Source organism: Lissotriton helveticus, chromosome 11, assembly GCF_964261635.1.
Source record: "Lissotriton helveticus chromosome 11, aLisHel1.1, whole genome shotgun sequence".
In the NCBI taxonomy this organism is placed as follows: domain Eukaryota; kingdom Metazoa; phylum Chordata; class Amphibia; order Caudata; family Salamandridae; genus Lissotriton; species Lissotriton helveticus.
Genome location: NC_136072.1, coordinates 900,345,010 through 900,417,098, shown reverse-complemented (window position 1 = coordinate 900,417,098; position 72,089 = coordinate 900,345,010). Strand labels below are relative to the sequence as shown.

The 72,089-nt window shown below is 48.6% G+C and overlaps 1 protein-coding gene across 2 annotated transcripts; it reads right to left on the bottom strand.

The window, feature by feature from the left end:
• Positions 1-34,673: 34,673 nt before the first annotated feature.
• Positions 34,674-56,555, bottom strand: TBX3 (T-box transcription factor 3). 2 transcript variants are annotated; one of them, XR_013602519.1, is made up of 8 exons: positions 55,337-56,360; positions 48,748-49,015; positions 46,499-46,645; positions 44,680-44,756; positions 43,382-43,539; positions 40,746-41,410; positions 36,515-37,958; positions 34,674-36,436 (listed from the first exon to the last, which is right to left on the bottom strand). XR_013602519.1 is itself a non-coding variant. In XM_078667136.1 (7 exons), the coding sequence occupies exons 1-7, from the start codon at positions 55,726-55,728 to the stop codon at positions 37,497-37,499; spliced, it is 2,169 nt and encodes a 722-aa protein (XP_078523262.1). In that variant the 5' UTR covers positions 55,729-56,555; the 3' UTR covers positions 34,674-37,496. The 2 variants fall into 2 exon arrangements, 1 of the variants encoding a protein (XP_078523262.1); XM_078667136.1 differs by having other exon boundaries at positions 34,674-37,958; positions 55,337-56,555.
• Between the last annotated feature and the right edge of the window lie 15,534 nt (positions 56,556-72,089).

Below are 72,089 nucleotides of genomic sequence, written 5' to 3'. Positions count from 1 at the left end.
ACACGGATGATTTCATCTACCATTACCTTCAACTCGGTCTCCGTGAATTTAGTTTTTTTTTTGGGTGCCATGGTGTGTGGTGCTCAGTGTGTGGGTTGAGTGAGTTGGGGGGTGCAGGTGTGTGGTGTGTGATGTGTAGGAATGGTGTGGTGGGTGTTTGTGTGGTGGGTGTGGTAGGGTGGTGGTTGTGTGTCTTCTATTTGAGTAAGCTGTATATCGATTAGGGCCTCTTGCTAGCAGCAATGCTGTGATGCAAAGGATTGTGGTAGTGTGTGGGTGTCATTTTATAGTCGTGTCTCAATGGTTGTTGGCAGTCAGGTGGTAGGTGGGCGTGTTGACTAGTGTGCATTATTGGGTACTTGGGGCGTGTCATGGTGGCTTGTGCTTGGTGTTGGTGTATCGGGGGGGGCGTTGTCAATGTTCGTATGTTTGCTTTGTACTTGCGGTACACTTTCTGACATTTGTTTGACGTTAGGGATGTTGTGCGTGTTGGCCTTCCGCAGTGATGCACTGTTTATCGTTGCATTCTTTCCGCCGCGGACGTGGATGGCTGTGCGTTCCGTGGTACAGGCGGATTTATCCTAATTGCGGACACGGAGTATTCACAGGTATGGCGGTAAATGTGTCTTTTTCCGCGGTCATTCCCGTCCGCGGCGGTGGCTGTTCATTAGGCTCCGTCCGCCGCGGACGGAGTTAGATGTGTTCCGTCCACCGCGGACGGTGTTTGTTATGATCCGTCCGCCGCGGTCGGAGTTTCGTGACATGAATATCCTATTCGCAACCGCGGAATCTCCGCGGCGCAGCCGGGAGTAAAATTTCCCCGACCATGGCGGACAGTACCCATTTCCGTCCGCCATCCTAATCGACCCCTAAATTTGGCCATGAGATCACGTCCTAAGAGATTTACTGGGGACTGTGTTGTGTAAAGTAGACGCAGCTGAATACATTTACCTCCTATTTATATTGGCACTGGCTCGGTGAAAGGGACCCTTGTTATTGCCCCAGAGAAACCCAGTGTGTTTGTGCTCTGATTGGAGATGGGCAGTGCTCCCTCCCTGAAAATGTTGCACCTGTGTCAATCAAGAAACTATACGTGTTGTTGTTTGTGACATGCACAACTGGGTCCTCTCTAATATTTGTGAGACACGACAACACGGGACACACTAGGGTTGTCTGTGGGCTGTCCTAACTTGAATATCCTCCAGCCTGGTACTGCTGGATGGTGCCCTGTGAAGACGAATTGATGGGGGGCAGTACTGTAGCTCCCTGTGGCACAAGGTCTTGAGTCTGGGGCACTATTTGGTACACAGGCATGTGTTGCTGATGTAACTGTGGTTGTACGTGTTGAATGAATGAATGAATGCTTGGAGCCTTATATAGCGCAACTTAGCCCGTAGGCGTCAAGGCGCTGAAGATGGAAAAAATCAGTGTGGGAGGGAGGAGGCGTGCCGACTAGCAATAGAATTCACTGAAGAGCCAGGTCTTCAGGGCCTTCCGGAAAAGGAGATAGGATGATTGAGCCTTAAGCTCTACAGGAAGGGAATTCCAAATCCTAAGAACGAGGGAGGAGAAGGCCCTCCCGCCCCACCTTGCCTTGGTACTTCTGGGAATGGTAAGAAGGTTTTTATTCGCTGAACGAAGGGTCCTGCCGGGGATATGATGGGACACCAGAGAACAAATACCTTCTGCCCCAAGTCCATGCAGGGCGCGGTGAGTAAGGCACAAGGCCTTGAATTCAATCCTTGCTTGCATGGGGAGCCAGTGCAAGTTTTTCCTGATGGAGGAGCCTGAAGACCGCCTAGGAGCGTCAACAACGAACCTTGTGGCCGCGTTTTGTATAATCTGGGGACGCTGGACAAGTTGCTTGTTAATTCCTAGATAGAGTACATTGCAGTAATCTAATCTTGAGGTTATGAGGGCCACTGTAACCTGTTTACGGGCTTGGATCGAAAGATAATGGGCGATTTTCTTTAGAATTCGCAAGACCCCACAACAGGTTGAGGCAGTCCTGCTAACCTGTAAGTCAAAGCGAAGCGAGGAGTCAAAAATTACACCCATATTCCTGGCCGACTGAGAGGGCGTGGGGCAGGCACCTAGAACGGAAGGCCACCAGTCAACAGACCTGGTCTCCTACTTGCCTCCAAAAATGAGCACCTCCGTTTTCTCCCCATTTAACTTGAGGTAGTTTCTCGCCATCCAGTTCGCAACAGCTTTCATGCAGGCTCTAAAATTACGGGCAGTGATGTCTGTGGTTTACGAGATGGAGACCATGATCTGGGTGTCGTCCGCGTAAGATATGACTTCCAGACCAAAGGATCTGACCAGCCTGGCCAATGGTGTTACATAAATGTTATAAAGCGTGGGGCTCAGGGACGAACCCTGAGGAACCCCACACTGCACAGGCTTGATGGGGGAAAGGTAGTTGCCCAGCTTGACCCTCTGTTCGTGTTTAGCCAGAAAAGATGTTAAAAGGCTAAGCGCGGGTCCCTCCACTCCTACCTCCCCGAGGCGCATGGCCAAGATGGAAGGGGACAGGGTGTCAAAAGCGGCTGTGAGGTCGAGCAGGACCAGCAAGGTGGTCTGGCCACTGTCGACCTAAGCCCGTATGTTGTTAGTGACAACTGTGAGGGCGGACTCGGTGCTGTGTGCCTTCCGAAAGCCGTGTTGGGATGGGTCAAGGAGGCTAGAGTGTTCTAAGAAGGCGCTCAAATGGGTGTTTAAGTGGGCTTCTAGCATTTTCGCTGGGGCAGGGAGCAAGGAAATAGGGCGAAAATTCTTGAGGATACCTGGGTCTATGGTGGGCTTCTTAAGAAGGGGTTTAACAATGGCAAGTTTCCACAGCTCCGGAGAGACACCCTCTTGAATTGCCCGATTGATGACTTCCAGGGAGGGAGGGAGTAGGGCGTCTCTGCACTCCTTGAAAATTTTAAGAGGGCAGGGGTCAAGAGGCGATCCCGACTTGAGGGCATCCAGATGCAGATTGAGTTGCTCTAAGGTTAGTAAGGGAAAGTTGGTAAGATAGCAACCCTGAGGTCTGGGAGAAATCATATCTAGAGAGGGTGCCATCATGTCGGGGGGGCCCTAGATCATGGTTGAGGGCTTGTAGACCTGAATGGATATCAGTAATTTTCACATGGAAAAAGGTGGAAATTTGGTCGCAGAGGTCCTGTGAGGCAACAATGGGGTCAGGAGTTTGAAGGGCACACAGGGAATCCACAATTTTGAATAGTTCCCGAGGGGAGCTGAGAGAGGTGGTGATTTTGATAAAGTGGGATTTCTTTGCTGCCAGCACCGCGGTTTTATACTCCTTAAGGAGTCTTTTATCATTATCTTTTTCAAGGGGGTCAAGGTGGAGCCTCCAAAGCCTCTCCTGCTTCCTACATCCCTGCCTGAGTGATCTAAGGGTGTCTGAAAACCAGGGTGCAGTGGGGGTTTCCTTGCGGAGTAGTGCTGCTTAAGCATGGCCAAAGTATCGACGGCCTTGGAGATGGCGTTATGAAGGTCCAGAGCCGCCGGGTCGATGCCTTTAGGTGAGGAGGTCATGGAGCAGGACAATAGTGGGACTAGGGTTTCATTATTTATCCCCCGAAAGTTTCTCTTTAATTCCCATCTGCTGGGGTCTGCCAAGGCAGCGGTGGAATGAGGGATATAAAGAGAAAAAGGGACGGCCATGTGGTCTGACCAGGACAGGGGGTCCCTATCCTTAATCTGGGGTCGTTGGAGAAGACGCCGTCCAACGTGTGTCCAGCAGAGTGGGTGGAGCCCATGACGCCCTGTGTAAACTCACAAGAGGATATGGAGTCCAACAGGTGAATAGAATCTGTGGAAGTGTCATTCTCCAAATGGAAATTGAAATCCCCCAAGATTGTTAGATTAGGCCTATCTATATAGGGTTCAAGCATTGTTAGTAGGTCAAGGCTGAAACTGGCCCTATGGCCAGGAGGCCTGTAGAGCAGAATTCCCGCGAAGGTGACCGTGGGGGCGGGGTTAAGGGCAAAATAAATAGCCTGAAAAGAGACTGAAGGCAAATGTTCGATGTGGCACTTTATCGAGGTTCTGTGAAGGATTCCCAATCCACCACCCCTCCGACCTGCCCCATCCATTCTGGCCAAAGAATAACCTTCAGGGATAGCATTTAAGAGTTCAGGCCCGGAGGTCTCAGAGGCCCAGGTCTCTGTGACAAATGTCCAGGCGGGGTTTCTGTCAGAGATGAAGTCTCTGAAGGCGAAGTTATTTTTGACCAGGGACCGGGCATTAATAAGGAACCCGGCCTCCTTAGTCTGCGGGGGAGCTCAGGTTTACCTAACGCCGGTTGTTTGTGGCGAGGGATAAGGGGGGGAGAGCAGGTAACTCCTCCGAGGCACTGACATCTGGGAGGGTCTAGGAACCTTTCGGGGGTCAGCCTGTAGTGGCAGGTTCTTCCAGGAGGTTTTAGTGAAAGTAACACCTGTAAGATATAAAGGGGGCTAACCTGCCCATAGGTGTCTAAAGGTACAGCCGTTCCGGCCCCCGGCGCATCCTTGGCGCTGACGGGCGCAGACGGGCAGGACTCTGGCACGACTCCGGCACAGGTCCGGCACGTCCGCTGGTCGCGTCCGCTGCGCGGAGACATGTCCGTCTCCTTTTATGCGGCGCTAGACCGCGTCAGAGCGCTTCCACTCACCCAATATGGCCGCTCTGTAGCTTCGCCTGCCCGGGACCAAACTACTCAGCATCAACACTCGGCTTAGAGTGGCCCAGGTAGCGATGTGATGGGGAAGGGTGGTGACAGGTTTAAAAAGCTTATTAATCAAGCCAGAGATGCGTTTTTTAAAAAAGAATAGCGACACAACAACCTCCAGGCTTCCGCCTCAGGAGGGGAAAATATCACACTGCAAGATCGTGCGCAGGCTCAAAAATGCCCCTTTTATGCGGCAGCTAGACCGCGTCAGAGCGCTTCCACTCACCCAATATGGCCGCTCTGTAGCTTCGCCTGCCCGGGACCAAACTACTCAGCGTCAACACTCGGCTGAGAGTGGCCCAGGTAGCGATGTGATGGGGAAGGGTGGTGACAGGTTTAAAAAGCTTATTAATTAAGCCAGAGATACATTTTTTTTAAAAGAATAGCGACACAACAACCTCCCGGCTTCCGCCTCAGGAGGGGAAAATATCACACTGCAAGATCGTGCGCAGGCTCAGAAATGCCCCTTTTGTGCGGCAGCTAGACCACATCAGAGCGCTTCCACTCACCCAATATGGCCGCTCTGTAGCTTCGCCTGCCCCGGACCAAACTACTCAGCCTCAACACTCGGCTGAGAGTGGCCCAGGTAGCGATGTGATGGGGAAGGGTGGTGACAGGTTTAAAAAGCTTATTAATCAAGCCAGAGATACGTTTTTTAAAAAAGAATAGCGACACAACAACCTCCCGGCTTCCGCCTCAGGAGAGGAAAATATCACACTGCACTGTTGTGCTGTTACCTGTGCGTTACCTTCTAGTACATTCAAGTCACTTTGTGGAAAATTAGTGACAGTAGTCACTTGACTCACTGGTGTAGCTACCAAAACTTCTTCAAGAGCCTCTCTTTTCTTTCATTTTTGCTGTGCTAATTTAGCAGATGCGTTTTCAATTGCTAATTGCCTTGTTTGTGACATTAGAGATCCGATGTCTGGGACATCGGAAAACTTCCGGCAAGTTCATTCCATAGCGCTGATCTTATTTTATTGAAAGGATCACCATCTAATTCTGTATTAGTGGTGGAAAGTCTTGTGTTGATGCGTGTAAACATATCCTCTGCATCCTCTCTAATCAGGGAGGTGAGCAGACTTTTCACATCCCAAATAGCCAATGACACACCTGTAGTGTGCTTTTCAAAGGCTTGTATCCACTTTCCCGCACCCTCTGTGAGGGGTTGGAGTTCATCTTTCAGATTTTCTTTGTCCATTAGGGACGAAGAGTCAGAGATGGGGGGGTCCTTTACATTTATGAACAGCAGGGGCAGCTGGTGTGTTACCCCTGTAGGTCTTGTGTGACCGTACCTGCGTGCGTATTTCTGCCAGACCCTTAGGCCTTGGCGCATGTACTCATAGTCCCAATCCTTGTCTCCTGCCCCCTGCAAGATACACTCTTCAGCAGTGGCCATTTCCTCTTGTTTAAAAGATCCTTCTCGGGCCACACCTTCATTTGAGGTGCATTAGCTTCTGTCCAGCCTGCCAAGTTATCTGAGAATGGATTGACATAATAGTCCGACCCTTCTCCAAGTATTACTATCTCACTTGGCATTAGACCATTGGTCCGTGGCGGTCTTGGCCCGTTAAGGGTCATGCGGTGCAGTGCTCTAGATCTGGTGGTGCGCAGACGTGCTGTACAGAGAAGAACAGAGATAGAAAATATTGCAGTGTTAGGTAACAATGGGCGACCTGAGGACATCTCGTAGGAATATGACCTCAGGTCGCCCATCGTCACCTAACACTGCAATATTTTCTATCTCTGTTCTTCTCTGTCTTCTCCTCCTGTTTTCTGCCCTTTCGAGCACGTTTGGCAGGTCCAAATTGTCTAGGTCTAGCTTTGGTGTTTCTGGCCTGCGTGGTGTAACTACTGGAGGGGATGCCTGAGGTACAGGCGTAGGGGGTGGTGTCACCTGAGGGTTGTAGTTAATGACTGTTGACAGAGCTTGGGGTATGCTTAAGTTGGCTGTAAGGGAAGCTGCTGCGTTATTCTGTGGTGGGGCTACACGTTGGTCTTCCTGATGTAAGTATATCCATGGCCCTTGCTGTGGTATGATAGTTGGGATCCCACCACTGTGTGACCCTGCTAGGTTTGCAGCACTCGTTAATTCATTGAGTGTTGGGTGTTGCCTTTTACTGAATTGGTCCAGTAAGGGAGTGGCATGTGGGAGCTGTGCTGTGAACCACAAGAGGCCCCATTGCTCTCTTGGTCCTGTTCCTGCTGGGGGGCTGCAGAGTTGGATGCAGGTGTCATCTCTATTGTAAATAGCGTGTCAATCTGACCTGGAATTTCTGATGTTGCACCCTGCATCACTGGGCTTTGGGACCTTAGGGATAGCTGGCCCTGTGTACTCTCTGGTCTACTGTCTCGTGAATCATCTGAGATGTCTGGGGCAGAGATATCGTCATGGCCTATGGCTGCCTGGGCATTTGATAAGCGTTCTAGGTCAGTCTTTATATGGTGTTGGCATTATTCTCTGTGTGTTGTGTGTAGAAAGAAGTAAGAGTTTAACTCCCCTAGGTGTTATTGTCAGTCTCACCTGCTGCAAGTTTGTTGTGTCAATTCCCAGGGCTGAGATTAGTGTCAAGATGACTGTAAACATTAGTGGTGAGACCTGAACAGAGGATGGTGTTGTATCCTCAGAAAGGGCATCAACACAGCTGCTCTCTATGTGTACCGTGATCTGTAGTCTTGGGTATTGTGTGGGCTGTCTACTCGTTCCCTAGAGTTATCTTTGAGGTGGCAATTGGTGGCAGCAAATTTGACAACACTATTCTCCTTTTAACTAGCTTTTTTTGTAAATATGCCCAAAATAATGGATAGTGCGTTGTGGAAGGGTGTCTTTGTAACCGCTCTAGGATACTTGGTGAGGGCTGCTGCAGCTGCTCATGCAGCATCTTGGTGTGATGCTCACAAACCAGGGGCAAGTCGGGGTTGTATAGTGCCTGCAGAAATAATGCGTGATGTTCACAGCCTAGTGGTGCGTGGGTATCTCGTGAATCTCCCTGCTTCTCCGGGCAGTTGGTGCTTGGAGGGGATGATGTCAATGAGTGCTGGTGGGTGAGATCAGGGCTATCACTACTTACTACTGTTCCCACTGACTGTATTGATTCTGTACTGCTATTATTTTGTTATCTAGTATGTGCAGCACTGCCTCAACTGGTTGCTGCCCACTATAGCACATCTGTATCTTCTAGTGAAGTATATACATATGTATATATATATATATATATATTGATGTCCTTATGTGTCAGTTGTTAAGAAGGTAGGGTAGTCGAGTACAAGCTCATCCCCTAATGCCTCTTTAATGACTAAATAAAATGCCTCTTTAATCTCTTGTTTATCTGGGCCGTTATAAACACCTTCTGGAGAGAGGTCAGGGAATTGTAGGGCACTAGGGTGTTCGCCCAAGCAAGCAACGAGGACCTTGCTTCGCAAGGGATTGCGGGGCCAGGAGGTGATCACTACAGTGGGTATCTCTAATGCTGGTGTTACCATAGAAACCTGCACATGTATGATCTGTGCAGTCTTATATGTTCTGTAACCATGTATTCTATTCATTTGTGTGAAAAACGCTGTTTAAAAGAAAAACTTTTTCTGCAGACCTGAGTAACACCCAGTTATTTTGAATGGCCCAGTGAATGTTCTCTGGCTTTTTCCTAGCGAGGTCTGCAGTGCTAATGAGGGGGGGTGGGCTATCCTGAATGAAAAATATGTACACAGAAAGGTAGCAGGAATAAAATAGTATACCAGTGACAATTGTGGCGCTCAAGATGCTTTAGCTTACAGAATCTCTTCAGTTAATCAGTCAGTCAATACTTTATTTCAGTCTATTTAGACCATAAAAGTTCATAAAATAAAAAAAACGATTTACATCACATCTTTTTCAGGATCACAACGATTTTCCAAATGAGTCAATATTAAGCTAAAAGGGGGATAGAGTTTCCACAGTTTCAACGTCTATTTACAGTTAAAACAATTAATTTACAGATTCAATAAATATAATTTTAAAAAACAGATAAAAAAAATTAAAAATTATTTCATTTCAGGAGATTCAATTTTCGATCACAAATCACAATGTTACTGTTAGGTCGAACCAAATAAATAAATAAATAAATAGCAGCAATTTTAAAGGGTTCAGAACAGATCATTATTTAAATTAAATGGCTAGTTGTACACATTTGGTTGTTAGCGTTTTATCTTGCCGTTTTTACAATTTCAGACCATTCTTAGCTCTAAGATACATTACATTACAAAGGAACCTCAATACACAAAAAACCACCAATTGTGATGTATCGGAACGTAAAATCCGCTCTGCCCATCCACAATGTCTTATTTTTAAGTTGTTACATAGGGGTTTAATCCACTTTTTCCTTGCTTGTTCATATGAGGGACAAAAAAATAAAATATGTATATCATCCTCCTTTGCTTGCAACAAGTTTATACAAAGAATGCACTTATCAGAGTCTTTCTAGTTTGCATTACTTCCCCATTTGGATGTCTTATCATTGGTTTGTAAAACCCCATATCTGAATTTCAAATATAATGATTTAGCAATTGGTGGGTTTACCTCATCCAACAGTGTTTCAAATTGGGGAATGTCCTTAAACAGGAGAAAGGATGTGGTTAATGATCCTAAGCTGGGATCATGTAGCAGATTGTTGCTTAAATGGTTCCAGTACGATAATTTTACTATCTTGCTACATGCCCTAGTTAGGTCTAAAGGATTATCCCAGTATTGAGATAGTCCTATTTTTTTAAATCAACTCGAGATGTGTTTAAACCAAGAAATACCTTTTGAAAGACCAAAAGGCATTATCTCCTGTAACCCCTTTTTATAATGTAAGAGCTCTTCCGTGGACCAAATTCTAACCCAGAATAAAAGGGGGCGTAGCGCAGCAAGACTATCAGTGCGTTTTAAATTTATATAAAAAAAACTGGAAACATTGGGGTTCTGTTCGGTAATAATAGTAGCTTGCGAATAAATTTGTTTTCTTGCAATTCGAAGCTACGTTTGCATTGTGGTCCCCAAAGTTCTGCCCCATACAGGGCTGCTGACTGAGCCTTGGATTTATAAACCTCGATGGCGGGAGAGATCGCCTTAGAGGAGCTCCCGTTGTTTTGTTTTATGATGGGGTTACAATTTTGGAGCAGAGCTAGTCAGTTTCTCTCTAATTATGATTTCCATGACAATTTAGAGTCCAAAGTGATACCTAAGTAGTTGAAACTACTCACATATTCTAGCCTTTTACCATTTAACTCCAGGTTCTTCTTAAAAGCTTTATTTGGATTAATAGACATATATTTAGTCTTAGTAGGGTAGATCTCAAGTCCCTTTTTAGCACAGTACAGATTAAAGGAATTGATTAAAGTTCTGGAGGCCGGTGGGGGTTTGTGAAATTAGAATAGTGTCATCTGCGAAGAGTAGTGCAGGTATCGGCCCCTCCCCCCCAACTTGGGTGAATCATTTTTACATTCTTCCAAGGAAGAGGGAATGTCATTTACATATAGAGTAAACAAGGTAGGTGCCAGGGCGCAATCTTGTCGTATCTCTCTTGTAAGTTCTCCCCTTGGCCCCCATCTCACTTTTGCATAGTTCCCATCATGCAACCTAATTATCTGGACTAAAAGTTCGATTGGCATCCCTAAACTCTTCAAATAGACCCAAAGGCTACTTCTGGGGACCAAATCGAACGCAGCTCTCAAATCCACAAAAGCTACATATAATGTGCCCTGCCTTACCGTTATATATTTCCAGCAAAGGCATAAGAACCTGAAGACCTGGTCGATAGTACTGGTCCTCTTTCTGAACCCTGCTTGAAATTTTGTTAATAAATCAACCTGATCAATCCAGGACAACAGCCGAGACAGTATGTGCCTGGCAAATACTTTTTGTGGAATATCGATCAGACTGATTGGTCGATAGTTCGCCGGATCGAGTCTGTTCCCCTTTTTAAAAACTGCTACTATCTCAGCCCCCTTCCAAGTATTTGGTATCGGCCCAAAGTTTACAATCGCATTACAGAGCTTATTTATATATGGACCCCAAATATTCAAATTGTGTTTTAAAAGATCACCGGGTATCTTATCCGGTCCTGGTGCTTTACCAGATTTAACTATATCTAAGACTTGGTTAGTTTCCTTTAGTGTGAACTGCAAAATAGCTGCCTTTGCTTCCCCAATCATATCCTCCGTTATTTCAAATGTATCTCCATTGGATTCATTGTAGAGTGTGGAGAAGTGATTTACCCAGGTGTCCTCATCCAAAAAGAGATCACTTCGTGCTTTGCCTGACCTATTGCTTTTAGCTATCAAGTTCCAGAATCCAGCCTGTTCCTTAGCCTTGGCTGCAACTATTAGGTCAGCCCATATCTCCTCATCCCATATTCTCATTTCAGTTTTTAGTGTCTGATTGTAAATGTGCCTTTTTTCCCTAATGCTTCCTATCTCATTGCCCTGTATAGCTTTCATTAACTCGTGTTTGGCAATTCGGCATTCCTTGATGTACCATGGCTTCCCGTCGCCAACCCTTTCAGATATTTTTGACTTTCTTACTTTCGGGATTTTGCTTAAAACAGGGCAAAGAGCATGTACCAGACTACCACAGAGGTCGGTCATCATTTTTGGATCTATATTTTCATCTGTAAAAGGAGAGAGAATGTCTGCGAAGATTGAATAGATGCTGGACATTGCCGTTTTATCCCCTAGAATATTTTGCCACTTTACAGCTCGATTATTCCTCTTCAATATGATTTCATCATCTATACTACCAGTAACAGCTCCACCAGGAAGTACTATGGTGAGGATTTCTCGTGAGATCTTCAGACCCATAGGTAGATGATCGCTCTCTGTTCTAGAGCCAATTTTAAGGTCCCGCAAATAGAACCAACAACCTAATGGTACCAAGATATAATCTATGTGACTTCGAGAGACACCTCTGTAAAACGTATGGGCTTTCGGTCTATCGGAGGGAAGTCGCCCATTACAAGCTCTGAGGCCATGTGCCAATGTTAGTCCCAGAAGTTGCGTAACAGCTAGCGTACACTTGACCTCCTTTTCACTAGCCAGATCAGGTATATTGTATGCTTCATCTTGAGTCTCCACTAACTCTCCAAATCCCACTACGGGCTCAAAGTTGCACTTAAAATCGCCACCTATTACAATTTTGGGGTTATGACCTAAGGACTCTAGACCAAGATCTAGCTGGCTGATTACCGGTGACTCTCCGTGTGCAGGATAGGGTCTATTATAAACATTAAAAAGGTATATAGCCCTGCCATCCTTGGCCATTAATTTTAGGCCCAATATATCTTTAGAAGAGGTATCTAGTGGAACAGTGTCAATTTTTAAGGAAACACGGATCCAAATTACCAATCCTCCAGACGGTCTTCCTTTTGCTGAGGGTATCGCCCCTATCCAGTATGTTTTATACCCAACCTTGCAGGGACTCTCTAAAAGCCAAGTCTCTTGCAAGAGAATAACATCATATTTCTCCATGTATTCATGCCAGGTAGGGTCTGGCAAATTCCTATTTAGGCCTGCAATATTCCAAGATACCATATGCAGGTCTAACGACTTCTTAGGATCACTAGAAGGTGCTAGTTCGTTTCCTGATAGTCTAGTGATCAAATTTAGGTCAGGGTTAGTTAATGTATGGATGGGCAGATATTAAATGTCAACCCCCCGGGAGATGACGACTGAGTTTTCCACTACTACCTCAGCTGTCTTCTCGGTCTTGGAAGCTTTCTGTCCTCTAGGTTGAGAACCCGAACCCTTTTGTTTTCCCCCTATGAAGCGCTCATCTGTACACTTAATCCTTCCACTAGGTGTAGTGGTCTCAGGGTTTGAGTGTGTAACCTTTGACTGTCAGTCTTGATCTTCGAGGGTGGATATAGCCTCGAAATAGTTATTATGCTCCACCATTAGGTTGAAATTAGTTGCAAAGATACTCTCCATAGGTCTGTAAAAATATCCCAGAGGTAGGGTACTAATGCTTGTATGCCCCCCGATCAGTCATGTTTTTTATACCTAGGATTGCTCTTGTTAATTTTGGTTGCCTAAAATTTACTACTACGCAATCTCCACTGATGTTCTTCTTGGAATCTCCTACCCAGCCCACCCTGCATACCATCAAAATGTCGGCCTCCCTCATTGGATTGAATTGCCTGAATTTTGTCAGCCAATTGATTACTTTATTTTTCAGGCTTATCCAGTTCTCCTTCTGCTCTCTCCTGAGCACTGGTACCCCTGTTAAAATTAGCATATATGGGCATGGTTCTGGCGGAAGCCTAAGAACCTCCTCATTGGGGATTAGATCAGTACATTTTGGGCTACATATGGGTGGTGTATCATTTTTACCCCTGTCGCTTCTTAGATTAGCTCGTGTAGTGCAATCAGTTGTCTCATGAACTGGTATGCTGCCCCCTGGCTTACTAGCCGTGTATACTTCTCTAATTACAGGCGAAGGTTTATTTTTTAAGCTGGGGTTACTCCCCACCTGATCACGACAGATAGTTATCATGGGTTCAAGGGGAATGTGCCGGTACTCTGCATATTTACTTAGTCTTTGGGAATTTTCTTTCTCCTTAGATCTATCCTCCGCAGCAGAGCTACTAGTGCTCCATTGACCTAAGGCATTTTCGAAAAGGGCCAGCTTTTCTTCTAATGGTTTTAGGGCCTCACCAATATGAAGTGCTAAATCAGTTAGGATTCCTTCCCTGGCAGAATCTAGTGACCTCTTTAAAATAGACTCAATATCCCTTTTGTAATCAACAGGAACAGAGTAACATTCGTTATTATAAGGCTATGTCTGCGTGGACATATTTTTCCCAGGAGCTCTGTTTGTTTCTGTGCAGGTTACTGTTTTCCCTCTTAGCCCTGTGCCCCCAGCACCCCTAGTCCTGGGTTTCCTAGGCACCAACATTTTTTTGAGGAGATTTTGGTATCTATTTTTTTCCCCATTGATTGATTTTTATTTCTGGATCTGGTCTCCATATGTAAACTAGATTGATCATTTGATTCAATGGATACAGATGAATCGATACAATCAGGGAGAGGGTCACCCTCGTCCCCAACGTCTGAGGCTATCTGCGGTGGGATTAACAGAGACCCTAAGGGCCGTGATGGGATTAATGGAGACCCTGAGAGTCGCAGTGAGTCACTCCGTGCAAAAATAGGCTCTAGAGACAGTCTTTTTTCAGCAATTTGGATCTTGTGGTTTAAGAGGGATTCTGCCCTCAGAATAAGAGCATCTAAGGTACCTGCCGCTCCCTTGCGCTTACTCATAATTGCTTCCTTAATTACAGTTTGAGTACAAAACAATTAGTTAGCCAAATACAGGAGGAGAATACAGAATTAATAAAGAAGGTTACAGCTATTCCTAATAATAAGCTCTTACTAAAAGTCCAGTCCCTATAGATGGCCAGATGTCAGAGAGGTGGTCCAGTCCAGTCTCTGTCAGGCTATGACGGGTGCGGACGGGAGGTCTCTGTTCTATTTAAGCGCCTCCTGGCGCTGTTTGATGACACTGCCCCCACGACGCTAAGGAATTCTGGGGGATGTAGTCCCCTTGACTGGTCCCGGCGACTTAGCCTGCAGCAGTGGACTTCTCAAGGCTGTTCCTCACCAGTCAGGACCCCAAACAGCATAATAGCTATTTCCCAGAAGGGCAGCAGCAAGTTCCAGGTAAGAAAGCGTCCCGCGCTGCGGGAGAGTTCTGTTCTATTTAAGCGCCTCCTGGCGCTGTTGGATGACGCTGCCCCCGCGCGCTAAGGAATTCTGGGGGATGTAGTCCCCTTGACTGGTCCCGGCGACCTAGTCTGCAGCAGTGGACTTCTCAAGGCTGTTCCTCACCAGTCAGGACCCCAAACAGCACAATAGCGATTTCCCAGAAGGGCAGCAGCAAGTTCCAGGTAAGAAATGTCCCGCGCTGCGGGAGGGCTCTGGTCTATTTAAGCGCCTCCTGGCACTGTTTGATGACGCTGCCCCCGCGACGCTAAGGAATTCTGGGGGATGTAGTACCCTTGACTGGTCCTGGCGACTTAGCCTGCAGCAGTGGACTTCTCGAGGCTGTTCCTCGCCAGTCAGGGCCCCAAACAGCACAATAGCGATTTCCCAGAAGGGCAGCAGCAAGTTCCAGGTAAGAAAGTGTCCCCAGTTAATCAGTGGCAGATCAAAACACATAGGGATACATAAATGCATTTACAATCTCCCTAGTTATTGAATCTCACTAATAAACCAGTAATCTGCATTTGGCAGTGGCCTTCAATAATGTTAAAAAAATATTTTGCAGCAGCATCCTACGTAGCGAGCCCTTACCCTTGAATGTTAGGATTGGTATGGGGCCAGTAACAAAAATATTAGTTTACACTCAATATACATGTGCTTATAATTAAACAAAGAATCAACCCAAAAAACAATCAATGTGCACCTACATATTATGGTCTCACTAAAGTCAGCCTCTGTACCAGCCAGTGACTTCTAATAAAATAACCATGAAAAAACAATAATCACAAAAAAGTTACGCTTTTGAACCTAATAAAAACCTCTATATATCTATACCACTAGGCACTAAGCAATAACATACAGTCCTGAAAGTAACTAATAATTAGCAAGCATTTTGAACATGTGTTTCAAAAAGGAAACAATGCGAACATTTTTAGTGTTTGCACTTTTTAACCAACAATTGTGCACTTCGGCCACTAGGAGGTGCTAGAAGTGCTTCCTATGATAATGGTGTACACAAAAAGAAGAAAAAATGCAAAAGATACTTTTAACTGGCGAAAACACAATGTTTACGACAAAAAACACTTAATCATCCCGGGGAACCACTTACATTGTCTACACAGGCGCCATCCAAAATACCGTTAGCTACTCGGATTTCAGATTTAGCCTCTTCTCTATTGACTATTGAAATAGAGTGTTACCTTCCCTGTTACTCTATTCTGAACAGAGGATCCCTTTTTTATAAATATTGAAAAGAGGCCAGGCACAGTTTTTTCCTTCCCTGTCTCTCTATATCTATGTTGGACAGAGGATCCCTTAAAAAAGCATATAGATATGCACTTGAAAGATGCCCCACCCACCTTTCCTTCCCTGACAATCTTTAGATCGGACAGAGGCCTTCCCTTGTTTCAGAGAGACACAGCAATAGCATGTGTCTATTCCTAGAAAGATAAACAAGTAAGTCACATTAATTTCCTAACTTCACTTTCAGGCTCAGAATTCCACTTCGCACACAATTTTCCCTCAGTTTGAGAATATGTATAGCGAGACCAACAGACAGTAACAACCCGATAACCTGGCAGGGATACAGCTGCATCACAAACATACACACCTCTCCACCGTAACCCAAGAGATGACAGTCGCACCAGGCAGTCCAGTTATAAGCTTACCCGTGCGTTGTGTTCCTCTTATGGCTCAGTCAGGGGGGCACGATCGTGTAGCAGCCTGCATTTCCTCCCGGTCCAGATGTTTCCTGTCTGTTGGTGCTGATGCCAGATGCCTAGGAAGCTTGTTTCCGGTCCAGGGAAGGCATGGCTTGGCAGTTTGGGCTGGACTGTTCCCATGAGGCACAGGGTCAGACTGATTTGCATATGGCCATGTCTGAACTGGCGTGGCAGAGTGGGCTAAAGAACGGTGATGGATTAAACCCAGATCTGTTGACTGGGTGTGAGTGTTTGATTGGTTCAGATGCTCCGTCCATCACCACCCCCTTTTGTAACGCTTTGTTCGCCATAAGTTGGCAGGGTGTGCTCAGACGTGAGTCCCTTGCTCACTTTGCCACTGGATTCAAGCAAGCCTGGCTGAAGACGGCTGTAATGCCAGTAACCGGTCCTAGGAAGCTTGTTTCCGGTCCAGGGAAGGCATGGCTTGGCAGTTCGGGCTGGACAGTTCCCATGAGGCACAGGGTCAGACTGATTTGCATATGGCCATGTCTGAACTGGGGTGGCAGAGTGGGCTAAAGAATGGTGATGGATTAAACCCAGATCTGTTGACTGGATGTGAGTGTTTGATTGGTTCAGATGCTCCGTCCATCACCACCCCCTTTTGTAACCCGAGTCCTTGGCACCAAATGTTAGAGGGAGATTTATTACGGGGCAGAAGGGGAAGGGGCTGGGCGCAACGGCTCAGAAAGCCTGCACTGGGATGATCGTGAGAGTGAGTTAGGGACAATAGGGGCACCTTATTTTGTACCGGGGTGTCCAGGAACCCTTGCTCTAAAAATAGAAAAAACAAATATGTGAGCCATGGAAACTGAGGCTCAAAGTTTAACAGTTTTATTAAGAAGATGCAACTTCAAGAAACTTCAATATAAAGGCATAAAAATCACTTTTTTTCTGAATCCAGGGCTCTGCATTCTCAGATAGCCACTTGGATCAAATTGCTTTTACTGAATATTGCAAAAACTGAATGGAATCTTTTGAACAGTTAGAGAGAGAGTTTAAGCTTTAAAAACACATTTATAAGTTGAGGTAAAATACATTCAAAAAGCAAAGCACATTTCATCTGAGAATACTCACATCTGCCTATAAGTGATAAATCCTGAAAATACAATATAAACACTTTTAAATGTAATAAAGGGAAAAAGCAGGGTTACAGAGAACATGGCAAGTATAACATTTCAAATGCAAAGTATAAAATAGAGCAGCACATTTAAAATACATGTACAAGGGCCCTCAAGTAACCCTTGGGAAAAACTCACTGTCCGACATTTATGTACAGACGAGGAGTAGTTCAAAGATGTGTTTGTCGACCTCTTTTTTATATTATTTAAGGCGGTGAGAAGTCTATGGTAACGTCATCTCACACCACCCCATGCCACTTCTCCTATCTACGTCATTTACGGGATTGTGCTTCTTACTTCTTTTTCCATATGTTTGTGCAGCCCTTCCTGTAACTATGGCACATAAGGTCATGCCTCTTAGACTGGGAGTTTGTCATAAATTTGCGTTGGGCGGCAGAAAAGTGTTTTATTGCACAAAGGGATTTTATTTATATGTGTATGTACCAGTCTGTACGTCCTGTTGCCACATCCATCACTCCAGCTTGGCGTAGCTGTGGTGGGAAGTTCCCTTTTTCTCATGCACAGACCCAGGACGTGGTCCATTGTGTTAAAATAACAGGGGGTATGTTGAACCTTAACGTTCGTGAACTTAGCACACAAGTAGGGTGGGGGCTCAAACTGGAGCAAGAAGCCTCGCAGTCGGTGGAGCTGAATAAAATCTTGATCAGACATGCCTTCTGCTTGCTTAAGAGAAAATGGCAGTACTCTGGCCAATCTAACCAAGGCCTATAATTTTGAACAGAAGGGCCTACACAGGGGTTTATGCTAGCTGAGTGATAACAATGTCTCAGGATATCATGTGGCAAAATCAGTCCCTCTCTCACTTCGACGACACTAGGGGTGGACAGTATTATCACGATTATTATGACATGAACGAGGTGACAGGAATGTCTCACAGCTAGTACAGCCAGCGTGAGAAAACAGTTCAGATATCTGTAGATCAGTGTGGTCCTTACGTTACTTCAGATTTATATGGCTCAGCTAAGGAATTTTTGGTGGATGCAGGTGCTTTGAATAGCTTTATTTCCAGTTCACTGGTCCCCAGGGCAGCTCTGTCTGGCCAGAATAATGTTTTGGTAGGATTTTCTGGTGTACAGGCTGTAAGCCCCATTTCCAAACCTCTTACACTGTCTATAGGTCCTTTTACTGTAGATTCACCATTTTGGTTGACTTCTAATTGTGGAGAAAAATTGGTGGGCTTGGATTTATTAAAGAAATTGCAAGCAACCATTTATTGTTCCCTGGAAAGTGTTTATATGACTATGGACCCAAATGTTGTCAGCTCTAAGCAGTGTCTGTCCAAAGATGCCCCCTCCCTGCTGAATTTAAGGATGTACCACCCACATTGTGGGCAAGGGGTGACATGGACGTAGGACCGTTGCAGCTACCCCCGGTTTCTATCAAAGTTAAAGACAATGCAGTTTTGCCACGTATTCCTCAGTATAAAATACTGCAAGCAGGGGAGCGAGCTTTGTTGCAAATTATACAAGATTTGATTCAGTCAGGGGTTGTTGAGATGACTGCAAATGTGTGTAACAGCCCCATTCTTAAGAGGGCCCCTTCAGGCTCCTCTGATGATCATCCGATTGTTTATCGTTTTGTGATTGACCTGCACAAAATAATAAAATAGTACTTCCTCAGTTCCCGGTGGTCTCTGACATTACTGCCCTTTTGACAATGATTCCTTCTACTGCAAAATTATTCTCTGTCATTGATCTAAAAAAATAATCCTTCAGTATCCCGATCGTTCCAGAAAGGAGGTACTTGTTCAGTTTTACACTAGCTGGCAGAAGCTTTTGATTCTGTCGCGCTCCTCAGGGCTATACTGCGAGTCCTGGTGTTTATAGACAAGCTTTAAAAGCCCAATTGGATATAAATCCCAAGGGAAACCGGTCTGGTTGGCGGTACACTCAGCTGCTGGTGCCAGCATTTAGGGTTTCGACCAAGAACCCTTGTAATATTCACCCAAGAAAAAAGAGAAATCCTGCACTCCCCGAGGCCAATACATGTAACTCATTTTATTCGCCAAATATAATTGCATTCCAAATACCACACGTTTTGACACACTGTCTTCTTCATGGTGGTTAACATGTGTCATCAATAATTAGTACTCATTGCCTTAACTTTTAATGGTGGAGAGTGTCTGAAAAGTTTCAGCTATCCGTCCATCATCTCCTTCTGTTTGCTTTGTTTGCCCTAAATTGGCAGGGTATGCCCAGACGTGGGTCCCTTGCTCACTTTGCCACTGGATTCAAGCTAGCCTGGCTGATGAGGGGTTTTACCCTGAAACCGGTCCCAGGATGCTTGTGTCTGGTCCAGGGATGACATGGCTTGGCAGTTGAGGCTGGACTGTTCTCATGAGGCACAGGGTCAAGATTGATTTGCATATAGCTTTGTCTTAACTGGGGTGGCGAAGTGAGCTAAAGAACGATGATGGATTAAACCCATATTTGTGACTGGAGGTGAGTGTCTGAAAAGTTTCAGCACTCCATCCACCATCTACTTGTGTTTGCTTTGTTCACCCTAATCAGGCAGGGTATGCCCAGACGTGGGTCCTTTGCTCACTTGGCCACTGGATTCAAGCTAGCCTGGCTGGTGGGGGGTGTTTCCCCGAAACAGGTCCCAGGATTCTTGTTTCCAGTCCAAGGAAGACATGGCTTGGCAGTTCAGGCTGGACTGTTCCCATGAGGCACAGGGTCAAGATTAATTTCCATATAGCTGTCTCTGTACTGGGGTAGTGAAGTGAGCTAAAGAATGATGATGGATTCAACCCAGATTTGTGAGCGGGGATGAGTCTCTGAAAGTTTCAGCACTCTGTCCATCATCTCCTTGTGTTTGCTTTGTTCATCCTAAATTGGCAGGGTATGCCCAGATGTGGGTCCCTTGCTCTCTTTGCCACTGGATTCAAGCTAGCCTGGCTGATGAGGGGTGTTACCCTGATTCCAGTCCCAGGATGCTTGTTTCTGGTCCAGGGATGACATGGCTTGGCAGTTCGGGATGGACTGTTCCCATGAGGCACAGGATCAAGACTGATTTGCATATATCTTTGTCTTAACTTGGGTGGTGAAGTGAGCTAAAGAATGATGATGGATTCAACCCATATCTGTGACTGGGGGAGAGTGTCTGAAAAGTTTCAGCACTCTGTCCATCATTCCTTGTAGTCCAGCATCTCCTTGTAGATGCACATCCAAGACTTGGACTCTGTGTCAGTCTCCCTGTGCATATGTGCTAACAATAATTGTGGGAAAGTGTGGGATACGCGGATGAAGGTTTTCAGAAATATGTGGAAGACTGAAGACTGCTAACCCCATCCAAAGACCCTACTAATGTGTAATTCACAATCTCCTATTTCAGAATTGAAACGTGCTCAATTCAAGACAAAATATTTGTTGTTATTCATTTATCAAGTAGTGCATTGACTAACCCGATAGGTCTGTTTTTTTAGGTACATCTAATGGTTTGTATGTAACATGTCTGCAAGCAATAACAGAAAATTCACAGAAAGTAAACTAATTACTGGTCAGGTGGCAATCTGTGTGAAGAGCTAGACGTTAGTTTACATGTTCTAAGCCACGCCCTTAATAATAAACACTCTGCCGCCCCGCCCGCCCGCAAAGCTTCCTTGTTACCATCTTTGGTCACACCCCTTTTGGAGGCTTCCACCCTTTCATAGCACGGTGCACATCCTTTGCTTGTGTACACGTCCAAAGCACCTAGGGGCGGGCCTCGTCTTTCACTGAAAGCCAAATGCTGCAGTGCCCATTGTGTGTACAGCACTATGCATAATTAAGAAAGAGAGGGTCGCAACACAACTAAACAATGATGTTATCCCTAAAGTATGCCTGGCTTGTGCGAAAGAAGGTGATGGGAAGAGTAGAGAAAGCGGAGTTGCAGCTTTTCTTTCAGCTTGCAATTACCTAGAACACGCAAGATTTATATCACACCGATTATTATTTTTACAACTGGTTTCAGATATGGCCTCTTGAAGTGTGTACACGCCCAAATGACCTTGGGGTAAAAGTGAAACAGAGAGCTGTGTGTCAACAGCAACAGGCGGGGAAGCCTCGCCTCCCCATTTCACTGGGGAAACATCATTAACAACGAAGGCAGTACTTGGTGGCCCTGAGCCGACCTAGAATTCAATTGTCGAGTTTCTCTCACGCGAAGTGCAGTCTCTATAATGGACGGCAGATGGCAGTGCAGGAATAGTTTTGTACTTTTTGACTGCTCACACTGATAGACTGTTCCCACTATGTCAGGCTGCTCCCTTTCCCAATCCATGATGGTGTGTAGAGTCAGGCATTCGAGTCTTTCCAGCACACTTCACCCGGGGTGGAGAGCTCGCTGACGATGAGCACAGCCTGGGCACGTGTTTTGAACCGTGGCTTGGCTGCCACATTTACTTTCTTGGATCTGAGTACACCTCATACAATCTCGTGCACACATCGAAAGGGGATTCAGACTAGTAAGAGACGCACGCCGTGGTTTATTTAGTGAATCCGGGTTGTTCTGCCTTTTGAAGAATGCCGGCCGGATCACTGGCTGTAAATATGTATTCAACCGCAGAAATATGATTATAGGGACAATGAAACAAACATATTAAATATGAGTTGCACGATTTAATGGGCGATTTGGACATAGATCTGGCTGTTAGCAGAGATGTAATGGTAGTTGTGTTTCATCTCTGGATGTGTATGTGAACAGTGAGCAGATTATATCAGCTGAAAAATCTAAATTCAAGATCGACACAAGTTCATCAAAGTCGCCGAAATAAAATAAAATGCAGTTTGTGTAAATGTGTAACCTGGCAAAACCCTTTTCTCTGACCATTCTATAAGTAATGAGATATACCACACTTATTCATCTTTTCAAAGTTTCAGTCAATTGTTTTTGCGACAGCGAAGACGAAATGTCAGCAAATAAAACGGGTGCCGTTTTGTATTGTTCTAGAACTCTTTGTTTTTCCAAAATAGCGGGTCTGGGTGTCTAAATTAAAGTCCTCACAAAGAAACAAGTAAGGCAACTGGATGACTTTTTTTTAAGTAGCCGCGGCTGGCTCATTGTACAGAGGAACCCGAACAGTGTTTGACTCTAGTAAGCTGGCTTTGGTAAAACACCTCTGTTCCAGGTAAGACAAACACTTAACAGTGTGGATAATAAACATCTCGCTCAAAGGAGGGAGTCTATAAAAATGTTTTTTAAAAACTTGTAATAATCTCACTCTGCGTGGATGGATATTAAATCGCTACGATGCCATTTCCCAGCTGATTTTTATGGGAATAAATTTCCGGACTTTTATGGGCACTTTAACAAAGTCCTTATTGTATGGACTTTTTGTTTTAAACAGTTTTAGAGAGAAAAATGTCAAGTGATCTTCCCTGGTGTCTGCGGGTGTTTTAAAAGGGAAGTTAGACACTTGCTACGGTTTCATGCCGCGGCATGGAAACTCTAGCTCGTTTTTCAGGTATATTTACTGTCAGACTCCATTATTTTTAATGACCCTTGACAGTTTTCCGGTTAAGTAAACATTAACTGGAAGATTGAAAAAAGAACTAGTTGAAAGTACGACATTACTCTTTAACATCGATGAAATGACAATCACGCTGCCCCTTAAAAGCCCCAGAACATAAAAAAGTTGTTTTCCCCAATTTCAAACTGAAGGACGCGCTTGAAAGACGACTTCAAAATGCAAGTCCATTTATTCTAAAAACAAGAACTAGTCTCTCCAAGCATCAGAACAAACTCGAATTGCAAAAAAGAACTGGTGGTGGCCGAATAATCAGCGGTGGTTTTGCTGCCCTTCTATGGACACTGGAGGTGGGGGTTTGTGGTGGGCGGTCTGCTTGTTCTGCGTTGGGAGTGCTTGATGCTGCAGACCTGAATTTGGAGTTACCTCTAAAACAGATATACCTTCTATGAATCAAAATATGTTGGCGGGAGCAGGGTGCATTTGGGGTTTCTGGAGGCAAAGGGGTGTGGGGATGACACGATCTGTAATGTACGACTGTCTGCGTGCATTATACAAATCTGTCCACATACATACATAACATTGTATTTGTGTGGGGCTTGGAAAAGAGAAATTACACTAAAGTGCCTGATGCGCAGCACTTTTCGAGCTGAAAAATAAGTGAAGCCGCTCCAGATTCAAAGCAACCCGGCTTCTACCAAAAAGTATAATATTGAAGATAAAAAAATGGAACGAGGAATCCTGTCTTAGTTACAATTGTTGAATATCGTCTAAAAGAGGGGCGAATATTTGAAGATATGTTCTTCTCGGCGTTGTGTGACTATCTGTAAGTTTCTTTTTTTAACTTTCACGACAGCACCGGGGTCTTCCCCACCTGTCATACAACAGGTTTGTCTTCTTGTTAATATAAATATGATTTATCGTATTCCTTTGTCCCGTCAGTTCACTGCAGCAGCCTGTTGGATTTGCTGCTCGCTTGCCAGTCACCCAGCACACACTCTGCTCTTCAGGCGAGCTGCAGTTGTAAATATGTAACTACAAACTGCAAGGGGCGCCCATAAAAATTCTAAGGAATACTCATTTAGGGCATCAAACCCCCCTCCTTGGTGCTGGCACTCGGAGACAGGCTGGCTGGGAGGCCGGCGCGTGAAGGGCAGGCTGCCGCTGCTTGAAGGTGTTCGAGGCCAGACAGATCCTTATCTGATGCTTATCCGCCGTGTGCGGCTGCAGGGTGGCTCCTGGGCGCACCAGAGGGCCACCGGCGGCCGGAGAGGGCTGCAGATGACAGATTACTGCTCACAAATGGCTGCCTCGTCGGCGCTGTCCAGCGATAATTCATCCGTGCGGCCTGTGGGTCCAAAAGCAATACGTGACCATGTCAGACGGATGGATAGAAAACCGGGGGCACGCACTTACGCGCCCACAAACACACCTGCCAAGGCACACGCGCGCTCATAGGTATACGCACACTGAAACAGCCACGCTCAAGGGTGCATAGGCTCTAAAGTAGTCTTGCAGTCTGGCTCACACATACACGCACACCAAGAAACACAAACATACACGGATGAGAAAGAACATAGGCAAGCGCGCACAAAAACACAGGCAGAAAAATAGACAGGAGCAGAGAAAGACGCAAACATCCAGAAACACACAGACACGCACACGGGCATGGTGAGCCAGGCTCACCTTGCCCGATGTGAGGTATCAGTATGGCTCACTGTACCACACCCCAGCGTCAAACAGGCTCCCCACCGTAACCACCGCGGTAAATGTGTTCTCATCGCATGTACACCGGTGCACGTGAGGTTTTTGCCACAATGTACCGGAGCTGCAGTATAATGTTATTAAAGCGCGGTTGTCCAGAATAAACCAACAGTGCGATTCCCTATCTCATGCTGTCTATACCCAGGTCTCTGTGTGTGTCAGTGTCACGAAATGTTAGCCCTTCATAGGTGGTTTGTAACAGACCCTGTGAAGTGATCACACAGGCCCTCTTTACTGCTTGCCTCTGCGTGCGTGTTTAGGTACGTGTGCATCAGTGACTGGTGCGTGCTATACTCACGCACCTCCATTGTCTCTGCAGTGAAATACTTGCGGCATTACACTGTCTGCCGGCGCACGCACTTTCCTTTTGGTACTTTGTTTAAAGGTGGAACTGTGGCATGGGAGAGTGGTCGTGTGTGCAGATGAGGTGGTTGTAACGCGCAGTAAATATGTGATTCTGTTGGTGAGTGTGGGCAAGGCCTTGCTTGAGTCGGGGTGCTCCCTCACTCACCAATGATAATACACGGCTCAGCCCCTATGATCTCCATGCACGTCCTGCACCCTTCTCTTTCTTCATGTATAACAGGTATAAACACGCGTCTTCACCCCAAACCCTAGCGCAAGGGAATAAAACCGTGCCTGCAGCGACTTAAAACCTCGTAAATTAAGCCTCACGAGGCAGCCCGTAGGTTTCGTCTCTAAAATAGTTGTACTATAAAATTGTAAGCTAGCGAGCAGTGATTATTCGTGTACATTAGTTTGCCTACAGAGCGAATTTGACCTGTGCGTAGCAATAATAAACGTATGCACGCACAGTAGTTTTCAATAGCCTTTTTTTTATCGAGCAGCCCTTATTTTCACTGCCATGTGCACATTCTCATATATGCATATACACAAATACGTGCGTGTGTTCATGCACAGTGTGTAATATTCTATTTAGCACAATTTTTAAGTGTGGGGAAGGACCGTGACTCACAGCGAGGCAAGCCTTGACCCATATTGTGTCTGCCCTTCCCTAATAATAGTAATAAACTCCTCTCGGCAGATCCGCAGACTTGAATTATCCAAACTTTCTTTTTCATTTCTACAATTTATAAACTGAGATACACATCTAGTTCCAGAATGCAAGTGTTTAAACCATGTATTGTGATAAAATGACACTGAATATTTTACCTGGCTATAGTAGGATAGAGTGACTCCGTAAGATTAATGTGACGTGCATGCTTCGAGAGGGGAAGCAATATGTTCTTAAATCAGTTTTAATTTTACACTGCAATAATAAGCGAATTTGCGTTGGTAAATACCGTTGTGAGGTATTTATTTATTTATATTTGTATTTCTATAGTTAGTAATATATGTATCTATGTATTTAGGTAATTATTTATGTATTTGTTTATTTATTGATTTCTTCATTCATCCATCAGCTAGTGAATTTGAGTGTAGAGGGACCACTGCCTGTCTGTAAAAGACCTGGAAGTGTGAGGCTAAATAGAATAAAAGTCATGAAATCTCCAAAATACTGTACACAGTTTCGCCAAAGAGTAATCAGGACAATGTTTAAAGCACAGCGTAATCGTATGTTGCGCAGTACGTTATTTTACATGTTGTACTTGTATGATTGTTGTGTGTCACTGGTCTGGTTGTGCTTTGCTGACCACTCTCAGTCCTTCATTCTTTCCAGACAAATGGCGGCAGTGTTGCCTTCTCTAGACCTTGACACCAAGCATCAGTTCCTACGTGTCCTGACGTTTACGTATTTACGCCTACGTCACGCGTTTGTCCTGCTCGCGACAGGCTGGGGTGCCCGACCTTCTGCCGAGAGCTATTGTCACCAGCGCTCGCCATGTTGCCCTGTTCATGAAAGGCTGCTTTCAGCTATTTAGGAGGAATGCATCCTGCAGAGAAACGCTCGTCCACGGTTGAACACGATATCGCTTTCACCCCAGACCTCGTTCCTATTTCCTCCTGTATTATTCATGATTACAGGGGTTTTCTCTCCGGAGAGCCCCTTGGGGACCCGACGCAAATGTCCGCAGAGCTGCAGGAAGGAAGCTGTGTTGGCGAGTAGCTTTGGCTCGGCCTCGTCCTCAGCCGGCCTAATCCCTGGGAGTCTTCACGGCCCTGTCGGTGCTCCTTTCTTACAATTAATTATGTGCCAGCATCTTTCAGGCAAGCAGAGCCCAGTAATGCGAGGGTTTATCGAGACCTGTGCACACAGGGGTAATTCGCAGCCTCTTTGTGTGTGTGTGTGTGTGTGTGTGGTGGGGGTAGGAGGACACTAGGGAGGGCATTTGAGAATATAAAATGTGTACATAACATAACAAACGGATTGGCAAGTGTCAAAGACGTTCCAATTCCCATTACTTTGGAGAACGGAGAAACAAACAAATCCTAAAACAGCGAGACACAGACCTTTTGAATAGAAAAGCCCTCCTGCGCAGATTGCTTGTGACATGTGCCGTTCGTCATGAAGATTTGTAGCACTGGAGCCGGGTGTGATAAATGATCCGTTCTGATCAATAGATAATAATTAGGTAATACTGCGGCGTGTGTGTGGTGGGTGATGACGTATTTGGGCTCTGCAGAGAGCAGTCCCGAGGGTGGTGGTGGGGGGTATTATTCGAAGGGGGCAGGTCACATTGCCTGGTGTTTACACTTTACAGACACTAGTCCTAGCGCGTTAGAAGACCATAAAAGTAAAACCTGCACCGCAAAAACGGTGCGGGGCAGATTATTGTAGGGCTCCGCTCCACCCGCTGTTTTGGAAGGCTCTGATGGAGGTGTAAAAGTCGGAGGAACTTTGCAAGTTCGTGGTGGGGCAAACACGTCGTTGTGAGCGGGTCTCTGTCTCAGCACATGTCTGCATGCACATGCCTCTTCTGGTCAGGAGGGATCTGCCTGCATTACCACTATTCTTGGGCGCGTGAAGAGGATCTGCTCCGCCCTCATAGGCAATATGCCAGTATTGGGTAGGGTGAGAGTGAGTGCTGCTGGTACTAGCAGCACTCGTGGTGCCTTTTCTGGCCTTACTCAGCGAAGCCAGGGGGCTGCTGGATATCTGCAGGTATCTGCACTTACCTTTCTACACACAGAAGGCATGTGGCTGATGGGGGCCTGCTTGTACCGATACATACAGGCATACACACAGAAGGTGTGAGTGTAGGGGATGCCTACCTTCATCTACCCTCACGTCCTGCACAAAGAGAAAACGAAAGAATGTCTGCCTGTAAATACTCTCGCAGACATACACACATATGGGTGGGACCGAAGGGTACCTGCGGTTATTACCCTCACATCATAGGCATAGAAGGGCCTGGTGGATATCTGCATGGACCCACACCCAGGGTCACACACCTATAAATGTGGGACTGATGGGTACTTGCCTTTATCTACCCTCACATTACAGGCATAACCGGGCTGGTGGATATCTACATAGACCTACACTCACGCCCATACACGCATAAGGGTGGGACTGATGGGTATTTGGCTTTAGCTACCCTCGCATCCTACACATAGACGGGGCTGGTGTATATCTGCATGGACCTACACTCAGGGTCATACAGGCATAGGGTGAGACTGATGGGTACTTGGCTTTATCTACCCTCGCATCCTACACATAGACGGGGCTGGTGGATATCTGCATGGACCTACACTCAGGGCCATACACGCATAGGGTGGGACTCATGGATACCTGCGCTTATCTACCCTCACATCATAGGCATAGAAGGGGCTGGTGGATATTTGCATAGACGTACCTATACTCAGTGTCATACACGCATAAGGCGTGGAACAAGACCATACCTGCGTTTATCATCCTTCACGTGACGCACATAAAGGAAATGGTGCAATTCTCCCTGTATCCACACTCACCATCATATACACTTACAACATGTGGGACTGGTGGATATCTGCCATTATCTATCCTCCCAAGGTACATATAGATATTGTGGGACTGGTGGGTGTCTACCTCTATCTACTATCACATCCTACACATAGAACTTACGGCGTGTCCATGGTGGGTGTCTGCCTTTATATTTCCTTGCATGGTAGACAGAGAAGGCGTGAGTCTGGCGAGTATCTGCCTTTATGTACCCTCACTCGTACACATAGGGGTCTGGGACTGGCGGAGCTCTGTTTTTTGCCCACACATCGGACGCGGATCCAGCTTGGGACTGGTGGATCTCGGCCTGTGCCAACCCTGACGTCATGCGCCCTGAAGGTGCAGACCAGCAGTGATAAGTCCATACCGACCCCCACTCCATTATACACTGGGGCTGGAGGGGGCCTGGCAAAGAGATGCAACAATCCATGACTATCCCATCCGAGTTCGAAAAAACCTAAGCGGAGAGGTCTGTTCAATGACCCCTCCCCAGCCCGCCCGCCCTCAGCCCCCACAGAGTGAGCTGCGCCAACCGAGCATCTATCTACTTGTGCCTTTCCCGTGTTGCAGCTGAGAGGATTGTTCAGTGTGGCTCAATCTAAGTCGTGTGGCCCTCATGCGTTGTTGATGCTTCTGTCTCGAAGGGTTTTGTTTCTGTCCAGGTGGTTAGAGTGCCTTGGTGGGAGTCTGGTGTGGTGTCTGACATGGTAGGGGGGTGGGGGGGGAGTGGCTGAGCGCGCATCTGTCGCACACATCCAGCCTTGCAGTAGTAGCCGTCCCTGCATTGTGAATAGGGTGACCAGATTTTGAGAACCAAAAACCGGGACAGCCGGAAATAAAAGTATGACTAAAGCCTCTATTCTTACTTCTATATCTGGCCTGTCCCGGCTTTTGCGTAGCCTTGTAAATATGTGCCAGTATGTATGTGTGCGTATATATACGCACACACACATACATTTACAAGGCTACGTTTAACATTATCTATGGCAGGGTGGCAGGACCTCCACCCTGAGCCCCCTTCCCTCCTCCACACCATGTCTCCACTTTGCTGGGAGCATGCAGCAGACCTCCTCATGTGCTGGCTGACAGAAACACATATATTTTGCTCATTGTTTCCAGTCTTCGGAGGCGCCTTGAAAGGAGATCATACTCTTAATTTATGCTTTGCTGAATTACCTGACCTCGCTTCCAAAAACCGGGACATGTACGTCGAATGCAGAAAAGTGTCGGGACAGTCCACCAAAACCCGGGACTGTCCGGGACGTCTGGTCTCCCTATGTATACATCCACTCAGGATTGTGCAGGACCTACGCCTGGACACGGGGACGCGCGTCTCCCTTTCGCCGCCAGGGGGCGTTCCTCCCTAATGTGGACGGTCCACCAGAGCCAGCCTGCGAAGCAGCCAACAGAGGCCATAAACCAGCGTGGGTATCAAGTGAGGCGCCAGGTGAGTAATAGACGGGATAATCCAGGGAGATTGCGGGCTGTTTACCACTACCCACCAGCGCCACAGGAGTTACTCATTAACGCTGCGATATACAAAGGAGATAGAGAGCAGATAGGCCAGTTTGAAGTCTACACCTGTGGCGCAGCCCCTTACCTGCCCAGGGGGCTCTCCAGACGCCGTACTCCTGGGACGCGTCTTCTTCCATGCTGTCGGCCGGGGTGTTTTCCTGCCCCAGAAGTGGAAAGGTCTTTCAGAGTTTCACACACACCCGTCGCAATTGGAGTCCTTCCATATCGCGATCTTTTTAGAAATGCTCTATTCAGCTGCCCCTCCACGTCACGACCTGCTACCCTTATCTAGGACGAGTGTCTACTGCATAAATAGCGCGCAGCAGAATATGTCATGAAACGTCCAGAAGTATCTGCCACACAATCTTTGGCCCTAGATAGAAGACGAGGAATAAAGTAGGATTATGTGCGGGAGCAGGTGTGTCCTTGTAGTGTAAGTCTACGGGCACAGCTGTGTACTTTTGGAATAGTAGTGGACGGCCTCAGCTGTACACCTCTGGCATACTAGTCTCAGGGCACAGCTCTTTCCTTCTGGTGTACAACTCTACGCGCACAGCTGTGTACCTCTGGGGTACTGGTTTAGGACACAGCTGTATACCTCTGGGGTACTGGTTTAGGACACAGCTATGCACTTTTAGAATAGTAGTGCACGGACTCAGCTGTACACCTCATACTGGTATCAGGATTCTGCTCTGTCCCTCTGGTGTACTACACTATGCGTACAAAGAAAAACCAAAGGTGGTGTTGGACGGAGCGTTGACAATACATCAGTTGACTGGGGGTGAGTGCTTGTATTGCCAACGCTCCGTCCATCACCACCTTTGGTTTTGCTTTCTACTCTATGCGTACAACTGTGTACTTCTAGGGCACTGGTTTAGGACACCGCTGTGTACTTCCAGTGCGCTGGTTTAGGACACAGCTGAGTCCTTCTGGGACAGTAGTGTACGGCCTCAGCTGTGCACCTCTGGCCTATGAGGCAGCTCTGTCCTTCTGTTGTTAATACTCTATGCACACAGCTGTTTACTTCCCGTGCGCTGCTTTAGAACACAGAGATGTGTGCTTCTGGTGCGCCGCTTTAGGACACATCTGTGTACTTCCGGTGCGCTCCTTTAGGACACAGCTGAGTCCTTCTGGGACAGTAGTGTACAGCCTCAGCTGTGCACCTCTGGCCTATGAGGCAACTCTGTCCTTCTGTTGTTAATACTCTATGCACACAGCCGTTTACTTCCCGTGCGCTGCTTTAGGTCCGCTGGTTTAGGACACAGCTGAGTCCTTCTGGGACAGTAGTGTACGGCCTCAGCTGTGCACCTCTGGCCTATGAGGCAGCTCTGTCCTTCTGTTGTTAATACTCTATGCACACAGCTGTTTACTTCCCGTGCGCTGCTTTAGAACATAGAGATGTGTGCTTCCGGTGCGCTGGTTTAGGACACAGCTGTGTACTTCCGGTGCGCTCCTTTAGGACACAGCTGTGTACTTCTGGAACAGTAGTGTACAGCCTCAGCTGTGCACCTCTGGCCTATGAAGCAGCTCTGTCCTGCTGTTAGTAGTCTATGGGAACAGCTGTGGACTGGTGGCGTACTGGTTTTCGAATTCAGTAGTGTACTTGGCATGTCATGGTTTGCACATGCAGCTGTGTCACAGTGCACCGTTGTGGTTTACGGTTTTACATACCCCTCCTATTGTACTGGTGAAGGTATGCACCGCAGTCACTCTGGTATACTGTGTACGGATAAGGTCGTTTCCTTCTGTGATGCTGGTGCATGTACACAGCTGTGCTCTTTTCGTGTACTGTTGTAGGGACACAGCTCTGTCTTGTACATTGTAGTGTTAGAGCTGCATTCTTGTGCGGTATTGGTTTACAGAAACAGCAGAGTCCTTCAGGTGTACCGTGTACTGATGAAGACGTTTCCTCCTGGCATACTGTGTACTGACAAAGGCAGGTTCCTTCTGTGATACTGATGCATGTACACAGCCGCCCCCTTCTCCTGTACTGGTGTAGGGGCACAGCTCTGCGCTCCAGATGTATTCGTGTCTACTTATTGCTACCTCTGTACCGTGCCATGTAAGGGTGAGACCTGCAGCTAGTCCCTGCTGTACACGTGGGACACGGCTCCTGCTCTACACAGCCAGGGCTCGGAACTGCTGTACAAATGGGGTCAGCCCTGGCAGCCTGTGATTGCTGTAGTCAATGAGCACATGTTCCCTTATTTTCGTGTGGAGCTTTGTAGTGCGCCAACTAGACCCCAAGGTATTTGTGCGCTTTACTTGAGCACCAGTTACATTACAGACAGACACATACTTTTTTTGTTAGGCATGGCGAGGTTAAGTGATTTGCCCACAATCACAGAATGTTGAGGGTGCCTGCCAAGAGTCGAACCCGGCTCCCCAGCTCCGAGGTCCACCGACCAAGCCCTTGAAGAATATTCTCTACACCACTTATTTCACCCTTCCCTGCTTCCTTGTGTGTTCCCATCTCCTTTCTTGTACTGGTCTGCTGGTAGCAAAACCTAACCATGTGCACATACCTATAATACAAAGGCCCCTGCCTGCCTCTGGTACACAATATTTATGTTTAATGTGAATACCCATGTGCCAGCAAATATGTAATTGTGCATTTCACAAGAGCGTGGATTGAATTCTCAGAATCACTTGTTCTGCACCCAGGGCCAGCCCTTATTTACCCACTCAGCTTCTTCCAACAGGAGAACAAAGAATAAGAAACACCTTCAGCTGTGCATGTTAAACAGTGCATCTAGGTAAATATCACACACAAACACTCACACGACTCGAGGAGGAGTGAGACTAGCATGATGGGTCAGGATCTGTAAATGTAACCTCTGATGTTACTCTTTTATAACAGTTGTCATCGTTATCTATCTATCTTTGTATAAATATATATATGTGTGTGTGTGTGTGTGTGTGTACAAACACACACATATATTATTGTGGTAGTTCCAGACCACTAATCCTTTTATCCTTTTGGGTCCAGAGTGGCCTGAGAAAAGCGCTTTGACGCCTGGCCAGGGTTAGTAAGCTCGTTATAAATCCAAATACTATTACCAATATGGCCAACGAGAATATTGTAAACTTAACTAGAACACGGGGTTAAATTTGTGGAGCGAGGTAAAATCAAAATAACTAGGCCTTATAAGAAGGGGCAAAGTTAATCTAGCGAATGGAATATTTGAGGCCTTAAGCATTGTTTTCCAAAGTCCCGTGGTGTGTTATTCATATATGTATATATAAAAAGAGGAACAGACAGACCAAATAGAACACCTGGTAGACATGTTTGTAGTACACAGAAGCAAGAAATGATGGTCCGAACTTCCCGTTCTAAGATGGCGACTAAACTCATGCTCAGATTCTAGTTACTGCCTAACACAGGAGCCCTGCCCCTAAATTACATAGCTTCATAATTCTCCACATGCACTTAAAAATAAAACATTACTTGGAGATCTCTGGTTAAACGTAATGCTCGCCTTTATGGCTAAAGCACATATCAGCATTTACAGCGAGCAGTTTGAAACTCCTATTAAACTCATCGGTAAAAGACAATTGCGCGGCTTTTCCGCTTTGATGGACGCTTTGAAGGCAGCCGCCCAGCCTTCTTTGCTTTGGGTGAGTTTGGCTGTCAGTGGGTGCCGGTGTGTCTGCCAGAATGACATTTTGGGTGCTTCTTGGTGTTGTACGGGATGTTACCTCCGATGTTTCCGGGTCACTGTGATATTGCAGACTCACCTAGCTGGTGAACCGCAGAAGGGATTTCCAACTCGGAAGAACGCTCTTTTCGGGAGAGGTGTGTTTTCTCGGGTGCCTATCTGCACAGAGTCCTGTCTCACGTTCTCGTCATTTAAGCTAAGCCCCCTCTAAGCCCGTACAGATATAAACTCTCCCCCGGAGCTGCCCCCTTTACCTTGAATTTTCGTTAGATATGTCTGCTACACGTATACTGTTTCACGGTCCATTGCCCACCCGTGTGCCAGTTTTCAGGGGGAAAAACCGCGACAAACGCGGGAAATGAGGATTAAAACCCACAGCAGGGAGCATAGTTTGGGAGGCGACCAATTCACTGATTTCATCTCCGCTAAAGCATTTCAGATTTGAAACGTTTTTTTAGAGCACATTGTGGCGGTGTTACTGTCTCGACTCGACACCATGCTAAAAGCGTCGGCAGTGGAAAGCACCGGCAACTCCTTGTTCCTAAAATGGAGACGGCTTTTAGAAAAGTTTTTTTTTTTTTTTACTATCTCCTGTTTACAGAGAACCCCTAAACTAATCTCACGCGGAAATGTATGTTTTAAAAACGTTTTTGACACACACTGCAGAACTCTAGATCTGTATTGTAGGTGAGGCAATGGGCTTTTCGTTAAGAAGACAGCCTTAACACTAATATTATTTTTTCCCATTATTTCGGAACTTTATAAATAGGTCCTAATTCTTCTATTATCGTGGGATGGTCTCAAAAACACTAATTTCAGAATTCACCAGTTTAAATATATTTATGTGTGGCGTTTACAAGCATAAAAGGTGATACCATTGTAAGCTCGACCACTGCCTCCGTTCGGGAAATTGTATATTTTGCTATTGTTTCGAGTGTTGTTTAACACACTGCTTCTCGTCCCCGCACAACTATGGATTTCACCCAAATGCACATTTTTTTTCTGGGGCCATAGCCAGTCAATGGGTTTATCATTACAAACATATTAATAACAAACGACGAGGGCCACGGCATACAAAATCAAAAGCACCAAGTAAATATTCAATGGCACAATTCAAACATATTTCAATAAAAATTTATTGAAACTCAGCGACGTTGAAGAAAAAAATATATATACATGAAACTGAGATTTCTCGACATTTTTTAAAACATAACATATACCTTCATGTTGCATTTATTTTGCCAGCTTAAACCTGCCTCGCCGGGTTATGATCCTCTGCAGCAACTCAAAACAGAAAACAGCACAAAGAACAACACCAGAAGGACCCATTTCAAACACTCAAAAAAAAGGAGCACCCACTTTTTTTCACATCCCTTGTCGCGTTGCTGTTTCATAATTCCAGATGGACGGGGCCTTTGACCTGGCCGTAAACAGCTGCGGGTGGCGCTGCTCGTCAGTTCTGCAGTGATTTAACTTTTGGGTTGTGGGGGCTGAACACACACTAGAATCAGCCCCGACACACAAGTGGTGGCCTCCCTTTCCCTGCAGTGGTCTACCATGAATGTGTTTGAAATGAAAATGACTGAGGGGAAAGAAACAGCAGGAACCTTATTTACAGATATTTACAAGATCAATAAATTAAAGTGTACGTCCGAGTGTTAATAATTCACGTATTTACAGTAGATATCAAATAATTACAATAAATACTTTGTTTTTATTAGAACATCTGTCTTCGTGTGTGTTTTAAAATCTTGTTATTGCGATACACTAACAGAAATGTGGAAACAAATGAAAAGCTTCTGCAAATATACCAGGGCGCCACCCAAAAAAAAGACTCTTCACTTTTTGTTTGAAACATTTCAAATGTCACTTTTTGGGTGAAGGTGAAAATAGAGAAAAGGTCGGTGAGAAGAGAGTAGAAACGGGGCAGGGAGTATGTTCCAAGGGCCTGGGACAAGCAATGAGAAAAGAAATCCGCCACCCTGCAGCATGCAAAGGCCATACAGTGGCTCTCAGAACATCACAATGCTATAGAAAGACAAAGCGTCTCGAGCGTGGGGTCGGTAGCGCGCCCAAAATAATTATATGCACCGTTCCTCTTCTAGGAGCTATATGGGCTGTTTCAACGCCTTCATAGGTTGAACACCAGTAAATGGTGAATAAATTGCCTATTTGTATTTTATTCTCATGCGGGTGTCCCATGACTTAAATATTCTGCATATATTAGGTGTGTTGAAAGAGAATGGAATTAGCAGCTTTGGAAAGAAAATTGTTTCTCCAAGTCATCTGTGTCTGTAGTTAACCTTGCTGAAGGCGTGGATTTTAAGGTGTACAGGGGCACACCCATTCATGTATGTTAAAATCAATGTCCATTACCATAAATATTTTATAAAATCCGGTCAGTGGCGTTACGCATGCCTCGTTTGCACCAGGCACCTTGCACCAGCAGTGTAGCAAAGGTGTTTACATAGTCTTCTGCGGCCCCCACCATGTCTGTGCCAGTATTTGTACAAGTGATGTGTGCTTCAATAACCCCAGCAAACATATCAGAGGGAACAGGGAGGGACTCACAAAGGGGCACGGGAAGGCTGTGTAGTCTAACTGATGCCAATATTGGCCTGGTCGTTATCTTCTGCGTTAATGCCCGGCCTGCAAAGCTACCAGAGGTGGTTCCAAACAGTGAAAGGGATGTGTTGGAGCAAGTGTACTACTCCAAATAACATCCTGGGCCAGAGGGTGTATTCTGCACAACATGGAAGGTGTGAGTGTGTGTCACGAGGTATGTGGTTCAAGCTCCCTGCCAGGTAGAAAAGTGCGACGTCAATTCGATGTGATCAGAGGAAACTGGACACCACAGATTGTGGGGCTTATTTACAAGCCCCTTGCGCCGTCGGTGCCTCGCTTTTAATATGGGGGGAAGTGACGTATGGGCGGCGCAGGGGGCTTGAAAATAAGCCACTGTTTCTTTATAGGTTTTTCTGGCCTCAGAAGGGCACCCAGGTAGCCCGAAATATTTTAGTGGCCGTTTGGTGGGTAGATGAAGTGTGTGTGCGTACGTGAGCGTGTGTATGTGTTCACATGTTGCCAATGCACCTATCTGCACAACAGGGTTGCAGTGACCCAGACCTGCTCCAGAGCACAGGCCGGTCCACGCCCCCAGCATACATGTCCCTAGTGGCCCCTCACGTGGGAGGGCGGGGATGGTTTCTTTTCCACTCAGGAACTACTGACATTAGTTCTGTGGCATCAGCATACTTCTAAACAGACACAGACACATTTTGGGGTAACAGATGTGAGCCGAGCTCTTAGTACAAGGGAAAACAAAGTGCTTCTGGAACGAGGCATCGCTGCTCGTGTCCACGTCTCTTGATGCCAGAGTGCCAGAGGGAGACCTCTGGGCTTTCATTGCCCATTAGTGTGAGGTTGACAGTGAAGCCCGCGCGCCGCTCTGCCAGGGTGAGAGGTTGGAATTAAGAGGTAAAGTCAACAACAGTTTTCCAGGTGTCTCTCTCCCTGTGCGAGAGCGTGGCATGGAGAAGTAATGCAAGCACGGTTGCCCAGGTGCCCACCTTCCTGGGTGATAGATTGGCATGAAGGAGTAATGCAAGCAGTCTTCTTGGGTGAGAGGTTGGCATGAAGGAGTAATGCAAGCACAGGCTTCCTGTGAGAGGTTGGCATGGAGGAGTAATGCAAGCACAGGCTTCCTGGTGAGAGGTTGGCATGGAGGAGTAATGAAAGCACAGTTGCCCGTGTGCACCCTCTTCCGGGGTGAAGGAGCTTGGTTGGGAGTTAGAACTGGGGGACACCGTTCCCATACCATCTCCTCGTTGCGTGTAATCCCTCTTCCTGGAGGAGTGGCGGCCCGTCGTCCTGGGTGAGGGTGGGCATGGAGGGGTGATGCAGCAGAGTTTCCCCGCGAGAGGTTGGCACGGACAGGCTGCTCAGGGGGAGCTGCTGCGGGCTCTGTCCTTGGGCTCCAGCCCGCTCACCAGGCGCTGGATGCTCTGCAGCTCGCTGCTCGCCTCCTTGTCGGGCCCCAGCTTGGGCGACAAGGACACCGAGCCCGAGGACAGCGTGGACGACCTGCTGGTCAGTTCAGAGCCCGAGTCCAGGGTGCCCGAGGAGGGGCTGGGGGCCAGGTGGGCTGCCTTGGCCTCCAGGAGCGTGCTGCTGCTGGGCACGCCGTGCAGGGCCGTGGAGAGCAGGCCGCTGCTGCTGTCGGGGAGGTGCACCGGGACGGAGTAGGGGCTGTACCTCAGCCGGGGCCGCACGGCGTTCAGGAAGGGGTGTCGGTGCACCGAGCTGGAGGCCGCTGCTGCCGCCGCCGTCGACGCCGCCGCCGCTGCCGCCATGTAGGTGTACGGGTAGGAGAAGAGGCCCCCGAAGGGAGACATGGCCAGGCCCTGCAAGAGAAACACATACATGTAAATAAGCCCCTCACACGCAGCACATATCTGCTATCAGCCGAAGCACATACATGTAAATGATCCTCTCACACACGGCACATATCTGCTATCAGCCGAAGCACATACATGTAAATGATCCTCTCCCAGACAGCACATATCTGCTATCAGCCGAAGCACATACATTTAAATGATCCTCTCTCACACAGCACATATCTGCTATCAGCCGCAGCACATACATGTAAATGATCCTCTCACAAACACAACCTATCTGCAATCAGCCGAAGCACCTACATGTAAATGATCCTCTCACACGCAGCACCTAACTGCTATTAGCCGAAGCACATACATGTAGATGATCCTCTCCCAGACAGCACATATCTGCTATCAGCCGCAGCACATACATGTAAATGATCCTCTCACAAACACAACCTATCTGCAATCAGCCGAAGCACCTACATTTAAATGATCCTCTCTCACACAGCACCTAACTGCTATCAGCCGAAGCACATACATGTAAATGATCCTCTCACACGCAGCACCTAACTGCTATCAGCCGAAGCACATACATTTAAATGATCCTCTCTCACAAAGCACATATCTGCTATCAGCCGAAGCACCTACATGTAAATGATCCTCTCACACGCAGCACCTAACTGCTATCAGCCGAAGCACATACATGTAGATGATCCTCTCTCACACAGCACCTAACTGCTATCAGCCGAAGCACATACATTTAAATGATCCTCTCTCACAAAGCACATATCTGCTATCAGCCGAAGCACCTACATGTAAATGATCCTCTCACACGCAGCACCTAACTGCTATCAGCCGAAGCACATACATGTAGATGATCTTCTCACACACATCACCTAACTGCTATCAGCCGAAGCACATACATGTAAACGATCCTCTCACACACAGCATCTATATGCAATCAGCCGTACCTGGCAGTCCTATAAAAAACGCAACAGGCAGGTCTGAGGTGGGGCAGGGCAGAACCAGTCACAAATCAGGCCCACCCTACTAGGAATGTGGATTGCGCCCATGTACAGCAGTCTCAGATAAACAAGATAGTATCTACATTGCCCCCTACCCCCCCCCCTCGTAAATCACTAAAACATTATAAGTATGCAGTGATTTACCCTGCCAGAGGGCAGACTAAATGATTGAGAAAAAAAAGTGATTGAGATTATATAGACAAAAGAGACTGGTTTTCATGGGCGGTGGATGGGCATATGCTGTCAGTTATTGTTGTGGGCCTGTTCAGGCGGTGTGGCTGGCAGTGCTTTGCGATGGGCCTTGGTTAGCTCTCTTCTGGTGGCTGTTACAGGGAAACCCAGTGCTGAGGAGTGCAGGTTCAACCCTAGATGCCCCCACTGTATAGGCAGACAGTACCAGTGAGTCCCAGAGAGGTGAGGAATGCAACCTCCCCTCCCCCCCCCCATCTCATGACCCACCCACTGTAAAGGCAACCAGCAGCAATGAGTCTCAGAGAGGTGAGGAATGCAACCTCCCCTCCCCCCCCATCTCATGACCCACCCACTGTAAAGGCAACCAGCAGCAATGAGTCTCAGAGAGGTGAGATATTCACCCCCTCCCCCCACCTCAAGATCTCCCCACCGTAAAGGCAACCAGCAGCAGTGATTCCCAGAGAGGAGAGGAATGCAACCCCCACCCCACCTTCTCCAGATCTCCACACTGTAAATGCAGACAGAAGCAGTGAGTCCCAGAGAGGTGAGGAATGCAACCCCTCCTTCTCCAGACCCCCACTGTAAAGGCAGACAGCAGCAGTGAGTCCCAGAGTGGTGGAGTTATACAGACCCCCATCATCTACAGATCTCCACATTGTAAATGCAAACAGAAGCAGTGAGTCCCAGAGGGGTGAGGAATGCACTCCCTCCCCCTATCTCAAGATCTCCACACTGTAAATGCAAACAGAAGCAGTGAGTCCCAGAGGGATGAGGAATGCACCACCTCCCCCCATCTCAAGATCCACCCACTGTAAAGGCAACCAGCAGCAGTGAGTCCTAGAGGGGTGAGGAATGCAGACACCCTTCTCAAGGCCTTCACTGTAAAAGGCAACCAGCAGCAGTGAGTCCCAGAGGGGTGAGGAATGCCAATCTCCCTCCCCCTCTTCTCCAGATCTCCAAGTGTAAAGGCAGACAGCAGCAGTGAATCCCAGAGGGGTGAGGTGTGCAGGTTGCCTCCCCCCACAAACTCAAGATCCCCCCCCCACTGTAAAGGTAGACAGAACAGTAAGTCTCAGAGGGGTGAGGAATGAATCTAAAGACCCCCCCCCCCAGCACACACACACACACACTGTAAAGGCAGACAGCAGCCGTGAGTCCCAGAGTCTGCACTCATAAGGCCTGGGCTGCTCACTCATCTCAAATAGATGATTCATGCATTTAAACGTCACATTCTTCTACCTTTGTAAAAACATAAACAGAGATTCACTTTGTGGGCAAAGCCAGATTAAAGTACATGGGCTATGGCTTTGGAGCACTAGATGTGATGATGTACAGACAGATGAGGATACATTTGACAGGGGTGAACATTGTATTAACTATATGTTGATTAATACACCGCAGAGGGGTTCACTGAGACTGCATATAGCACCCACTGTGGAACACGCTGGCTGCTAGGGCCTGGTGTTAAAATTATACTGAGGCTGGCTGGAAACATTTACTAGTGAAAAAGAACCAGAAAATGAAGGTGATTAGTGTGGCCGCGTTAGAGGTCAGGCCGCTGCTGTGCGAGGGTAAGATAGATAAGACGGAATACCTGAGAGGCCAAAACTTGCTGCTGGAGGTGAAAGGGCAGCGCCGCCACCGAGGCCCCGGACAGTCCCTGGCCCGCTGTGGCCATCACCGTGCTGTCCAAGCCGCTGACGCCGGCCGAGGCCCCGGACACCGTGGCCAGCAGGTGGCCCATCCCGGCTGCCATGCTGGAGAAGGCCCCGCCCATGGCGAACTGGCTGGGGTGGAGCAGGAGAGGGTGGCCGCCCCCCATGGGGTTGAAGAACTGCTGGCCGGCCAGGGCGTGGGGGAAGGCCAGGCCCTGCATGTGTCCCTGGCTCAAGTGCGAGCTGCTGTCCGTCTGCACCGACAGGGGGGCGAAGGGCTCCTTGGGGTGCAGCCGGGGCTCCTCCGCCTTGGGGGGGTCCCGGGCGGGGCTCCGGAGGTCGTCGGCGGGGAGGGAGCGGGTGCTGGAGGAGATGGTGCCCGGGCTGTGCCTGGAGTCCGGGGAGCTCTTGCCAGTCCTGCCGCCGTGCTCCCGGCTGCGGCTGCTCCCCGAGTCCAGGAGGTAGGGGTGGTGCCCCTTGGGGGGGCTGGCCCGCTCCCGCGGCTCCTCCCTGGTGGTGGTGGAGATCTTGCCCGACTCTTGGGGCTCCAGGATGGGGTCGTCTTTGCTGTCGGAGTCGCTCTCATCCTCACTGTGGCACGAGGCTGAAAGAAATGAACAGATGTGTCAGTTTAGCGATTCGCTGCAGAGGACACCCAGGCACACCTCGGCAAACTGAGAAAAATAACAGCCTCCCGTCACACGGACAGCGTGCCGAGGGCCCACTCGAACCCATAACCCCTCGTGTCACCCCGTGAGACCCCTCTCCCGTCACACGGGCACAGTACCCCTAACAGAGAGAGCTCACACGCACCCTTAAACTCTCATGTCACACTTGAGACCCTTTTCCCTCACATGGGCACCGTACCCCTATCAGAGTGGGCCCACACGCACGCTTAAACCCTCGTGTCACCCCCCAAGATCCCTCTCCCGGCGCACGGGCACCGTACCCCTAACAGAGAGAGCTCCCCTGAACACTTAAACCCTCATGTCACTCCTGAGACCCTCTCCCGTCACACGGGCACCGTACCCCTAACAGAGAGAGCTCACCCGCACGCTTAAACCCTGGTAGAACACCCTGAGACCAGTCACACGGGCACCCTACCGCTAATGGAGAGGGCTCACCCGCCGAACCTTTAAACCCTCGTGTCATCCCCTGAGACTCATCACCCGTGGTACGGGCACAGTACACCTAGCAGAGGAGGTCTCACACGAGCGCTTAACCCCTCCTGAGACACCCTGAGAACCATCTCCCGACCCCCTCGGGCCCAGTAATACGCGCGATTGGGCATTTTATGTTCATTAGTGGGCGCAGACCGGCAAATAGGGCTAACCAAATGAGATATAAACAGTAGTAAAGCAATGATAAAATACCGCACACTCTTTCTAAATACATGTTATTATATTCTACATACATATTTGGGAAATCTAATTATTTCAAACACGTTTTTCCCCCGAATTTAAGCTACCCGTTTGCCGAATTATTACAAAACACAATTAAATCGTTCTTTGCAGACTTATGGGTGACACACACAGTCGTCCCTACAGACACTAATCGTCCCATCGCTGTCCCGCCAAGCCTCGTTATCAGCAGTGGACAACCACTACTACTACATAAATAAACATAGGGACCACAGCGGATGTTTAAATGGAAATCGGCCCCTTCTTTAGAAGAGTCGCCCAGCATCTAAGAAATTGCATGGCCTTTCCCGGTCCCGCTCAAAAATGTTTTCCATATGGAAATAAGGAAATAATAGTACACAATCGCCTGCTCGACATGAGCTGGTGCTGATACAGGCTCCAAGGAGGGCTCTTGGTAAACAGTTCTGTGCCTGTAACAGAATAGGCAACATTTCTATGAGGACGGCTGAGTAAACAGGAAGTGGTCATTTTTTTTCTTCAATGAATTGGAAGGGGTCATCTATGGAGTGAATAGGTAGAGATCACCTATGGGGTGAATAGAAATGGGTCACCAATGGAGTGGATGGAAAGGGTTTGCCAATGGAGTGAATGGAAAGGGTTCACCAATGGAGTGAATGGGAAGAGGTCACCCATCGGAATGAATGGGTCACCTATGGGAGTGAATAACATATAGTGTATTTGTAATGCATATGTTCACCCATGGGCATCATGGCGCTCAATAACAGATGCTCAATAACAGATTGTTATCAAACTCAATCATATTGATTTTATCGACCGCAGAAGGATGAAAGGATGAGTGGAGCCACAGGATTTGAACCTGTGACGCATTAATCCACTAGATCCGGCAGTGAAGAGGTCACCGATCGGAATGAAAGGGAAGAGGTCACTTGTTACAGAGAATGATAAGGTGTCACCTATCGGAGTGAGGGGAAGGGGTCACCTGTCCGCGTGGATTTGAATATTCATACCTTTCTGGGTGACCTGGGGCCATCTTTCAGATTGAATGGGAGGGGGTCACTGATCGTAGGAATGGGAAGCGGACACTGCCAGGATGGACTGGCAGCATACTCTACTTTTTGAGTAAACAGGAAGAGGATTCAAGATTCCAATTTTGGGGAAAGGAGCTACCTTAAAGAGTTATAGGGGGGACTCACCTTTCTGAGTGGAGGTGCCCACGGTGGAGATGGCGGGGGATGAAGGCTGGGCGAAGCATTTGAAGGAGGGCTGCTCACTGGACGAGTCGTCAGAAGTCGCTGTGTCTTTTTTCTGGTGGTCTTCGTACACCCTCATAGACTGGAGGGTCAGTTGCTTCCTGTGAACACAACATGGTTATTACATCATACATCATGGGCTGTGTGCATACAACAGCGTCACCACTACCATCCCAAGTACAATGCCAGCGCCGAAAGAAACAGATCTGTTCTTGGCTTAGGACTGACCAGGAAGGATTTCTTCCCTGGAAAACAGTGACTAATGTATCCTTTTTATGTATTTTTTTACACCTTTTCAACGAGTCTAATTATTAGAGAACATAAAACTCTAGGCCCCAAATTGGCAGCTTTCAATAATAGCTAGAAAGCTAGGCCACAGAAAGTTTCTGTAGCATTCCTGTTCTTAAACAGACTAAAGGAGTCGTTGACAGAAGGACTTGTAATCCATCTGTTTTCGTTTCCTATTTATTTTTTTATTTTTTTATAAGCATCTGAAAAAGAGAAGCAGGGTCGCACCTATTGAGGGTACAGCAGGTGAAGTGGCACCAAGGCTCGAGAGTGTGAGCACCATTTGCACCCAGCTATGGTTGGTTTTCATACCTAACTTGGGGGTGAAGGGAGACATTGTCTTAGCTTGCGTCAGGCACCATGGCCCCCGTGCTATACCGCTGGGTGTAATAATAATGGATATTAAAGCACGCCGAGGGGCGTGTGTCCACAGGTGATGGGGAGGGGGGGGGGGGTGAAACCTAATAGAGTAATACTGTAAAAAGTTCCCTTCTTTGTCAAAACAAATATTCACAGCTGCGATGAGGAGTCACACCACGGCGCACAGTGGAATTATATGGCCCTTCCGCTACACATAGCCTATAAGGACATGGAAAAGGGGGCATTGGATGGGGCCATCCCGCAGTGTAGAGTGAAATTGTACGGCCTTTGCTATACACACATAAACATAGCCTAAATGGACAAGGAAGGCGGGGGCTCCTGCCGCAGAGTTCGGTGGAATTGCATTGCCTTTCCTATCTACAAAGCCTCTCTGGACACTAGGGCATAAACGCAGGGGCAAGTGCACCGCCTTCCACACCTACACCGCCATGCTCTGTAATTTCTGCCCCCTCCCGCGGTCTCCTAAAGTGGGGGCGGGGCTGTTCAACGACCGCCACATATCTTCGTGGGGGTTTTGTTTTTTGGAGGATGGAACAGTCTCTTGGAATACGTTGCTCTCCCCCCGAGCTCACCTCTTCTCTCGCCTGCCGTTGCCTGTGTCACGAAAGCCCTTGGCGAATGGATTGTTATCAATTTTTAACTGGGTTATCTGAAAGAAAGAGGAGGGGAGAGGGGTCAGATCCGCCTTTCACCTTATGGTTAAAAAAAAATAGTCATTTTTATCTCCGAGCAGTATCTTGGAGCAGGAACACAACCCAGGAATTTTAAAACACAAAACCGAAATGCTCGGATAATTCCACACAAAAAAAAACTGAAGACACACATTCATTTAAAAAGACACCGGTGTTGGCATACATCATCTTTGCTCCCTAGCCGCTCTCCCTCTTATTAATCTCAACTATGTCAGGAGATCTCACTTCCGAGGCAATTAATGGCCGTGATTTACCTGCCCGCAGTTAATCTGCTTACACTGAGTAATGGGCATTTAAATGGAACGGCGCAATTAGGGCTCCCCATCTCTAAAATTCAAGCTTTAATCTAAACATTTCATAACGCCACAATTATGGATAAACGCATTAGAGCCGCCGTAAACTTTTCACGGTAATGAAATTGCCTGCCAGAGAAAGGGCGAATTGATTTCATTAGAAAAAGTGTTTTACTGGACAAACATTTTTTGAATTATGAAAGGAGACCGCGCGCCTCGGCGCCTAACATTTGTTTCCGTTTATACGGCAGCTGGAGTCGTGGCAAATGGCGCCTCGATGCAGTGTCACTAAGCACAGGGACAGGATCAACCCGTAGGCACGTGCCCCTGTAGGGTGCAACGAGGGGTCATCTGGCGAAACCGCTCCGACAACGGCCACCAGGCCACAAGGGGGGTACAACTCTTTCGTTATAAAAATATGGAAGTTTATAACAGAAAAAGTTGTTTTACCGCCAACTCAAAAAAAAAAAGATTTTTTAGCACAATGGAAACAACCTCAATCAGTTTGTTAACGCATCTATGCTTGGTTACTTGAGTCGGAATTCTCCTAAATATGGCCGCGGTGACAGCCAGCCCTTCTCTCTCAAGCACGGCTCACCTCACCGAGGCAGCCGCGCCTGCAGGAAATCCCCAGAAAAGTACAGATATTTTAATAAAAATTATGCAGTGCGGATCCGATCTCCTAAATCGGATCGTTTTCTTGTGTGCAGTAACCAGGAAATAAAACCGTATGCTGTAGCTCCCAGCGCTCGCCTGCTGACACGTAACTGTGGGCGCTTACTGGCCGCTCGAGAGCGTCTAAGCTGCGACTTATTCGGACCAGTTGGCAGGCCCCTTTCGGTGCAGAAAGCCCGGGTGTAAAAACAAGGAGCGCTCACATACAATGCTACGCACAGCGGCCCCTCCCTGTGAGCGCCTTTCTCGCAATCTGTGTTGTTTACGCGTGCAAAATCTTACCCACTGCAAACAATTCAAAATAAAGACTCACATAAAAATAAAAAAAATCACATATGACTTCCCTTACCCAGCGGTCCCATTAATAAACTCACCCTTACGCAAAGCACCAAGTAATCGAATACCCACAAGCTGCCAATTTGCACATTCTTGAAAATTACAATTTGAATTTGCATCTGAGAGTTTCTTGCCCTTTTCAGACCATCGGATCACCCACCACCGCCCTCCCCTCTTCCTGAAAAGTGACTCAAACGTAGAATACTTCTGCACTCCCTGGGCCCCTCAATAGTGCTTCGACTTCAGAAAATAACAATAAAGTTTCTTTTTCCCTTGGTGCCGTGCTTCGACAGACGAAAGCACGGCTTCCGGTGGACAGAACCGGGCCTCAGATCTCGTCTCACCGAGGCCTCGGTGCGCCCTCCCACCCTCCCAGGGGGCCCCCGACCCCTCACCTTGTCGTTCTGGTAGGCGGTCACGGCGATGAAGTCCGTCTCCGGGAAGACGTAGGTGCGGAAGGTGCTGTACGGCAGCTTCAGGATGTCGTTGGCCCGCACGATGTGGAAGCGCGGCTGGTACTTGTGCATGGAGTTCAGGATGGTCTGCAAAGGGGGCAAGCGAAAGCGAGCTGAGAAGAGGCTGACCCGGGCGCTAGTCCTCCCCACACCGCCCTGCCCTGCTCCTAAGGCGGCACCGCGGCGGGCCTGTGCAGTGCCACCGGGAGGAGTGCGCAGCGTGAGGGTGCTGTCTTAGCGGTGTTTGCAGGGAACCATAGCGGTGGAACTATCTGTATATGGGCTCAAAAAAGTGCAGAAATACGCCAGAGCAACACCCAAACAACATTTCCTCGTTCGCTGAACTGGACGTGGGCTCAGAAGTTAAAGGGCCCTCCTTGTTCTAGACAAGTTTGGTGAACATGTTTTCAATAGTTTTACTTTATGAGTCTGATGAACTTTCGTAAGCCATTTTGAATGGCAAACCTATATTTGTAGTTATGCCTCTGTACATTAGCCCTTAGAAAACACTCTTCTTTAATAGTGTGACCTTTCACCCGATTTTTATATATATATATATATATATATATATATTACATCGTCGAAACTCTAAAACCTCTAAAACTTCTCACCTCAAATGTTTGTATCTCTAGCAGTTTTTAAACATTTATTTAATTCAATATAATGTATTATATATATTATATATATACATCACATAATGATATATATTATATGTATGCAGATACACACACGCATACAGTACATACAATAGCGTATACATAGAACCACGCTTTTCAATAAATATCTGAATTAATCTTTTCGCAGTAGTTTGCGAATATATATATATATATATATATATATATATATATATATATATATATATATATATATATATATACACACATAACATTGTCTATATTACATATATGTATTTTATATAATTTAAATGTACTTTACCTGCAACACTGTTACCGTGTTACATCATTTTATGCATCGCAAATAGGCATATACACACACACACTATAATTTTAAATATATATCTATATATAAAATCCATTCAATTTCATTCAATTATTAATACAACTCTGCTAGAGAAATACACATTTGAGGTTAGCAGTTTTAGAGTGTCAGCAGTGTGTATATATATATATATATATATATATATATATATATATATATATATATATATATATATATTATATATGTGTGTGTGTGTGTGTGTATATATATATCACCTGACATATATATATCACCTGACAGCCCGACTTTTCGTGAGGACTGTGAGTCCAGCAAACTTCCGGCTTAGATTGGATCTCGCAATGCAATCACTGCGGTCATTTCATTCTGTGGGCGCCCTGTCCCTCATACGGGTCCCCAGATACCCCCAGACCTGCCAGGACTCCCTACTCAGCTCCAAGCAGGTCCCTTGTAAGGACCCCCACCAGTTGCCTTACTCTGCTGAGGGAAAGCTGTCAGCCGCCCCAGCCCTTCCCCTCCTCCCATCTTTACGCTCTGTCCATTTGCTCCCTGGCTTGCTTCGCATGGCCGTGATTAATATTTCTTTAATGCGGCCCTTCAAACCCATCACGAAGCTTTTACAAATTGGAAAATCAATGTGTGTTTTCGTCTGGTAATAGCCCTTGTCTTCTTTACGAAAAAATCCACCTGGGAATGAATTAAATCGGGCTGTGGAGGGAAAGGCACACTGGCTACATTATTTGACTTTTCACAGCCAGCGTTGGACATCCGAGCAATTAAGCCCAAAACCTTCTACCCTTCCCTGACTCAGGGTAGACAACTCTCAGATTATTGGTGTTTTAAACTGGCTGTTTCTGCCTATTGCCTGTAAGTTAATTTCACCTTATAACCCCCCATTGTAAAGTGTAAAGTGTGCACAGGGACACCTATGGTTGCTACACCATACATATTTCCCGGGCCACGGGCTGAGGCGAGAGCTCTTCGTGTGTTTAAAATGAAAGTAAATGCAGCAGCCCTGGGCACAGACAACCCGCACTGAAGTAACAAGGCAGGCGCCGGCGTTTAAAGGAACAAAGGGCCCACAATAAAGAAGGCAGACCTCGAACCCCCAGTGAAGGGGATTTACTATCGCGAGATGCGCGGTGCCACGGGCTAACCCCGAAAACACACAAGGAGGCGAACCAGGAAGCAGCCGCGCATACGGACGCACAGAAGAAAGCGCGGGCACTTACGAATCCGTGCTTGTCCGAGATGTTGTTGGTGAGCTTCAGCTTGTGGAAGGTGACCACCTTGGACATCCACTGCTCTCCCGTGGCGGGGCTGTCCGGGTGGATGTACATGCGCTTGGGCATTTCGGGGTCGGCCTTGCCCGCCACCATCCAGCGCGAGTTGTGGAACTTGTAGCGGCAGTCGTCGGCCGCCACGATGTCCATCAGCAGGATGTACTTGGCCTTCTTGTCCAGGCCGGAGCAGCGCACTTTGAAAGGGGGGAACATCCTCCTGCAAGGCAAGGTGGTGGGTGAGCATGGAGGTCACGAGGGTCCAAGGCCTGGGCGAGCTCAGCTCGGGAGCAGAGGTCTCACCCAGAGGCCTGGGCGAGCAGCAGAGTTAGTGAGAGGGGCGGGGGGTGGGTGGGGGGGGGGGGGGGGTGAGCAGCAGTGTCAGGGGGGCTGGGTGAGCAGCAGCGTCGGGGGCCTGGGTGAGCAGCAGCATCGGGGGCCTGGGTTAGTAGCAGGGGCAGTCAGAGATGCAGGGGGGAGCAGCAGTGTCAGTCGGGGAGGCCTGGGTAAGCAGCAGTGTTAGTGAGACAGTGGTGAGAAGAAGTGTCAGAGGGCCTGGGTGAGCAGCAGCGTATGGGGCCTGGGTGAGCAGCAGCATCGGGGGCCTGGGTGAGCAGCAGCATCGGGGGCCTGGGTGAGCAGCAGGGGCAGTCGGGGAGGCAGGGGTGAGCAGCAGTGTCAGGGGGCCTGGATGAAAAGCAGGGGCAGTCGGGGATGCAGAAGTGAGCAGCAGTGTCAGGGGGCCTGAGTGAGCATCAGGAGCAGTCAGGGATGCAGGGGGGAGCAGCAGGGGCAGTCGGGGAGGCCTGGGTAAGCAGCAGTGTTAGTGAGACAGTGGTGAGAAGAAGTGTCAGGGGGCCTGGGTGAGCAACAGGGGCAGTCAAGGAGGTCTGGGAGAGCAGCAGTGTCAGTGAGGCCTGGGTGAGCAGCAGAGGCAGTCAAGGAGGCCTGGGAGAGCAGCAGTGACAGTGAGCCCTGGGTGAGTAGCAAGGGCAGTTAAGGAAGGCTGGGAAGCAGCTGTGTCAGTCAGTGAGGCAGGGGTGAGCATCAGTGTCAGTCGGGGAGTCTGAGGTGAGCAGCAGCGTCAGCCAGTGAGACATAAGCGAACCGTAGTGTCATCCAGGGGTGAGCAGCAGTGGCAGCCATGAGACATGGGCGAACAGTAGTGTAGGGTTGAGCAGTAGTGTCAGCCAGGGACGTAGGGGTGAGCAGTAGTGTCAAGCATAGAGGCAGGGGTGAACAGCAGTGTAAGCCAGGGAGGCTGTGGTGAGCAGCAGTTTCAGCCAGCGAGATATAGGTGAACAGTAGTGTCATTCAGGGGTGAGCAGCAGTGCCAGCCAGGGAGGCAGGGGTGAGCAGCAGTGTCAACTAGGGAGGCATAGGGTGAGCAATAGTGCTAGCCAGGGAGGCATGGGTGAGCATCAGTATCAGTCAGTGAGGTATGGGTGAGTATTAGTATCAGTCAGTGAGGTATGGGTGAGCATCAGTATCAGTCTGTGAGGCATGAATGAGCATCAGTATCAGTCAGTGAGGCATGGTGAGCATCAGCATCAGTCAGTGAGGCATGGGTGAGCATCAGTCAGTGAGCTACGGGTGAGCATTGGTATCAGTCAGTGAGGTACGAGTGAGCATTGGTATCGGTCAGTGAGGTATGGATGAGCATCAGTATCAGTCAGTGAGACATGGGTGAGCATCAGCATCAGCCAGTGAGGCATGGGTGAGCATCAGCATCAGTCAGTGAGGTACGGGTGAGCATTGGTATCAGTCAGTGAGGCATGAATGAGCATCAGTATCAGTCAGTGAGGCATGGGTGAGCATCAGCATCAGTCAGTGAGGCATGGGTGAGCATCAGTATCAGTCAGAGGCGTGGATGACCAGTCTCTCGTAGGTGCACGGTGAGAATAATCTCATATAAAGGCAGGAGTCTTACCCAGAGGCATGGGAGGGCAGCTGTCTCTGCTTCGGGCAGGGGTCAGTATCATCCTCAACTCCAGGAGGGGCTTCGCCTGGAGGCAGGGAGGGATGGGCACCCCATCTCTAGAAGCAGACCATTTACAACTCAGGAGAAGCACTGCTGCTAGGAAGAGAGCGCAGCACTCTCAACTAAAGACAAGGCTGTAGGAAGCAGTCTCAAGAAGGGGTGGAGGGAGAAGCAACTCAGCAAAAGACAGAAAGTGGAGGGGCAACCACCTTCCTAAAGGCAGGTGAGAGCTGCAGCCTCAGCTCGACATATGGAGTGAGAGGCCGGGGAACAGCAGCACTCTCATCCATGTAGATGCTGGGGACAGGCAGCACTCTCATCTGTGTAGAGGCTGGGGACAGGGAGCACTCTCTTTAGGTTTGAGGCTGGGGATCAGCAGCACTTTCATCTGTGTAGAGGCAGATATTTTTGTTTAGAAACTGCTGAGAATAGCAGCACTCTCTTTTGTTTAGAGGCTGACAATAGCAGCACTCTCTTGTTTAGAGGCTGATAATAGCAGCACTCTCTTTTGTTTAGAGGCTGACAATAGCAGCACTCTCTTTTGTTTAGAGGCTGACAATAGCAGCACTCTCTTGTTTAGAGGCTGAAAATAGCAGCACTCTCTTGTTTAGAGGCTGAAAATAGCAGCACTCTCTTGTTTAGAGGCTGGGATGAACTATGTCACCTAAAGGCACCAGGGAGCATCGTCTGATCATCTCGAGGCAGGGGTCCCCTGTACCCCAAGTTAGAGGCTGGCGCTGGGCGCACCCTTGCATTGGTAATTATATAGCGCTTTCCATACCACGTGAGTGACCTAAAGCGCTTATGCAGAAGCAGAGCATCAGCAGCAAACTCATTCAGAAGCCAGGACTGACTAGGACCCTCTGCTAGTGAGACAGGGTGAGGTGCTCTCGGTTGGGGAGGTGCTGTCTGAGGTGAGCTCCACAGCACGGAGGCACAAGGGAGTCCCTCAACAGGAGTGTCAAGAAGAGGTCAGCAACGTTGTGAACTTCTCAGCTAGAGCGACAGTACCCTCAAAGAGGGACATACACCAGCGACAGCACCCTCAAAGAGGGGCGTACACCAGCGACAGCACCCTCAAAGAGGGGCAGACACCAGCGACAGCACCCTCAAAGAGGGGCAGACAGCAGCGACAGCACCCTCAAAGAGGGGCAGACACCAGTGACAGCACCCTCAAAGAGGGACAGACGACAGGGACAGCAGCTACAGCACCCTCAAAGAGGGGCGGACACCAGCGACAGCACCCTCAAAGAGGGACAGACACCAGCGACAATACCATCAAAGAGGGACAGACACCAGCAACAGCACCCTCAAAGAGGGGCAGACAGCAGGGACAGCACCCTCAAAGAGGGACAGACAGCAGGGACAGCACCCTCAAAGAGGGGCAGACACCAGCGACAGCACCCACAAAATTGGGCAGGGACAACAGCTAGAGCACCCTCGAGGAGGGGCAGACGCCAGGTTTTTTTTTTGTAGGTTTGTAACGCGCTCGAATCGACTCCCGGAGGAGTATCTCTGCGCAGCACCCTCAAAGAGGGGCAGGAAGCAGGGACTCCTCTCAAAGAGGAGCAGACACCAGTATCAGCACCCTCTAAGAGGGACAGTGAGCAGGGACAGCAACTACTACAGCACCCTCAAAGAGGGGCAGACACCAGCGACAGCACCCTCAAGGGGGGCAGGCAGCAGTGACAGCACCCTCAAACATGGGCAGGCAGCAGTGACAACACCCTCAAAGAGGGGCAGGCAGCAGGGACAGCACCCTCAAAGAGGGGTAGACACCAGTGACAGCACCGTCAAAGAGGGGCAGACACCAGCGACAGCACCCTCAAAGAGGGGCAGGCAGCAGGGACAGCACCCTCAAAGAGGGGTAGACACCAGTGACAGCACCCTCAAAGAGGGGCAGGCACCAGCGATAGCACCCTCAAAGAGGGGCGGCAGCAGGGACAGCACCCTCAAAGAGGGGCGGCAGCAGGGACAGCACCCTCAAAGAGGGACAGACAACAGGGACAGCAGCTACAGCACCCTCAAAGAGGGGCGTACACCAGCGACAGCACCCTCAAAGAGGGGCAGGCAGCAGGGACAGCACCCTCAAAGAGGGGCAGACACCAGCGACAGCACCCTCAAAGAGGGGCGTACACCAGCGACAGCACCCTCAAAGAGGGGCGGCAGCAGGGACAGCACCCTCAAAGAGGGGCAGGCAGCAAGGACAGCACCCTCAAAGAGGGGCAGGCAGCAGGGACAGCACCCTCAGAGAGGGGCAGGCAGCAAGGACAGCACCCTCAAAGAGGGGCAGGCAGCAGGGACAGCACCCTCAAAGAGAGGCAGACACCAGTGACAGCACCCTCAAAGAGGAGCAGGCAGCAAGGACAGCACCCTCAAAGAGGGGCAGGCAGCAGGGACAGCACCCTCAAAGAGAGGCAGACACCAGTGACAGCACCCTCAAAGAGGAGCAGGCAGCAGGGACAGCACCCTCAAAGAGAGGCAGGCAGCAGGGACAGCACCCTCAAAGAGGGGCAGACACCAGCGACAGCACCCTCAGAGAGGGGCAGGCAGCAAGGACAGCACCCTCAAAGAGAGGCAGACACCAGTGACAGCACCCTCAAAGAGGGGCAGGCAGCAGGGACAGCACCGTCAAAGAGAGGCAGGCAGCAGGGACAGCACCCTCAAAGAGGGGCAGACACCAGCGACAGCACCCTCAAAGAGGGACAGACAACAGGGACAGCACCCTCAAAGAGGGACAGACAGCAGGGACAGCAGCCAGACGAAGAGTTGACAACCCTTTTAAACGGGGTCAGAACCGCAGTTGCCTAGAGCAGAAAGACGTATGCGGGGACAGGAAGCAGGAGTAAGCATTGGCACCCACGTGGCCTGGAAGAAGAGGTAAGCAGCACCGAGAACTGGAAGCGAGAGGGGCAGCACAATTTGTGATGGAGCAAACAGTGGAGGGTCTCGGCCTCAGAGTCTAAGAAATACACTAGAACTGTAGCTCCCATCCACGCGGGAGTTTTCAAGAAATAATATCTAAAGCGAGAAAGAGGGTCGAAAGGTCGAAGGGATTATATGGGATGGTTACAATAAATCTATCTTCAAAAGCTGAACAATATGCGAGGCCTCGAACAGTGCCAGACATTGATTCCTGCACGTATTTATCTGTTGGAGCTGTCTTCTTAAGTCACTTTTTATTTTGTAATTAACACACTTTCCGCTTCCAATATTTTATATTGAAAGATTTAAGCAGAAGCGTTTTTCTTTGTACCCTTTCCCCATTTGTAACGAGTGCCTCCGGGGGCATCTTCTTGGAGTGTCATGTGTGGGCGAACACCTGTGCCCTCGCCTCACGTGACAGTACGATTGGGGCCAGAGCTGCTGAGAGAAGCGACCCGCCATCTCCTTTCAATCCGCCTCGGAACGCCGCTGCTTGCCTGTTTATTTTTGTCAATCATGTGGCTTTAAATTATGCTTTCCTAAAAGGAAACATATGCCAGCAACAAACACGAGGGGGCACGCGGCCCCTCCGGACTTCCAGGGCATAAATAGCGCCCAGATGGGGAGGACGGAGGCCATGTTCACCTCTGGCCCGGACAGTTTATCGTTTAATAATCTGCAGTCGGAGCCATAAAACAGGCGTGTGCCTCGCGCCCTGGCACCGGGCACCTCTAGAATGCCCTTCTGCTCCAGTAAGCAGCATTCATGAATACGTAATATCGAGTGAAGTCTGCCGAAGCGCCGCCTCGTATTTTCTGCATAGATTAATTACATTGATATGCAGCTACGAGTGAAACATACACAAATGTATGTGTCTGTACATATATATATATATATATATATATATATATATATATATATATATATATATATATATATATATATATATATATATATATATATATATATATATATATATATATCTTGTGCTGCAATAAACAGCCGTGGGTGTCTCTTACAGATCTGTCTATTGCTTTGCCCTTTGCCCCACAAACTTTCCTAGATTTTTCGGCTAAAGCTACAGGTGTTTTTTGTTTATATATATATATATATATATATCTATATATATATATACATATATATACCCACACTGACATATATATATATATATACACATACTTGTAGCGTTGAGCCGCAAGATCTATGAAAGTTTGTGGGGCAAAGCAATAGACAGATCTGTAAGAGACACCCACGGCTGTTTATTGCAGCACAAGATACGTTCCTGTAAATTATGTAGCAGTATGACAATTCCGTGGCTGCTGTCGAACCTTCTGCAGGCAGAAAACAGAAATGTATTGTGGGATTTTGAAGCTAGTAGGTTGCAGTGGGCACATACTGCGAACTTGCGCTCTGGCGAGATTTTGTCTGAATTACGGGGTTGTGTGGCCCCAGTGTATTTCCCCGTTCACTCCGGGCGTAGCTAAGGAGAGGAGAAAACATTTCCCCTAACGCAGGTGCCAGATTTGCTAGTCGTGTTTAGGGAAGTGATTGGAGTGGGCGATGGGAGTGTAGGCTGGGAGTGCAGGCGCGGGGAAAAGTGAAAGAGAAAGTGGTTCTGCGCAGACAGACACTCACCGTCCGGACTTGGTGATCACCATCTCGGTGCCCCGCTTGTGGAACTGCTCCCACAGATCCTTCGCTTCCAGGTGCACCTTGGGGTCGTCGTCCACCTCCTCCTCGGGTTCCAGGCTCTTGAGCGGCCGGAGGTGCGCGGCTGCCTGGTGGCCCAGGGCGGAAAACGGCATGCCGGCTTCGGCCGCCCCCACCAGCTGCTCCATGATGGGCTTAGTGAGGGCGCCGGACAGCGAGAGGGCCGTCCCGCCGTGGGGCAGCGCCAAGGCCGGGAAGAAGGGCGGCTGGTGGCCCAGCATGGCGCTCATGGCGAAGTCCGGCGCCCGGTGCGGCAGGAAGGGGTGGTAAGCCATGCTCGTCCCAGTGAAGGCTGGATCTCGCATCTGGATGTTCATCCACTCCAGCCTGGGTCTTGTGCGGCGGCCGCGCGGTGCGGGGTGGAAGGGCCTCAGCAGGTCATGCTGAACCGGCAGTGCCAAGAACGTCTGTTTACAATTGAAGAGTCACCGGGCAGGGCGCATCGTCTGGAGGAAACAAAGTGGTCGAAGTGTCCAAATGGATGAAATGCGCACAGGTCCAGCAGTAGAGCGCTCCTGCGTGAGCCGTTCCCTCTGGGGTCCACAGACCCTATTCTCGCCCCTCGAGGTGCCAGTTCAGTCCGCCAGAGTCTCCCCGTGGGGCGCCGAGGCTTCTCTGGGAAGCTGGGCGAGAAGAGCAAGTGAAGGATGTCTGGTCTCAGCACAAGCTGCCCCAACGCAGCTCCCGGACAGCTCAGCCTCCAGCCCCCCAAGGCGCAGGTCACTGAGAGCCCCGTCCCTGCCTCCAGCTGGGTGAGAGTCGGGCAGGGAGCGCCTGCCTTGCACCTCTGCTGCAGCGCATTCCAGCACGGGTGGGGTGAGAGGCGGCGAGGAGGGGGCGCGGAGCGAGGCAGGAGCGGCAGCAGCAGGAGCGAGGGAGACAGCCCCGGCGCCGAGGATCCCGTGTGAGAGGGGAGCTCCTCTTACACCGGCCTCTATGGATGTGCTGCGCGCTCCCAGGCTGCCCTGGAACACTTGATTGGCTCTTTCACGCTCCCGGACCAATTGTGCGGCTCCATAGGCGTGGTTGTGACAGGTCGGGCGCCATGGGGGGAGCCGGGTTATAAAAAGTAGGTGTCGGAAGCTGTAGCGCCGCAGCACAGCATCACCGCGACTCTATGAATATGTCAACATGATCGGGGGAGGGGGAGGAGCGCGGGAGGGGCGGGAGGAGGGAGAGGGGGGCCGAGGAGCAGAGAGAGGCCGGCCCAGGAGCCGGAGCACACCCCGCCGGCACAGACGCAGGCTCAGCTCTCACCCTGCGCCGGCTCTTCACAAGTCCCGGGCAGATAAGGCGGTGGGAGGAGGCAGCGCGGGCAGCTTTTTATCTCCCCCTGCACCTCCAGCGCAGGCCGACCCGTGTTTTAACACTCAATGCCCGGGCTCCCACCCGGCCCTTTCAAGGTGTTTGGGCAGCCAAACACTTTTGGGGAGAGGCATGGGGGGGGATGCAGTCTTGCATTGACAGGGATCAGAAGTGAGGGTCTGTGCACTGCAGCTCAAGTCAGTGTGACCTTTGGCTGCATACACAATGTTTTTTTTGTTTGTTTTACATGGAAACAACTCATTCCACGTGTACGAATAATAGACTCGCATGTCTAGTGATGTATTTATACATTATAGAGTGCATGAATATATGAGCTAGATAAAAGGTACGACACTCATACACAAATCACAACACACCATGCACACAACTACATTGACTTGTACACACCCTTGCCACGTACTACACACAAAAACACCCACCTACATTAGCTTACATACGCACTACACACTCAGACACACAAACACCTCCCCATCTCACACATACAGCACACCACCAAACAACCCGCCCGCTCCCTCTCACATGCGCATGCAAAACACACACAATTCTACTGCCACAATTACAGGCTCTGGTAATAAAAGTATATAGAGCCAGCATTTTGATGAGTAATATGTTGAAGTTGCCCGGATGTATGCACATGCGTCTATACACACACACATAGTGCAAAGCGTTCCGTTTCTGCACGTCACAATTATTGAAAATTAAAAACACCCGTACCCGCCTGAAACATCGTTAAAGCCTCAGTGACTGTGCCAACCTGTCACCTCCCACAATGCCATCTCTCACCTCTTACCCCACAAGCAAACTGCTACATGTACAAAGACGCCTCGGGTGTGTCGGGTGGGAGGTTGAAATGCAACAACAGCAAATACATTTATGAATATATCATTCATCTTGGAGGAGCTGCCAATCTTTGTATGCCAGCTATACCAATTGTACAGTAAACACGCCATGGTGCATTTCTGTAAGGGTTACCCTTTTGCATATGTAAATAACGCCATTTCTGTGACTTGAGCGTGTCGCCTCTAGAGCGGAGCCCGCCATTGTGATCTGGGAACTTTTATGAGGTGCGAATACAAAAAAAATGTATGTTATTGTGTACTTGCTGTTAAGCATTTACTGTTGGCTTCTGCGGGCATACAGTACCATATTCCTGCAGAGATATTACTCAGAGAACCCTCAGAACATTGCACGCGTGCGTGTATGTGTTTGCCTCCTCTGTGTGCGTGTGTGTGACGGGAAAGGCCGCTCCATAAATCTTGTGGGTGAACTGGCTGAATAGCTTTATCTTCCACCGCACTTTTAATTTGTGTGGTGGGGGTGTGTGAGTGTGCGCGCGCGCGTTTCTTTGTTTGTGTCTTTATGTGTTGCACGGACTCCCCGGGTGGCCCTTCTCTGGGGACTCGTCATATGGACAAGACAATCCAGTGCGTAGCCCCACCTGGCACCACACGAGCAGCACCCATGTTACCACTTGTGGCCACCTAAGAGTGTGTGCACTCACATACATCACCTCTTCTCATAGTTCCTAGGAGATATCTGGCCCTGTATATGCGTGTGCGAGGGAGAAGGGGGGGTGTTCCTTGCACACTGTGCATATTTCCACGCAGCACAACTGCAGGCTCTACGTGCTGCTTGTGTCTGAAATATAGTTTTCTATAGAATCGTGTATATTTCATTTGCGCCTTTCTATGTGGTCTAACTGGCACTCTGTGTTTGTGTGTGTATTTTTACCATGTCCTCTGCTGGGCTTTCTCACAGTGTGCGTGTGAAAGAAAAGATAATCTTGTCCAGTTAGTGTGTATTTCCACTCGCTCTCGCTGTTAGTCCGCTATATGGCCTTGTGTCTATCTAGATGTGTGTGTATGAGAGAATGGCAGAAATGTACATTTCTCATACAGAGTGCACCTCCCCTTGCTGTTCTTGTGTGTGCCCGTCCACCGTGTACGTTTCCGCATGCCTCTCCGCACATGGACTGTACCACAGAGGTAAGTAAAGAGAGGGGGTGGCTTTTGTACCCACGGTGCGTGCATACTTCCGCCTGTATTGCCCCTGCAAGTCGGCTGTCCGGCTCGGTTTGTTTGGATGTCGGTCTAGTGTTCGGGATGCGGATTTTGAGTGGAAAGAAGGTGTATTGCCTTCACACACTGTGTAGGCTTCCACCTGGCTCTTTTCAGATGGAATATCAGACAGATGTGTGCGTGCGAGGGAGAGAGAGGTGCACGCGTTGAAAACATGAACGAGCGAGGCATTTCTTGGCGCGCTGTCGGGACATGGAATCCGTAGTGAAACGTGCACAGCCTACAGCCGCTCTCCGCTCGCTCCCTATCTCTACAGCAATCGGGGCTTAATTTGTAAAAACAAACCGTGAAATGCCGCCCTTGTTGTCCGAGGTGCCGGCCCTGTCTTTGCGCCAACGGGATAGGGGCGAAAAGGAAAGCTGAATAGTTGTTGCATTTCACGTCTCTTCTTCCTCTGCAAGGAGGTCTGTCTGCCCCCCCCCCTCCCCCCTCCCCTCACGCTCCCACACCCCTGGCCTAAAAGCTGTTTAAAGAAAGGCAGGGGCATGTCTTGGGCAGGCGGGCGGGGGGCGCCAACATCGCATCTGCATTCTGATCTAAACGCGAGAAGATAGGAGCGGAACATGTGAGGCGATTAGCCGCTGTAACGTCGCATTTTTGAAGCACACGCTTAAGAGGCTGTGGCGCCAGGCTGGTCAGGCCGGGAGTAGCCAGTGTCTAAAATCACTTTGCATTCACCAGGATACAGCCTTGTAGGTTTTTTTTTTCTCTCTCTCGGGGATGGGGGTGGGGACGCCCTCTTCAAAGAGAAAGGGAAAAGGTCCTGTGAGGGAGTTGAAAGGAAACAGGGAGGGGGCACCGTCTCCTCGCCCACTCTCGCTCCGACTGTCTGGAGTTTAAGGACTGATTTGCAATGCCAACAGCCCCAGTCATTTGGGTGTCCCTGAGCGGTTCCCAGCGGCGGCATCTCCTTCAGACCACAATGGGCCCAGCTCCCGTCCATCCGCCCTCCTAACTGCCCCTTTCTGTGGAGGCGGGGGAAGGGGGGGCTGTCTGCCTGGTCCTCCCAGCGGGAACAAACAGACAGGGGCGGTGATGGCCCCGGGAGGTTAAAGACACACACAGCGGGACTCTGCTTCCAAGAGTGCTTGAGACAAGGCCTCGCCCCTTCTTCCGTGCTCTGGGGTCCGTAGGAGGAGCGAGATGGATCAAACCCTACAGAACAGGCAGCAAGCATTCTGCATCTGTGCAGGCCTCGCAGGAGCGCGGGCGCTTTCTAACTGTTTGTAATACACGCAGACTTTCCCATTCAAAGCTCGTGCAAGGCCTGTCTGCTGTCAATCAAACCGAGGGGTGTTATGGGAATCAATGCTCTTCTAATCGGGCTATAGATGCAGTAGGCAGCCAGATGCAGGCGTGTGACACCACGCGTGTTCGTATGCTTGCGTAGTTGTTTAGGCCTTCAGTGGCTTTCCAGTGTCGGTGTGTGAGGGTAGGAAGGGGTTACAGACGGTATTCCCATGCCATCCTGGGGGGAGCAGTCAGAGTGTGTAGATGGAGACGGGCACGGCCAGAGATTGCATTAAGGTGATGCTGGGGAATGCTGTGGTTGTGCGTGCTTAGTTCTAGGATTTGTGAATGACAAAAGGATACAGTCTGTGGCCTGTATTCCAACATTCAATTGCTTAGATTAGAACTGAATGACGAGTACTTTCAAGTGCTTGTGTTTGGGCGCCCTTGTGTGTGAATTTGTGTGAGTGTATGTGTGCGCGTGTGTAAATGTGTGAGCATGCCGTTGTGCTGTTTGTGTTTATATGTGTGTATATATATATATATATATATATATATATATATATATATATATATATATATATATATATGTGTGTATATATATATCCCATAAGCCCACGTCTTGTAAATTGAAAAAAACAAGCAGAGTCCGGTTACATTTTTAAAAACATTCCAGTTTCTTTTGTTTTGTCGATGTCAATGTGTTTTCAGTTACGCCTTCGGTTGTAAGACAAGGATGCATACAGGTAAAGATGAAATCATCAGTGAACGGAGCGCGAGCGCGCCCTCGGGCCCGGGCCCCTTGCACTCACTGGGCCCGGGTGGAGTGAAGTCACGCGGAAGCCTTCCCCGGCTGCCGCCGGTGCCCTGCCGGCCCCTGGAGCCTGGCGTGGCGGAGGCCTGCTGCTCTAATCTGGGATCAAACGCAGGAAGGTGCGAACTGGCTTTGCCTGCCCCGGCCGCCTCATTCCCTCTCCAGAGTGCGATAAATCTACACTGGCGCCGGCTGCGCGCACCGTGATTCATTTGCAGGCAAACAAAAGAAGATCTGATGGCCAAGCATCTGAGTTAAATATTGGCTAGTGCTTCCAGCTACTTGGGGGCCACCCCACGCACGCTTTTTTTGCATGCATTAAAAAGTGAATGAACATCGCAGTTTGCGAAGGCCGGGAGGGAGGGGGGGGGGGGGGTGGGAGTGCCAGCTCATTACTTGGGAGTGGATGGAGCGCCGTCCTAACAGCGCCGTTTATTTTTCTCTCTTGAAACCCGGTACACTGTTACACACAGCGCGCGGGCACAGATAACTCGCGACACTGGATAACTGCCCCATGGTGCTGGAGGTGACACTACTTCGCTGCACAAACTACTTCTCTGCACCGCACACACCACCCGACCAATGTATTATTTATTCAGAGCGAACACAAATGTCTGCAGAGTTTTGAACCGTCAGTCACGCCAAATAACTCATATGTTTAGAGCTCACCGTGTCTCTCCCTCCATTTACTGAATGTCTCTGTCAATTTACTACAATGCCTCTTGCATTTCTCAGTGCTTCTATTCACCCATCCACCTGTTCACCAGCCGGTACTGTATCCACCCGTCCACCCCTGCTATCCATCCATCCGTGCATCCGCCACCCTGTCCCTGGGACCATCCATCCAACCATCTGTCATTGGGACGGGCCATCCATCCATTCATCCATCCATCCGTTTACCCACCCACCCCATCCACCCTTCCAGTCAAACACATTACTACATCTTTCTACTGTTCACCTATAAGTTCAGCCATGGGCATCGATTCCACCGAATACACCCGTCCACCTCTTCCCCATCCTTCTGTTTCTGTGCGTCCGAATTCATGCTACCTCCCCTCTTCATCCTCCACTCATCCGCAAACGGACCAATCCCTCCTCCTGCTTGTCCTTCTCTGCCCCCACACAACTCGCCCATCTATCCACCAACCAGCCTCCCCCTCATCTATCTCGGTCTCTTCCAAATTCGTCCCATCCACTTCGATTCTTCCGAAATTCGCCCACTCATCTGTCCATCCGCAGTTTTTTCGTCCACCCAGGCCTATCGGTCCGTCCACGTGCTCTTACAGCCCACCCAAGCAAAGGTCTATCGAAGAATCCAGGCCTTCGCCGTTTCACCCCTTCCACCCACTAAGCCAAATATATAACCATCCAACCACTCATCCACCCGCTCGCCTCGCCCTCTTTTTGGTCCCTTCCCTCTGTATCTTCCGGTACTTTCGCGTCTTCTTCTATCACCTCATGTGTTATGCGTCAATTCACAATACCCTGGCTCCTCGTCCCCCTCTCGGAACTCCTGTCTCCACTGCTGCTGGAGCACTGTGGCCTGCAAGCCTGTTCCCGTGCTCGCTGGGGGTTGGTACGCTCCTGCGCCGGCAAATCTTCCAAAAAGCGGGCGAGAGATGTGACTTCCAGGCTGAGGGCACGGGATCTTGGCCTGGTCTTCCCGTTCTTCTACTGGTCCGGGCTGAAGATAGCAGTGCGCCGTTTAGCTGGCTGCTCTGGTGTCCGTCTAGCCTCCCACGCTAGCGCAAGCCCCATTCTAAGGGCTGGAGCACCCAGTACACTGTCCAACACTCACTTCTCTGGGTCTTCCTTACCCCAAGCTTCGCCATAGCCCCCTGCGCGGAGACACATTTCCAGAGCCTCTCACTCGGGGTTTGGACTCAGGTGATGACAGTACGTCGGAGCTGAACCTCAGCGCACTGTCAGACCCGGGTACAGTCAGTTTGTCTTTCCTCGTGATAAACGCCTCACAAAAGTACCCAGGAGCGAGTACACGTGCCCCTTACTGAGATATAGGTTAGCTTCCAAGGCGATACAATGCGTCTGTAACTGTGGTCATTAATGGAAAGTTAAGGGCTCACGTTGTATATATGGCTTACTTCTTATAACAGTGCACTTCTAGATTGTAGAAATGCTGAAGATGCGCTCTGCGCCACTATGGCCATTTCCCTGCGTCCTTTGCGTTGTTCGCCACCCGTATACTTGTGTTGACCTTTTCTGTGTATATTTGCACCAGAGCAGCCCATTTTTCTCTGGCATTGCACCACTGGGACCCCCGCCCCCCCCCCCCCCCCCCCTTGGCATGGCTACCCGTTTCCGTCATGCCAGCACTGTCCTGTGATGTGCACTTCTGTGGCCCCCCTTGCCTCGCTGGCTGCACAGCTATGGTCACACTCCTTGGGCCGTGCACCACTGCCTCGCTGTGGCCTCCTCCCCTGCAACACTGCGACGCTATCCCTTGCAACACATTCCTGCGGGGGTTCCCCTCATCCTCGGAAGCACTGCGTCCCTTTCTGTTTTATCTCTGAGTCCCTGCAGCCTTCCCCCTGTCCAATACTTCAGCGGGACACTTTTCTCTGACCTTGCACTTTATTATATTTATTTGTTTTCACATAGCGCTTAATACCCTATAGCTGATGCCTCTAAGAGCTATAACCAAGACCATTTCCCTAGCCCTTCTTTCGTTCCACCCGGATAGAGTCCCTTGCTCGCTCATTACACCAGAGGGTGGTCTTGACTTTGGCACATTAGGGTCAGATCTTCGCAGTGTGTTTGAGGTGTGAGCGAAGGCCATCACACCCCATTCCAGTAAACTGTCACTCACACGAGCAGATCGTTCGAGGTCAGCAGGAGGTGTCACTCAATACGAGTCTTGCTGACACCACGGCATCCCAAGGGCCTTCCCTTGGGGTGGAGGTAACTCCTGAAGTTTACTACTGCTCCCAGTGATGTAAGTGGGATGAAAAAACGAGGTCTCTCAAAGGGGCGTGACCAATGTAATTAAGGGCGTCGCTTAAAACACATAAACTAAAAATCTGTGTTTAGCATAGTGTGCTGCCCAACTTGTAATTTGCTGTTTCTGTCATTGTATCCAGATATATGATACACGTAACATCATACCTTCAACAACTCAGGACTATTGGCTTTGTCAATGGTTGTTGTTGCATAAGATAAATAAGCAGTAACTATTGCTAGTATATGATATTGAAAAAGCTTCCACTTAAAGCCCTGATGACTCCACGACAATGTTGCTGCTTCTGAGTTTCAAAAGAGAAGGAAAATCCAGAGAGAAAATGACTCACTCTAAAGGATTTCCCTTCCCCTACAACGCTCACCAGGCATGACTTGATGCCGTATTTTCTCCACTAGTGAGAAGTGAGCAGTGTGAGCAAGTGCACATTGATGTGCCTGCTGTCACTGACGTCCGGAAAAAAAACCGGACCGCCTGTGCCAGGGAACAAAACAGAACCGTTTCGAGACCCCCTTTAGAAAACTACCGGTGCTCAGCACCGGTGAGACCCGGCCCACGTAAAGCACTGACTGATCCCTGTTGAATAGAATAGGACCAGACAATCCAATGATGCCATCAGGTCCTTTGTTATCTGCTATATAGAAGGAGGCGGCCGGAGACGGTGGCCAACACACAGCACATCTTGTAAAACGCATTTACTTCGGCTCCAGTTTAGTACTTGCAGGTCACCTCTTACCATAACCAGCGATGGGTTCCATGACCCTCCGCCCAAGACCAACCGACCCATCTGTCAGCAACACAACATACACCAGCCCGGAAACCATGGAGACACACAGAAGCAGAGCACACACTCAAATGTGCAGAGACCACAAAACAACACACGCCTCCCTCTTAAATAACGAACCACCGTGAAATATCACAGCACAGTAAACAATGGCAACATAAGGTCAGGTAAGGTGATGTGGCTGAAAGGACTAAAAATAAGAACATAAGATGACATAAGATAACAATTCTCCTTATCCCTCTCCTGTCACTGTCCCTGTCACTCATAACCCATCGGCCACACTATGCCTGTTATCCACTTCACTCTATCTGTCCCACCGCTCTCTCTCCATCACCTCCTGTTTCCTTGTTTTCAGACTATTTTGTTTTTTAATTAATTTATTTAGTCGATCTTTGATATTGCCCGGGAAGTCTAACTGCATCAAAGCTTAGACATCGTGGCCTCTCCTGTGAAGGTGGCTGAACAGTGGTCTGTGATGGAGTCTGCCCCGGACAAGCAGCAGTTCATCACAAATACAGAAAGGTTTGAGGCCATTAGAGGTGTCCTGGCCTCTCTCGCAGGATTCCACCTTTGTACCTACTAGCTACAGCATGGAAATCAGTCCACCAGAACTTCCATGAAATCCTATGCAGAAACTACAGGTCTCGGCAGGAAAAGTCCCTAAAATCATACCCTGAATGATAATAATAATAATAATCCACATTTGTATAGCGCACCCGTTAGGGTCTCTAGGCGCTGGGGGGCCGTCGGGAAGATTAAGCAAGCTATTGCCCAGAGTCGCATGGTGCTGGGCTAACCTGCCGCCGGAGCCGGGGATCGAACCCTGATCCCCAGATTCCAGCGTCAGTCGCCCTGGCCGCGGCGCCACACCTCTCCCTCCATGAGACACCTAACTTCAGTACAACATCGTTAAACATCCAAAAGAAACTTGTCTTCTTACTTAGACAGGTGGGATCCTCTCACCAGAAATGTCATTTTCTATCTCAATATTCCAGAGTGGCCCTAAGCCTTTTCATTGTAGGTAAGCCTTCTGCTCCTCTTCGGACAGCTACTAGATACACCCAAGAGTGACAAGAAGCGCTTGATAAGGCGGGATTTTCATTCTAGAGCCTGCTTATCACTTTCCAAAATCCCGTCACAGGTCGACTGGACCTTTTTATCTGTCATAGAATGAATTAGGCAACCTATTTACCAATATTCAATACCTTCAACAATTACCGTTTGCTTCCCCCAAGAACCACTGACTAAGAACTTAAGTTTGAAGATTTAAACCAGTACTGACCAGTATTGTCCCTTACACATGAGCCATCCACAAAGTAAATTTCGTCTGGATCTACCAGTGGCTCATCAACAATATCCGGTCTGGGTTTGGTGCACAGCTCAGTCACATCAAGGCAATCATGGTCTTCCCAATCATCATCCAAGTCATTTGGTAATGGCATCAAAGTAGCAGGATTCAAGACCGAACACCTCCTAAGGGTCACATTCTCCGCAGCAAGTATAACCTGCTCGTAGCGTGTGAGCCTGTTATTGGTCAGGTGTTGTGTTTTGGTCCTGGTCATCAACAATTCCACTGAGTGGGGCACATGTACTGTCAGTGGAGGACCCATCACAATGCTTTCACATCTCTCAATGCTGACACCTGTTGCAGCAACGGATTTAAGACATCCGGGCAACGCTGCGGCTACTGGATCTAAGGTAGCCGAGAAGTAAGCAACTGGTCTACGGACTCCTCCATGAGCTTGTACTAAAACTGCCAAAGCACATCCTTCCTTTTCACAGCAGAACAATGAAAATGATTTGGTGTAATCGGGCATTCCCAGAGCCGGAGCGCGACACAAGTCCTCTCGCAACTTAAGAAAAGCCATCATACAATCTTTGTCCCATGGTACCGGATCACTTACATCCTTGTGCGTCAGTTTCTGCAATGGCTTCGCCTTCAGGGAAAAATTGGCAATCCACTGGCGACAGTAGCCAACCATACCCAGGAACATCCTAACCTCTCTCTGGGTCGTAGGCACCATCATTTTCATGATCGCCTCAATCCTGTCTGGCGACACTTTCCTCTTTCCTTTCTCTATCCTGTGACCCAGATACTGTACTTCAGACAAACAGTACTGTAACTTGTTAGGGGATACCTTATGTCCATTCTCGGCCAAATGGTTCAACAAAGCAATGGTGTCAATTCTACAAGCATCTTCTGTGTCTGACGCAACAAGGAGATCATCTATGTACTGTACAAGAACGGAGTTCTGTAGCAGCACCAGATTCTCAAGATTTCTCTTCAGTAACTGATTAAAGATCGATGGGCTCTCTGTATACCCTTGAGGGATACGGCACCATGTTAGGACGCGGTTCTCCAGTTTGAACGCAAAAAGAAATTGGCTCTCCTCATGCAATGGGATCGAAAAGAAAGCCTGACACAAGTCAATCACAGAAAACCATTCAGCTTGGAACGGTATCTGAAACAGTATCACTGATGGATTCCGTACCACTGGACAGCATGGAACAACTATGTTGTTCACCTTTCGCAAATCCTGCACAATCCTGAACTTCCCGCTAGGCTTCTGCAAACCCATGATCGGGGAGTTACACGGACTGCCAATGACTTCCTTCAAAATTCCCTGTCTAATCATGGATTCGATCACAGGTCTTATTCCTGCAATAGTCTCTGGGGTCAACTTGTATTGGGGTGTTCTTGGGAACTCAGCATTCGGTCTTACTTGAATCTTAACTGGCTCTACTCCTTTGATCAACCCGATCTCCTCTCCTGTAAAGTCCCACACTTCCGATGAGACTGTATCCCTCAAATCCCAAGGGAGTTCCTCCACAGTTAAAGCGGGATACAATTCTATACACACATGTGTATTTGCAACCTTGAAGGCAGTATCATCATCATTCGTCTGTAATTCTACTCCCTGTGGGGTACAGTAAATGGTACAATTGAGTTTACACAGGAGATCCCTCCCCAACAGACACACGGGACTGGAATCACACACCACGAATTGATGGTTATCCCTGAAACTCCCGATTTTGACTGGGACCGGTTCAGTCAGAGGGTTTGTCATTCTTCTGTTTGCAACCCCTACCACTTGGATAGTCTGTCCTGAAAGGGGTAAGTTGGGGACAATGGTAGACCGCACAGTAGAACGGGAAGCACCCGTATCAACCAAAAAGGTGGTGGGGTGTCCAGCTACATCGGCTTTTACGAATGGTCCCCTCTGATCTACCTCCAGCACTGCCCCGAGGGTGCAGTCCTCCTCCCCACTCAGGCACCGTCCTGTCACTGGGTCAAAGTAATAATACTCGTCCCCTTCAACTATGAAGGGCATCTGCTTGTAAACCTTGTACCCTGTTGTAATCTTCGGTGGCTGGGGAACCGGAGCCCTAGGGGCTGAAGTCCCCCCTTTCGTCGTCTTGAACTTGGTTACTGTTACTCTCGGTTCCGGAGGGGGTTGAACCTCCTCCTCCTCCTCCTCCTCTTCTTGTACTTGATTGTCTGCGTTATGGGGACACTCGCGTCTCCAATATCCGACCTCGTGACACTGGTGACACCTGGTCGTCTTTTTCAGAGTCGCCAGGTCTATCCTTGGCCTTGGGCCCTCCTCGTTGTCCCTTTTCTGTCCCCCTGATTTTCTCCCCAATGTGCCATTGCCTGACTGACCCTGTCCTCCCGATTGCATCTGCACTAACATCAGTTTATCCTTGAGCTTCCTTGTCTTGGAGTCTATCTCGTCACTGCAATACATCGCATACCTCAAGATCTCGTCCAGAGGCTTGTTCTGCCAGCAAATTAAATGTTGCTGTATCATGAGACAGATATCAGGTCTTAGTCCCAGAACAAACTTGGACACAAACTGTCCCATGTCTTTTGGATCCATCACATCCAATCCACTGTACTGCTTAAAAATCTGCAAGAGCCGCTCATAATACTCATGGACTGTCTCCTTCGGTTCCTGCCTAGTGTGATCTATCTTCACCCAATCAATGTCCTGTGGTGGTACCTTAGTCTTCAACCATGTGATCACCTGCTCATATTTTATCATCACCTCGGGTGAGGGTCCATTTGTGCTAGTATCTCGATCCGGCTCCTCGGTGGGCCATTCGACACTAACCTTACATGCTATCCACAGGTATCCTGGAACTACAATGTCGAACAGTGTGTTTAGATCAATCCACAGTACCTTTGAGATCTTAACAAACCTCTCTACCTGTTTGTACCATTCCACCGGACTCTCTCGCAACTTTGGAAATGAGTTCGTAAAGGCAGCCAAATCTCCCCTACTCCAGGGTACATGTACATATCCCCCGTGAGCCACCTCCCGTACGCTTCTGCCTGCATCAACTCCCTCCCGGGGATGTCTCAATAGCGCTTCGTCTAACGCTCTTTCTCTTTGACCACCTTTCCTCCCATTTGTCCAATTGGGTCCAGGTTCGGATTCCCACAATCAGTTCCCTGATGTGGGTTTTTAATCCGATCACCCTCTTTTCTTCTAGGTCTTGGTCTGAGTACTGTAACCTATGGCCACCCTGTAATGCTTTTGTCTTTGTCAAATCCACAACATACTTGTTTGCCAATTCAGACAGTTTCTCATGTGCTGTCCTAGCCCTCCGAGTGACATCTTTTGCCACAAACAACAGTTCATCTGGTTCATAAAGTTCGATTCTCTCTAGTGGCAATGTACCTTCCACTATTTCCTCCACTTCTGATTTTAGTCTCAACACATCAATCCTTCTTGCTTTTATTGCCGCCCTCAATGTTTCTTGGCTAGAATTTCCATTAGAGTCCCTCCCGCCACCGTCCTGACTCACTCATCTGTTTTCTTCAGGTGTGTTAGGTGGAACCCTTCTGTTTTCCCAACCCTCATGGTCCCACTCCTGTCTATTATCACCAGAGGTGTGGTGGGACACCCCCCTACTTCCCACACTTCAGCGCTCCCATTCCTGCCTGCTTTCGCTAGGCGCGCAGTGAGACACCCCCCTATTTTCCTGGGTTCCGTTGTCAAAGTCATTCCTCGACCTGTTGCTCTGGGTATCAACAATCGTATCCCAAGTTCTCAAGTCAGGCCTTAATTCTCTAATGGACCTTGACCAGGGTCCTCTCAAGTCCATCGGTCCTCTCAAACCCCCCTGTTCTCCAGAGGAATCTGCCGATGCTGCCAAAGGGGTGCTCCTTTCTACCGGCCTTGGCCATTGGCACCATCCGTCCGCCACATTACTCCTTCCTTCACTGACACTTCTCTCTCTCTCTGTTTGTAGCGGACCCTCGCTCTGTATCTGTTCTGGATTGTATACTGATACTATGGGACCTATGGTAACAGGTACCGTAAGGGCGTCTGGCAATCTCTGAGAATCGACACCCTCTTCTGGTTGCACCTTTTGCACCGTGAATCTTCCCACTACTCTCGTTGTGGGAGATGGTTGAGGTGCCTTTTCTCCCTCTGCCGGGCCACACTTGTCCCCTAAGGAGCTCAAACTGCTCTCCATCGGGACGCCACCGTCTATGACAGGGGCTTCCTTGTTCCCCGCCGGTGCTGACCCCCCCATCTCTGGATTATATGGAGGTGGTCTCTCCGACAACAGTCTCTCTATCAGGCTGTCGTCTGTCTCACTGTCCTCATCCTCGGTACTCCTTCTCTGCGCGTCCCCTGCATTGACCAACAACGGATACAACCTGTCTCCTTCGATGGTCTGCACTCTCCACCTCTTGGCTAATGCATCCCATCTCGCATCTTGAACCACCCTAACTGATCTTTTCACCCTTTCTTGTCTCCTATCTCTGTTCCTTTCATGGGCTGCCCTGATCAACGCATTTAATGCTTCAAACTGTGTTGGTCTGGGCAAAGGCCGCAAAGAAGCCATAATCGCTTTTAACTGATACATCACCTCCAGTCTAAATGTTCCATATTTAGGAAAAGTCAATTCCTCCTTTCCGTCAGTCATCTTACACCAATTCTCAAGCCACAATATGGTATGCAACCCAACATTCGTAGCCATATAATAGGCTGGGGTATCCTCGGGTGGAGCCTCTTCCCCACCCCGAGGTTCTAACGTCTTTTCACCTCTAAAACAATCTCGCAACACTTTAAACATTTCATGATGAAAAACTGCAACGTTTCTTTGTTTACAGCGCTCTTTTACTTCCCACTGACAATCTACCTATCCCAGCGCGGCTCCTCACTAGCCGCCCTATCCCAGCGCGGCTCCTTCTGATGTCACTCGCCTCAGTTTCGCAGCAGTTCCCCTCCTTTCTCCGCTCGTCTCCCTATCACGCATGCATCCCAAACATACACTAGAAATGATCGCTTCCGACCAAGCAACCACCTCCTTGACTGTACGTCCACAGTCTGACTGTAATTGTCACCAAACTTGGCAAATGTCTGTCCGTGAACGACCGGACAATTGCTTCTCTGATAGGTTACAAACACACGGCAACTTCCGACCAGCGTCCGTTACCCACACACTCACGCATCCGTTCCCCCTATCTCGGTCCTGCGGGCGATCAATGGTACCTCATGACCCCCTTTAACAATGGTCGACAATTACTATAGGTGTTCGATACACCCGAACCACTTAAGCTCCACTTGAGCCTAAGATTTTCACTGGTTGCGCGCGCTCACAACCTGATCTCCTCACACACTACAGGCACTCAACTCCGCAAGACAATACAACACAACAATACAAACATATCACCGCAATCTAACATGCATGACCCTTTTTCATACTCACTCTCTTCCGACCTGCTGCTTTCTGCCGCACCGTCACTCTCCGTCAGTTTCCATGGAACGCCATCCTCCGTCCGCGACTTTCTGGATACTCGTCATTGGTTCTCTATGGGCCTCGGGGAAATCTCAACCTACTCTAGATTACCCTCACTCCAGAAGATAAACCATCCTACTCTGCTATCAACTGATAAGGCGGGATTTTCATTCTAGAGCCTGCTTATCACTTTCCAAAATCCCGTCACAGGTCGACTGGACCTTTTTATCTGTCATAGAATGAATTAGGCAACCTATTTACCAATATTCAATACCTTCAACAATTACCGTTTGCTTCCCCCAAGAACCACTGACTAAGAACTTAAGTTTGAAGATTTATTACATAACCGAAAACAACTGAAGATACAAACACCTCAACACGAGGTTCAGAAGATAAACAGGCACTAATACAAACATAATCCTACGGAAAAGTCTTAGGCGGCTTATGAATAATACGAGAATCAATTCAAGAATCATCAGGCTAACAAAAATTGCTGTAACTTGAGTTCTGGTATGCATTAGAAAGTTATAAAAGCAAGTTAATCTATCCCTAAACTATACTATGTGACATCCCTACTCAGCAATAGCCCACCCTAGCAAAAGGTGTCAGCCGTGGTGACTTCCAAAGAAGTTCACTCACTTTCTCTTTAGTCTAGAAAATCCTCAATCCTAGCTAAGCTCTTTGCCAATCCAACCACTCTCTCTAGCTCCTCA

Excerpts from the sequence above, each read along its gene's own strand:
- TBX3 (XM_078667136.1), bottom strand. The coding sequence starts at position 55,728 with ATGAACATCCAGATGCGAGATCCAGCCTTCACTGGGACGAGCATGGCT. Across the intron at positions 46,646-48,747 it reads TCTCGGACAAGCACGGATTC|ACCATCCTGAACTCCATGCA; the intron begins GTAAGTGCCCGC and ends CCCCCTTTGCAG. Across the intron at positions 37,959-40,745 it reads AGCAAGTTTTGGCCTCTCAG|GGCCTGGCCATGTCTCCCTT; the intron begins GTATTCCGTCTT and ends TTTCTCTTGCAG.